Source organism: Dendropsophus ebraccatus, chromosome 14, assembly GCF_027789765.1.
Source record: "Dendropsophus ebraccatus isolate aDenEbr1 chromosome 14, aDenEbr1.pat, whole genome shotgun sequence".
In the NCBI taxonomy this organism is placed as follows: domain Eukaryota; kingdom Metazoa; phylum Chordata; class Amphibia; order Anura; family Hylidae; genus Dendropsophus; species Dendropsophus ebraccatus.
In genome coordinates, this window is record NC_091467.1 from 74,550,934 (window position 1) to 74,616,100 (window position 65,167).

The 65,167-nt window shown below is 47.3% G+C and overlaps 1 protein-coding gene across 1 annotated transcript; it reads right to left on the reverse strand.

Annotated features, from left to right (window-relative positions):
- Positions 1-22,423: 22,423 nt before the first annotated feature.
- DHX35 (DEAH-box helicase 35) lies at positions 22,424-53,422 on the reverse strand. Its single transcript, XM_069952024.1, has 22 exons — positions 53,332-53,422; positions 51,245-51,372; positions 51,072-51,164; positions 49,653-49,730; positions 48,720-48,824; positions 47,398-47,459; positions 46,755-46,824; positions 46,295-46,354; positions 46,078-46,190; positions 45,869-45,965; positions 43,503-43,661; positions 43,204-43,414; positions 35,591-35,715; positions 34,245-34,299; positions 33,783-33,878; positions 33,584-33,678; positions 31,886-31,963; positions 31,021-31,150; positions 26,990-27,071; positions 26,092-26,163; positions 24,768-24,879; positions 22,424-23,043 (listed from the first exon to the last, which is right to left on the reverse strand). The coding sequence occupies exons 1-22, from the start codon at positions 53,369-53,371 to the stop codon at positions 22,999-23,001; spliced, it is 2,106 nt and encodes a 701-aa protein (XP_069808125.1). The 5' UTR covers positions 53,372-53,422; the 3' UTR covers positions 22,424-22,998.
- Positions 53,423-65,167: the final 11,745 nt, after the last annotated feature.

The window sequence follows — 65,167 nt, forward strand, 5'->3', positions numbered from 1 at the left end:
TTAATAAATCCGACTGTTCTGGATTCCGCTCCTTATTACTTTAGAATAGGAAGCAGAATCGGCAAGTGCAGGAGCCCATCCACTCACCATCCAGTGTTGTGTCAGTCACCGGCTGTAATGGTGACACTGGCCAATACAGGATCACCGGCCGCTCGGGAACAAGTCATGTACGTCAAAGCCAGAAGAAGAAAAAAAAAATTTGCTCTTCTTCTAGAAACAGACTTGGCCATTGTCCACCATTGGCATTGCAGCTCTGCCCTAATTCTTTATCCATAACATAGGGGATAACAAGCTGATCTCTGGGGGTCTTACCACCCGGATCCCCACTGATCCCGAGAACAGGGACAGCAACACAATCCTCCAGCAGTCGGGTCACTGCGGTCAGGATTTGTTCTCTATGAGGCAGCTGAGCACTTCTGAACGATTGCCTCCACGTTCTGAGGATCGGTGGGGTCTGGGCAGTAGGACCCCTAGCGATTAGCTTGTTATTCCTTCTTCTATGGATAGGGCACACCAAGCACAGATAAGAAGACCCCTGTAAGTGGGGATAAGCTTCAAGGCTATGGACAGGAGTGCATGTGTTACCAGAAACAAATAGCAGACCCCATTTACTAATCTTAGAGAAAATATTTCAAGCCAAAGACATTGACAACCATTACATGTAATCCTGACTACTCAAAGGGGCAAAATTTAAATAAAATAGAATAAAAAAAACACTGGGCAGCAGTGCAAACAAAGCAAACAAATGGCGCTCACCCCTCCCAGTCCTGCATCGCCCACTCAGCCAATCAGTGGCTGCAGCAGTGCCCCGCCTCTGTCACTGATTGGCTGAGCAGGCAGTTCCTGTGAGGCTGTGACATCACAGGAATCGGGAGATAGAGGAGACCAGCAAGAGACGGGGAGCGGAGGGGGAAGAATGGGATGGGGGAGGGACATTTGTTATGTTTGTCTCCTGCTGCTCAGCATAGAAATTCTACGTTTTTACCGTTTATTCTGCCAAAATATTCGGAGTTGAGCTTGTGAAGGAAAGCCTTATTTAAGAAGAATAAAAACAACTTTTTTCCCGCACAGGACAGAACATTACCCACCTACTAGGAAGGAAGGAATTTTATGTTGCACATATGTATAATACAGTTTATTTTATATCTGAATTTTTGGATACATTGGGGGCACAATTACCGCTGTCAGGGGCCCGGGCCTTGAAAGAAAGGGGTGGTGGGCACATTACCTGTATAGTGTCTATGTAAAGAACGGGCCCCATATACTGGGATCTATATATTTGCTGGTTATAGATGATATCATCCATCCTGAAGGGGTCCGGACCATTACAGCACACAGGATCTGATGAGTCTGGATACGGCAGGTTGGCTTTCTATGGTTGACACATTTCTGAATACAATCTATCACATCGCATAAGAAAATTAGATTTATAAAAAAAAAAACCTATGTACAAGTTGATGCAAACATGAAGGAGGGAAGAGGTGGAGTCCGGTGACTGACAGGCAGATGTGTCATGGATCCCAGACTGGCTTAGTACAGATTGGGGAAGAAGGAGGACATGATCATTGTATAAGAAGGTAAGTGATAAAAGAGAGATTAGTCAGAGAGGATGTCAGCGCGTCACCTGTCACCAGCCGCCCGCCATATGCCGCTGTCATTCACAGCATCAGATCAGCAACCTGGGCATGGATCAGCAAGCAGAGAGAAGCAGCATTGGGTGTCAGTCATACAGTATGTCTGAATAGATAACAGGGAACGGCTCAACATGCAATGAGGGGATTTACTCTCTAGATTGTCACTCCTCACGCCCCCTGCAATCTGTGCTATAGTTACTCTCAATCTATGCTGCACTAGAGCATTAAGGGGGTCATCCAAGGACAACATCTTCAGAAAGAATCCCAAGTGCTACAAAAAAAACCCATAAATTTTGAAATTTAGCAATACTCACCTGTCTTTATCCCCTGCTCATGCTGTTCTGACGGCTCTTAGTCCCTGGTGTTCTCCACTTCTTCCTCCTTCTGATGAGGTACAGACCCAGCAGGACATGCCACCCAGCCAATCACTGGCCAAGGTGGGTCACTACTGCAGGGTCAGTAAGTTATCAGCAACAGAAAGATGAGGACGAGACCAGGGACCGAGAGCTGTCAGAACAGCAGCAGCAAGGGATAGGGGCAGGTGAGTATGCTTTTTAAATTATTTTTACAGCACTTTATTAAAAAAAAACACTTAAAGGTGTTTGTGGATGGTAACGCAACCAGCTTGTATCCAGGCTGAGAAAAGAGATGGAGGTAAGGAAAGGGGGCAGCACATGGTGTCGAGATCTGACTACACAGGGATTGTCTGTAACCATAGGAGACACATGGGCAGCATGGAAGCATAAAAATGGAATATGATATATTATCTCTTCTATAAGAAAAGGTCCGTACTGATGTAGAAACTATACAAAAAGGAATCTACCCCTTTAAGAAAGCTATTTCCATCCCAACTTATACAATATAACAAGTGGTGGGAATCCGATCCTGAGAACGGGGACATAGAATAAATGGAGGTCACCACGCATGCGGACCAATGCTCCATCAACTTCTATGGGGCTCCATAGAGAATGAATAACGATGATGTATGTATTGTGGTTCGGATATCAAAGTCACCCAACAGACTCCTAAGTGGGGCCCAGCAGGTGACACCCGGACTGTCATTGTTTTGACAGGTAAAAACGCTATTTCCATTTCCTCAAATATGAAATCTTGGAGACAGATGTGATCTCCCAGAAATAAACCCTGTCCCGGTGAGGATGATGATGATGATGATGATGATGAACCTTCCCAGCCTTATATTAGCAGGGGAGCCCGGGCTAATGTGGGCTTCATTATCATACAGAGCCGCCCTCTATGGTTGGGAACACAAGCATAGGATTCAATCAACATATATGCATAAGTAATTCAGCGGGCGAGCGCGGCCGCAGCATTAATGGAGTTAATAACAAGCCATTTCTCTTATGACCAATGTAGCGTTTTTAGTAAATAATAAAAAAAAATTAGCGCCTTTTTGAATCTCTTTTTCTCTCTCCCCTCAGAGCACACCATTACCTGACATTATAGAAAAGCACAATGCCCCATTAATTTCCCGGAGTTGTGGTAAATACATTTCATACTGGACGGCGGCTGATTCTGCGGAAGGGAATAGTGTCGCCCCGAGCTACACGAACTTCACAATCTACAATCCACAGTCAAGAAGACCACCAGATTTTTACCCCGTTTGTTTGTTGTTTTTTTTGCTGCTGTCGCAGATCCGGACCGTTCACTAATATAGAGAGATACACCGACCAGCCAAAACATTAAAACCACCTAATATTCTATAGGTCTCCCGCATGGCACTAAATGGGTGGGGGTTTACATAAGACTGGTGTAAGGTGTAAGGACAGTCTTAGCTGATTCCCCCGAAAAATTATTTGTGGGGTGAAATTGTGCGCACTTGTGTGGGACATTCGGTATTTCACCATACAGCACCACTGGCAATGTTACATTCATTCTACAAATCACCAGTAATACACCAAATTTATATACTGTTCATCTTGTTTTAGGACTCTTAAAGTGGTATTCCGTCTCAGCTTGTTATTCCCTATACACGGGATAGCGAACGCTATACTATGTGCGAACATGGACTGCAAAGTCCAGGTCTGTGCATGAATCTGTGTGTTCAGGTACTCAGACCCAGACCCGGATTTCATTGTGGACATCCTTGTTTGGATCCGGTGTTTGGCTACTAAATAAAGCTTGTTGAAAACAAACAAGCTTGAAGGTTTTCGGGAGCGTGGCTGTGATTGGCCCGATGGGACCCGTTACCCTGCTTTATTTTTGGGCCCAAAAAAATTTAGTCCCCATTGACTTCAATGGGGTTCAGGTCAAGTCCATTTACCCAAACCAGACATTTATTTCAAGATTGTCTGAACATCCTCAGGTCCGCTCATCGCTAATAACTGGGGGTCCAAATGCTGGGACCCTCACTGATCCTGAGGATGGACAGAGCACAGCGGTAGAGTTGGCACTGTACTAGCATAGTGGTGGAGCTGTTGTGGTGGTGGAGCACAGCGGTAGAGTTGGCACTGTACTAGCATAGTGGTGGAGCACAGCGGTAGAGTTGGCACTGTACTAGCATAGTGGTGGAGCACAGCGGTAGAGTTGGCACTGTACTAGCATAGTGGTGGAGCACAGCGGTAGAGTTGGCACTGTTGTAGCATAGTGGTGGAGCTGCTGTGGTGGTGGAGCACAGCGGTAGAGTTGGCACTGTACTAGCATAGTGGTGGAGCTGTTGTGGTGGTGGAGCACAGCGGTAGAGTTGGCACTATACTAGCATAGTGGTGGAGCACAGCGGTAGAGTTGGCACTGTACTAGCATAGTGGTGGAGCACAGCGGTAGAGTTGGCACTGTTGTAGCATAGTGGTGGAGCTGTTGTGGTGGTGGAGCACAGCGGTAGAGTTGGCACTGTACTAGCATAGTGGTGAAGCACAGCGGTAGAGTTGGCACTGTACTAGCATAGTGGTGGAGCACAGCGGTAGAGTTGGCACTGTTGTAGCATAGTGGTGGAGCTGTTGTGGTGGTGGAGCACAGCGGTAGAGTTGGCACTGTACTAGCATAGTGGTGGAGCTGTTGTGGTGGTGGAGCACAGCGGTAGAGTTGGCACTATACTAGCATAGTGGTGGAGCACAGCGGTAGGGTTGGCACTCTACTAGCATAGTGGTGGAGCACAGCGGTAGAGTTGGCACTTTTGTAGCATAGTGGTGGAGCTGTTGTGGTGGTGGAGCACAGCGGTAAAGTTGGCACTGTTGTAGCATAGTGGTGGAGCACAGCGGTAGAGTTGGCACTGTTGTAGCATAGTGGTGGAGCTGTTGTGGTGGTGGAGCACAGTGGTAAAGTTGGCACTGTACTAGCATAGTGGTGGCAGAGCTGATCTCCCCCCTGAACAACCAATGATGTTACAATCACTATTGACTGCAGTATCTAGACCATGGCCGAGTCGATGATTGATATTGGCCATTGATGGTGGGTGTAGACTGCATACATATTTAGGCTATGTTCACACTACGTATATTTGAGGCTGTATAGCAACCAAAACAAGGAGTGGATTAAAAACACAGAAAGGCTCTGTTCACATAATGTTGTAATTGAGTGGATGGCCGCCATTTAATGGCAAATATTTGCTGTTATTTTAAAACAACGGCTGTTATATTGAAATAATGGCCGTTATTTACTGTTATATGGCGGCCGTCCACTCAATTACAACATTATGTGAACAGAGCCTTTCTGTGTTTTCAATCCACTCCTGGTTTTGGTTGCTATGAGGACCTGACATGAGGACCAAATACAGCCTCAAATATACATAGTGTGAACCCAGCCATAGGGTGTATATATAGAGTGGAATTAGATCCAGAGCTCGCTTTATGCTTCACAACTGAACTCAAGATGCAGAAGTCCGACACAAGTTGGGAAGTTCCAATACTGCATCTAGACAAGCGACATACACACCCGGCCTTCTTCCATTGCTCTATGGATCAGTTCTGATGCTCAAAACCCCATTGTAGGTGTATTCAGCTATGACTGGACTGTTGCCCCCACTGCCCCATATACCAGAAGCTGTGATACCCCGCGCTGTATCATAACCAGCAAGAAGGTCTCCAGCTATTTACACTACAGCAGCCATGCAGGAGGCATCAATAAGCCTTGGCTACCCATAATGCACTTGCTGGGTCACTGTTCGACCTTCCTTGGAGATATTTTACCAGGCACCACCCAATGCATAGTGGGAACACCCCCCAAGACCACTGGGAGCACCCCACAAGACCACTGGGAGCACCCCACAAGACCACTGGGAGCACCCCACAAGACAACCAGGAACACCTCCAGTCCGTCTCCACGTCCATCTTCTCGGCCATGGTGGTATTTATGGGGCTAATAGTAAGATTCTCTTTGTTGCCCATAGCAACCAATCACAGCTCAGCTTTCACTTTGCTAGAGCAATGTGGGAAATGAAAGCAGAGCTGTGATTGGTTACTATGGGAGCTGTGATTTGTTGCTATGGGCAACAGAGACTCTTCCTATTAGACAGCGCCATTAATCTCCATATATTTTTAGGCCCAGAAGCGTGTGCTGATTAATGTCTTCCTATATCTGTCTACCAGATACGTGACTCCCTGTATATAGGCCAAGATCCCACAAATACCCACAGAACACAAAATGCCAACCAGTGCGGCCTCACAATGTCTCACCTGCTCCATGACATCACCTGACTCCATGACATGGCATCATAGTACTAATGGTGCGTTTACACAGATTTTATAAGCCAAAGCCAGGAACAGACTATAAACAGGGATCAGGTCATCAAAGAAAGACTGAGATTCCTCCTCTGTATGAAGCATAGTCAGACCCCGGCGTCTGGCAGCGTACCTGAGGAACCCGGGCCCATTTCTCCAGGATCTTCCAGGACTTCATCTTCTATATCTAAGCCTTGGTGGAGTTTTGTTTCATCTCTCCACAGAATGGTCCCAAACCCTTCCGTAGTTCATGTATATGACGCTGCCACATACTGACATCCCCCTCTATAACAGGGGAAGATCGAGCCATTCTGACATACTAAACCAATCACTGGCTGTCAGCTGCACATCTCCCTGTGTAATAGAGGATGTGCAGCTGACAGCTGATTGCTAGTAAAAGCTACACAATTTAAAGGGGTACTCTGGCAAAAATGTTTCTCTTTCAAGTCAACTGGTTTCAGAAAGTTATACAGATTTGTAATTTACTTCTATTTAGAAAATCTCCAGTACTTATAAGATGCTGTATGTCCTGCAGGAAGTGGTGTATTCTCTCCAGTCTGACACAATGCTCTCTGCTGCCACCTCTGTCCATGTCAGGAACTGTCCAGAGCAGGAGAGGTTTTCTATGGGGATTTGCTGCTGCTCTGGGCAGTTCCTGACATGGACAGAGGTGGCAGCAGAGAGCACTGTGTCTGACTGGAAAGAAAACACCACTTCCCGCAGGACATACAGCAGCTGATAAGTACTGAAAAATGTTATTTAAAATCTATATAACTTTGTGAAATCAGTTGATTTGAAAGAAAAAAAAAATAGCTGGAGTTCCCCTTTAAAGATGGCGGCCCGGTCTCACATCCCTCTGAAGTTGCATCAATCACCCAAAGGATCCATCTTAAGGGTGCGTTTACACGTACAGGATACGCAGCAGATTTGATGCTGTGTTCAGTTATTTAGATGAAATCTGCTGCGGATCCGGTACGTGTGAACATACCCTTAAAGCCTAATTCAGTAGAATGAAGGGGACAACACAACGGCCGTACCTACTGAGATGACTCAGATGACGATATTCCTGCAGGGAGCCGGGGGCATTCACGAGTCCTGTAATTACAGTCCGTGCATGGACGATGTGCTACAGTACAGAAGCGCCTGGCATCATAATGAACGTTGACGCTGAAGGCTCCGAGTTCCGTTCCGTAGGACCTGTTGTGTTTACGGACCGAGCACGAAACGTGCGGACGCCTCCTTATATATTGAGCAGCTGCTTCCGGCTTGCGACGCAATGGCGGCAGGGACTGTGAAGGTGCACAGCGTAGATGGGAGCGGGCTGCTTCATGCCCCATAACTCCATTTTGTATCTGTCACCGGCTGATCCATCGCCGCACTATAAAAAATCTGTTCTGTTCCTGTTTAACCAGCCGGAAAACCTCTCACAAGTAGCTGTATTCTTCCTAAGTAAAAATCCATTTTTATTCCCCCCGGAGACGATCGCTCGCGTTGCGCTTCCAGCCTTGATCTATTTTCCTTTTTTTACAAACTTCTTGGTGTCACCTGCTCGCCGGTTTACAAGCGACGCTCCGGCGTTGGGCGCCCAGGATCCTTGAGAAGTCGTCGCTGATTGATTTACTCAACAAAAGACGCCACTGGGTCAGATTTCTCTTACCAGCTATAAAACCCGAGAACTTCCTCAAGCGTTCGGGAAGAGCAAAAGATTAGCGGCCGGTGATGAATGGCTGGAACCATCCGGCTGTGAGAGTTACTGGGAGAATGGCGCAAGTGATTCACAGCGATATAAAACTGACATCCAGCTAACAAAGAAAGCGCACGGGTAACCCCTGCCGCGCCGCCGCCTCCGACACTCACCTAGGTCAAGAAAGGGCACAAAGCACCATAAGAAACTAACCGAACATTGTGTGATCAAGGTGCTGGTACCCGACATACTACTACAGAGAGTCCATATAATACCGACCAATACTGCCTACATAATATACTACTACAGAGAGTCCATATAATACCCACCAATACTGCCTACATAATATACTACTACAGAGAGTCCATATAATACCCACCAATACTGCCTACATAATATACTACTACAGAGAGTCCATATAATACCCACCAATACTGCCTAAATAATATACTACTACAGAGAGTCCATATAATACCCACCAATACTGCCTAAATAATATACTACTACAGAGAGTCCATATAATACCCACCAATACTGCCTACATAATATACTACTACAGAGAGTCCATATAATACCCACCAATACTGCCTACATAATATACTACTACAGAGAGTCCATAAAATACCGACCAATACTGCCTACATAATATACTACTACAGAGAGTCCATAAAATACCCACCAATACTGCCTACATAATTTACTACTACAGAGAGTCCATAAAATACCCACCAATACTGCCTACATAATTTACTACTACAGAGAGTCCATAAAATACCCACCAATACTGCCTAAATAATATACTACTACAGAGAGTCCATATAATACTGACCAATACTGCCTAAATAATATACTACTACAGAGAGTCCATATAATACCCACCAATACTGCCTAAATAAATACTACTACAGAGAGTCCATATAATACTGACCAATACTGCCTAAATAATATACTACTACAGAGAGTCCATATAATACCCACCAATACTGCCTAAATAAATACTACTACAGAGAGTCCATATAATACCCACCAATACTGCCTACATAATATACTACTACAGAGAGTCCATATAATACCCACCAATACTGCCTAAATAAATACTACTACAGAGAGTCCATATAATACCCACCAATACTGCCTACATAATATACTACTACAGAGAGTCCATATAATACCCACCAATACTGCCTAAATAAATACTACTACAGAGAGTCCATATAATACCCACCAATACTGCCTACATAATATACTACTACAGAGAGTCCATAAAATACCCACCAATACTGCCTACATAATATACTACTACAGAGAGTCCATATAATACTGACCAATACTGCCTAAATAATATACTACTACAGAGAGTCCATATAATACTGACCAATACTGCCTAAATAATATACTACTACAGAGTCCATATAATACCCACCAATACTGCCTAAATAAATACTACTACAGAGAGTCCATATAATACCCACCAATACTGCCTAAATAATATACTACTACAGAGAGTCCATATAATACTGACCAATACTACAGAGAGTCCATATAATACCCACCAATACTGCCTAAATAATATAACGGGTGCTGCTACCCGACATACTTCTATAGAGAGTCCATATAATACCCACCAATACTGCCTAAATAATATAACAGATGCTGCTACCCAACATACTACTACAGAGAGTCCATATAATACCAACCAATACTGCCTAAATAAAATACTACTACAGAGAGTCCATATAATACCCACCAATACTACAGAGAGTCCATATAATACCCACCAATACTGCCTAAATAATATAACGGGTGCTGCTACCCGACATACTACTATAGAAAATCCATATAATACCCACCAATACTGCCTAAATAATATACTACTACAGAGAGTCCATATAATACTGACCAATACTGCCTAAATAATATACTACTACAGAGAGTCCATATAATACCCACCAATACTGCCTACATAATATACTACTACAGAGAGTCCATATAATACCCACCAATACTGCCTAAATAATATACTACTACAGAGAGTCCATATAATACCCACCAATACTGCCTAAATAATATAACGGGTGCTGCTACGTGGCATACTAAGAAGCACATCCTTTATGCACCAGGCATGATGGGAGTTGTAGTCTGACACCACTGGGACCTGTAATCTTGGGATGACCCCTTTGCGGTGAGTTTGCGGTGGGCTGTATTTCAGGGGTTATTTCCCTGGATCTGAGGAGTGATTGGAGTCTAAGGGAATCAGCCCTAAGAATGAGATGACGCCCTGCGGCACATATACTGTATACTCAGCAGTCACCGAGCAGCGTGTATACAGAGAGAAGAGCCCAGGCACAATGTCAGACAACCAGTCACCTCATAACCCGAACAAGATAAGAATGATATTAAAAAAGTTATTCCCATATTCCAAGGATTGGTGGTGTATGCCTGATGGGGGTGGGAAGCTGCATGGACTGCACAATATGACAGATAGAACACCAGATGTGATGGTGCGCGTCCTCCATCACTGCGAGGGATTCATTAAAGGGGATCTGTCAGCTGTAATTCAGGTTCCAATCTGCCGACACTGTCAGATGCTGTGAGGTCAAGGAGACACCTGGTACCTATCACATATCTGTCTGCGCTTCCAGAATGTGCATATTTCCTGGTGCAATGTGTCAAAGAAGTATTTCCAAGCTCCTTAAAGGGGTACTCCCCTCAATCATAACGTTTGATATGTTGCTGCCCAAGGTAAGACTAACAATTCATTCCATAATTGTTATTATCTATTCAGTCTCCTTCCCCCAGTTCTCAGCTGCTGCTTTCTGCTGAAGGCACAAAAATCTGTGAGGGAGCTTTTCTCTCTGTCTTCCCCTCCTGCCCCCTCCCTTCTGAGACAGCTGATGTAAACAAGTCCCTGGCAGGCTGTATCTGTGACATTGTAGCTTCTCAGTAATGCTGGGAGGGTTTTTCTGAGGTCAAGTTGCTGATGAAATCACTGTGATTAATCCTCCCAGCATTACAAAGAAGCTACAATGTTGCAGATACAGCCAGCCAGGAACTTGATTACATCAGATGTCTCAGAAGGGAGGAGGTGGAGACAGACAGAAAAGCTCACACACAGATTTTTGTGTCTTCATTTCGCTCCTACCTGCACCATATTTTACATACAGCTGACTGGGAACAACCATTATCTGTTGGCACTCTTCATGTTGGATTTCCTTACTGTTATTGACAGTCCACTGTCAGCCGTCTCTTCCGTCCACCCAGTATACAATCGCCACTTCCAAAGTTCAAGTGTTCTCTATCGTTTGGGGGGGGGCGGGGGGTAAGCTACAGATAGTTGGCCATACATAGCACACACCATGTACACATATATAGGACGGATAATCCTGAACCATCAGCTACGCTTCAAAAATAGGGAAAAAAAGACATGATGGCAACTGGAGCAGCTGGAGTCCCATCATTCAGCAATTGATTACCGGTGACTGAAGAAGTTGGATGCCGCCCTAGGGAGTCCTGGAAAACATGTATACAGCTATAGGCCGATGGCTGTATCCACCAGGATAAGGCAGAATCCAACTTCTTCAGCCACCAGTAATCAATTGCCAAATGATGGGACTTGAGCCTGAATTACACTCGTCTCTTGATAAGAACAATCCAACATGTCTGGTTTAGCTGGTTGAGTAAGAGTCTACTAATCAGCATCTATATTCTTTACTGTAAGAGCAGTGACACTATGGAACCCTCTATATTCTATACTGTAAGAGCAGTGACACTATGGAACCCTCTATATTCTATACTGTAAGAGCAGTGACACTATGGACCTTCTATATTCTTTACTGTAAGAGCAGTGACACTATGGAACCCTCTATATTCTTTACTGTAAGAGCAGTGACACTATGGACCTTCTATATTCTTTACTGTAAGAGCAGTGACACTATGGAACCCTCTATATTCTATACTGTAAGAGCAGTGACACTATGGAACCCTCTATATTCTATACTGTAAGAGCAGTGACACTATGGAACCCTCTATATTCTTTACTGTAAGAGCAGTGACACTATGGAACCCTCTATATTCTATACTGTAAGAGCAGTGACACTATGGAACCCTCTATATTCTTTACTGTAAGAGCAGTGACACTATGGAACCCTCTATATTCTATACTGTAAGAGCAGTGACAGTATGGAACCCTCTATATTCTTTACTGTAAGAGCAGTGACACTATGGAACCCTCTATATTCTATACTGTAAGAGCAGTGACACTATGGAACCCTCTATATTCTTTACTGTAAGAGCAGTGACACTATGGAACCCTCTATATTCTTTACTGTAAGAGCAGTGACAGTATGGAACCCTCTATATTCTATACTGTAAGAGCAGTGACACTATGGAACCCTCTATATTCTTTACTGTAAGAGCAGTGACACTATGGAACCCTCTATATTCTATACTGTAAGAGCAGTGACACTATGGAACCCTCTATATTCTATACTGTAAGAGCAGTGACAGTATGGAACCCTCTATATTCTATACTGTAAGAGCAGTGACAGTATGGAACCCTCTATATTCTTTACTGTAAGAGCAGTGACACTATGGAACCCTCTATATTCTATACTGTAAGAGCAGTGACACTATGGAACCCTCTATATTCTTTACTGTAAGAGCAGTGACACTATGGAACCCTCTATATTCTTTACTGTAAGAGCAGTGACACTATGGAACCCTCTATATTCTTTACTGTAAGAGCAGTGACAGTATGGAACCCTCTATATTCTATACTGTAAGAGCAGTGACAGTATGGAACCCTCTATATTCTTTACTGTAAGAGCAGTGACACTATGGAACCCTCTATATTCTATACTGTAAGAGCAGTGACACTATGGAACCCTCTATATTCTTTACTGTAAGAGCAGTGACACTATGCTATGGAACCCTCTATATTCTTTACTATAAGAGCAGTGACACTATGGAACCTCTATATTCTTTACTGTAAGAGCAGTGACACTATGGAACCCTCTATATTCTTTACTGTAAGAGCAGTGACACTATGCTATGGAACCCTCTATATTCTTTACTGTAAGAGCAGTGACACTATGGAACCTCTATATTCTGTACTGGGAGAGACTATGGAACCCTCTGCCACATGATGTTGGATTGACACTTGCCCGGACCGGTCTTGTATAATATGTTCTAATAGTCCCTATCTATTCCTAGCTACCTGGACCTGCGCCCGGCCTCCTGTTGTTGGAGTGGAGGAGTTTGTCTATGATGTTATCCTGGCTGATTCAGTAAATAAGTACAAGGGAGGCCCGGATGCTTCTGCTTTTCTTGAAAAAGTTATGGGCATATGGGCGGCAGGACGCTGATCCCCCGATTATTCTCATCACTATTGGACTCGGGAAGGAGTTTTCTCCCTGTGATGCGGCAATTGGCATCTGCCTCATAGGGGTTTTCCCTTCCTCTGGATCAACACAGTAGGGTTATGGGGTGAACTTGCTGGCCTCTTGTCTTCTTTTACCCCTATATGATGCCATCCCCCCCCCCCCCCTGTGCAGCGGCCGCTGGCATCATTCCGCTCGCTCCCATCTCTGCATCCTCGGCAGGATAATCCCGCATCCCTGTATAACACTCCATCCACCGCCATCCTGTGCTGAGATTACTGTACACCGTATATAATCAGCATCTATCACCGCAGGAAATTACTAATGCACAGAAAAAAAGTTACCCAGAAAAGAATGAAATTCCGCCAACACCTCCCCCCCCCCCCCCCCCCCCCCCCCCCAGCACGCTCGGGTTAACTGGAGTGATAACTCAGCCCTCGGCCCCTCTTCCTCTCTCTTTATAAGTCGTTTTGGCCTTGAAGAGCTGTGTGTAAGATCGATACAGCGCCGGGGTCCCCTATATCTTTGGCTTTAAGTGCCTCTCTCTTCTCCCTGATGAACGGCCACACGGAGGGGCGTTTATCTCCTCTTCCACAACAGTCTTTTAACCGCTACTTATTGTCCCCTGATAATCCCGTATTTTATGGGGAACTGTGGCGGTAAATCTCCCCATCTGTAGGGAAGGAATTAAAGCCGGATACGATGGGAAGATGGGAATTACCGGAACATCATTAAATATCAGCTGTAATTTAGTGGAGGAAAAAAAGATCCAAAATTATATTGTCCTGAAGTTCATCGGTAACGGGAGAAGAAGGGGAACAGGAGAGAGCGGCGGCAGCATAACGGGAGAAGAAGGGGAGCAGGAGAGAGCGGCGGCAGCGTAACGGGAGAAGAAGAGGAACAGGAGAGAGCGGCGGCAGCGTAACGGGAGAAGCAGGGGAACAAGAGAGAGCGGCGGCAGCGTAACGGGAAAAGCAGGGGAACAGGAGAGAGCGGCGGCAGCGTGACGGGAGAAGAAGGGGAACAGGAGAGAGCGGCGGCAGCGTAACGGGAGAAGCAGGGGAACAGGAGAGAGCGGCGGCAGCATAACGAGAGAAGAAGGGGAACAGGAGAGAGCGGCGGCAGCGTAACGGGAGAAGAAGGGGAACAGGAGAGAGCGGCGGCAGCGTAACGGGAGAAGAAGGGGAACAGGAGAGAGCGGCGGCAGCGTAACGGGAGAAGAAGGGGAACAGGAGAGAGCGGCGGCAGCGTAACGGGAGAAGAAGGGGAACAGGAGAGAGCGGCGGCAGTGTAACGGGAGAAGGGGAAAAGGAGAGAGCGGCGGCAGCGTAACGGGAGAAGAAGGGGAATAGGAGAGAGCGGCGGCAGCGTAACGGGAGAAGAAGGGGAACAGGAGAGAGCGGCGGCAGCGTAACGGGAGAAGAAGGGGAACAGGAGAGAGCGGCGGCAGCGTAATGGGAGAAGGGGAACAGGACAGAGCGGCGGCAGCGTAACGGGAGAAGAAGGGGAACAGGAGAGAGAGGCGGCAGCGTAACGGGAGAAGGGGAACAGGACAGAGCGGCGGCAGCGTAACGGGAGAAGAAGGGGAACAGGAGAGAGAGGCGGCAGCGTAACGGGAGAAGGAGGGAAACAGGAGAGAGCGGCGGCAGCGTAACGGGAGAAGATGGGGAACAGGAGAGAGCGGCAGCAGCGTAACAGGAAAGAACGGGAAACAGGAGAGAGCGGCGACAGCGTAACGGGAGAAGGAGGGGAACAGGAGAGAGCGGCGGCAGCGTAACGGGAGAAGAAGGGAAACAGGAGAGAGCAGCGGCAGGGTAACGGGAGAAGAAGGGGAATAGGAGAGAGCGGCGGCAGCATAACAGGACGGAACGGGAAACAGGAGAGAGCGGCGGCAGCGTAACGGGAGAAGAAGGGGAATAGGAGACAGCGGCGGCAGCGTAACGGGAGAGAAGGGAAACAGGAGAGAGCGGCGACAGCATAACGGGAGAGAACGGGACAGAGCGGCGGCGTAACAGGAGAGAACGGGACAGAGCAGCGGCGGTGTAACAGGAGAGAACGGGAAACAGGAGAGAGTGGCGACAGCGTAACGGGAGAAGAAGGGAAACAGGAGAGAGCAGCGGCAGGGTAACGGGAGAAGAAGGGGAATAGGAGAGAGCGGCGGCAGCATAACAGGACGGAACGGGAAACAGGAGAGAGCGGCGGCAGCAGCGTAACGGGAGAAGAAGGGGAATAGGAGACAGCGGCGGCAGCGTAACGGGAGAGAAGGGAGACAGGAGAGAGCGGCGACAGCGTAACGGGAGAGAACGGGACAGAGCGGCGGCGGCGTAACAGGAGAGAACGGGACAGAGTGGCGGCGGCGTAATTGGAGAAAACGGGACAGAGCGACGCCAGCATAACAGGAGAAGAAGGGGAACGGGACAGGGCGGTGGCGGCGTAATGGTAGAGAATGGGACAGAGTGGCGGCAGCATAACGGGAGAAGGAGAACAGGACAGAGCGGCGGCAGCATAACGGGAGAAGGAGAACAGGACAGAGCGGCGGCGGCGTAACGGGAGTGTACCGGACAGAGCAGCAGCGGCAGCATAACAGGAGAGAACGGGACAGAGTGGCGGCAGCATAACAGGAGAAGGAGAACAGGACAGAGCAGCAGCCAGTGCGCAAAACTACATGGTGTAGGGATCGGCAAATGCTGGCTTACATGACCAATATGCAAAGGAGCCCTGACCCCCAATCACCACACACAAACACAGCTGAGGGGAGGGACCAAGGCATCCATTTTTTTTAAAGTTTTTTAAAAGGGTTGTTCACCTCAAAGTTTTTGCTTTCAAATCTGCTGGTGCCAGGAAGTGCCAGAGATTTGTAATTTACTTCTATTAAAAAATCTCCAGTCTTCCAGTACTAATCAGCTGCTGTATGTCCTGCAGAAAGTGGTGTATTCTCTCCAGTCTGACACAGTGCTCTCTGCTGCCACCTCTGTCCATGTCAGGAACTGTCCAGAGCAGCAGCAAATCCCCATAGAAAACCTCTCCTGCTCTGGACAGTTCCTGACTTGGACAGAGGTGGCAGCAGAGAGCACTGTGTCAGACTGGAGAGAATACACCACTTCCTGCAGGACATACAGCAGCTGATAAGTAATGGAAGACTGGAGATTTTTCTAATAGAAGTCAATTACAAATTTCTGGCACTTTCTGGCACCAGTTGATTTGAAAGAAATAACCTCTTTAAGGCACAAGGACTAACATTAAGCAGAGTTGCCAAATTGCTCTGGTTCTGCAACGTTCTCTGAACTCGAGTGTTCGGCATTCTGAATCAGTGTTTTCCTGGCAGCCCTAGGGCTGCATCCATGTTCCCCAGATGCTGGGAGTCAAATGCTGACCCAGAACAGACTGGCCTCTCTGCTCAGAATTAACAAGGACCTATACATCTGATGCAGTGCAGTACAGCCCTGTTCACACACTGCTGGTATAAATACTGATAGGACCGGAGCGCCGATCTGCTGTGATCCTGGGGGGGTCAGACCCAGAATGATAACCTATCACAGACCTTCTCTATATGTTATATCCTTGATCTTAGTGAATGAATATAACATACCATAAGGCTTGATACATGGCTATGTGGTAACTCAGGGGCTGCAGATGGTGTAATGCAGGAGCTAAGGGGGTTGTGGTACTGCTGCTTCACTTGTCACAGGGAGTGGTAGCTAGCCTAGGTCCCGACACACGAGAAGCGTTCCTATTACTCCCGTCTATGGAGTGCAGGGCACAAACACAGAGGTCAGGAGGTACTGCAGAACGTAACGTTACTGGCAAAGTTCTTGGAAGTTGCAGTAGGTTCCCTTCTGCTTTAGAAGCTAGGCTGAGACTTTCGGTGAGCATTGACCTTGATCTCTTAGAAGAAAGCTGAGTGAGTGGCGACAGGGCGCACAACCTAGAGGGGCACTGTCCAAAGTCTATGGTAGTCTGCTGGAGAGGGTCCTGACAACTTTGGCTGGCTTGCTCTGACTTTAAAGCGCAGCTGTCATTTCAGGGTCATTTTTCTGAAAACAATAAATATCTATAGTACAAGCGATTATAATAAACTTTGTAATAGGTTTTATTTAGCAAAAGAGTTTCCTTCTGTACTCAAAAAGCTACCTCCCCCCTGACTTCAGAAGAAGCAGGATATCTGTGTCTATTATGCTCTATGGAGAGGGGAGGGGCTGATAGGAGTGAGTGAGCAAGGAGGAGTCCTGCACAGCACAACACCCTGCAATCTTCTCTCAGCAAGATTCCAGATAACCACTGACCTTTCTGACCCCTGAATCCAGCATTTTATGTGCCCAGACAGTCTCCAGCTGACCTTCATATCTCTTTTTTTTCTGCTCACTCATCTCCCTCGACCCCTTCCCCCTCCATAGGATATAATGGGCACAGCAGAACCCGTCTTCACTGGCTTCTCTGTGATGAAGACGGATTTGCCTGATAATGCAGATAGGAAGTGAGGGGGGGGGCTGGGAAATTGCTTTGTGAGTACGCTTTTTTGCCTAATAAAACCTTTTATAGATTTTCTTAAAATCGCTTATACTGCAATACAAATGACAATTACACTTTGAGACAGAGTAAAACCAGTATCACGTTCAAGCATCTGTCTTGTGAGGAGTACACAGAGCGACACATCCAGGAGTACGTGGCACCAGAAGGAAGAGTGGTAGAAACCAAACTTTGTGTTAGCCACCAGGACTTCATGCAGAGGGGCACTTCGGCAAGATGCAATTTCACCAACCTCTGACTTGACTAGGAACACTGAGGGTTTGACTGAAAAAACAATGCCACCCCTGCCCTCAGGTTGCGTGCGATGTTACAATTCGACTCCCCCCACACCCAACCTGAGCATGGGGGAGGCGCTGTTTCTGGAAGAAAATGGACATGTTTTTCTAACATACTTATACTTCTCTTTACAATGGGTGATTAAATGTCTGATGGGTGGGGTGCCATAGGGCTGGAATCCCACTGATCAGCTGTTTACCTGAGACGCAGTTCTGGTATATACACAGTGAATGGATCCAGAAGCAGATGTGCCGGGTTACTGCTGCATACAGAAGCTGCGATACCCCAGCACATATACTACACAGAGAAGGGAGCCGTCTACCTCCATGGCTGCTGCTCTGTATATGAGAGGCTTAAATCAACTCATTCCCTAAAGGGGCACTCCGGTGAAAATCTTTTCTTTCAAATCGACTGGCGACAGAAAGTTATATAGATTAGTAATTTACTTCTATTTAAAACTCTAATGTTTTTCCAGGATCAAAAAAGGAATCAAAACACGTCCTTTTCCTTAGCGTACATAATGCATCAGGGTTTTTTTCATCCGCTTATTTGCAAAAAAACAGGACAACACTCCAGCAGAGACTGCCCCATGTCATGTCTCAGATACCGGGGGTCTGGAGCGGTGGGATGTGGGAAGCAGCACAGGAGATAAGTGAATGGGGTCCCGGACAGAGTACCCTATTAACTTCAATGTATCTGGGCTGCAGAACTACATCCAACCTGAGGACAGGAGAGGTGAAGACTCTGGAAGAAAGTATCCAGAAGATAACCCCTGGATAATGTCTTGCAGCATTTGCTTAAGTCATATCAAAAGGTTTTCATCAGTCAGGGTCCGAGCGTTCAGACCCAGATCGATCAGGTCACATGACCTGGATAGACTCCCAATGCAAGTCTATGGGGCCATCCCGGTCTAATAGACACAGAGTTGTCAGAGGACGCATCTCTCCCTGCGGCTTCTGTTAGACAGATTCTAACTGAAAAACTTTTCCAGTCCTATAGAAAAACAAATAATGCAAAACACATTGTGCTGTGACAAACTCAAATCTGCTGCATCTATACAGTATAACAAATATGCCTAAAAGAGTACGGCTGGATGTTGCTCTCCTCTTGCAGCATTAAAAAAAAAAAAAAAAAAGACTAAAATTAATTATTTCAAATGATTTTTTTTCTCACTGCACGAAAAAAGATTTGACCTAGTAAGGATGAGGAAGATGTGGTGTTACTGCGCCCTCTAGTGGTGGAAAGGTGTCATGACGCTGCCTGCTTTCTGCTGGATTTAGATAACAAATCAATTCAACCATTTTGATTAAAGGAAAATCGTGAGATTCCAGTGTCTATATAGAGGTGCGTAGGCGGCACAGAGAGCGTTACAATGAGGGAGCGCGGCCGTGCTTTACAGTTATCACATGACACTGTGAGGTACCTTCTGGTTTATTGTGATGATGTACAGATATTTACAGGCACAAGGCTGTGGCGGATCAGGGACACGGACAGAGGCTCCTACTGCCTGGTATTCTATATGTCAGACATTCCATGTGACCTGCGGAGCACATTTACGTCTCATATGATTAACCCCTCAATGACCGGCAGCCGCTAGATAGTTTCCTTACATGTTGTACATCCCCTGCGACAAAGACCCAGAGCTGCGGAAACAGAAGCCACCATTCCTCTGTTACCCCTCCTGGAAATCTGAGTACACTGACAGCTGGGCTTTACTATTCTCCATCATCCGGATACGTCCCTGCACATTGTCATACGGCCCAGTCACTGGTACAGGAAGTGGACGGACGTTATTTTGAGCCCAAATAACAACCATTATTTCAAAACAACGGCCGCAATTGCACAAATAACGCCTGTTAAGAAAAGCCAGTGTGTGAACCTAGTCTAAGGCTATAAAATTATGGTCCTGAATCTTGAAAAGAATCAGCCAAGTGTGTCCATACCCTGAAGAGGGTCTGTCTGTCTAGGATTAGGAAATACACAGCTACTTTCTACAAACAGCACCACCCCTGTCCTCAGGTTGTGTAGGGGTATTACAGTTCTGCTCTATTCACTTCGATAGAAGAGCTACAAAATCCCCACACCCAACCTGAAGACAGAAGGGGCACTGTATCTGGACAGACAGAGAGGACTGGCACTCCACTAGGCTGGTTCTTGCCTTAGCAGCAGCTCCCCCTCAGCTTTCCTTATGGTGTTCCTCTGCATTTCATACACGCCACTTCACTGGGGTCACAATTGTCCCTGGTGCCCGTCCATAATATGTGATACATAGATACAAACCTTAAAGTGTCACTGTCGTTCAAATTTTTTTGCAGAAATGAAAAGTACAGGCGATTTTAAGAAACTTTGTAATTGGGTTTATTAGCCGGAAAATGTATTTTTATAATGAAAAAGCAGTTTGAAGCTCTCCCCTCCGTCTTCATGGTTTTCTATGGAGAGGGGAGGGGTGAAGGGAGATAAGGCACCAAAACAGGACAACAAAGAGTTAATTTACAGCTACATCACCGGGCTATGTCCTCTGACAGTCAGCACTGACCTCTCTGGCCTCTAAATACCAGCTTTCACACAGGTCCTGCTGTGTAATCATTTGTTCTCTGCTGGCGACTAATCTCCCTCCTCCCCCCTCCACTCTCCATAGGCTCGACTGATGTAAAAGATAATGAGCAGTGGATGAGAGAGAGAGGGGGGGGACCTAGGGAAAGTCTTTTTGAATGCAGATAATGGCAGATTTGCTTTGCCTAATAAACCCAATTACAAAGTTTCTTAAAATCACCTGGACTATTGATTTCTGCGGAAAAAAAAAAAATAAACAAATGAAACGAGTGACACTAGTGAATGTCCCACAACAATCAGTAAGTAGATATTTCTATATGTCCTGATGGGTGCCGCTATGCAGATTCTAATGGTGCCATCTATTTTTCAGTCTCCAGGGGTGAAGCTATCGGTGCAGTGGGGGCGCTGGGTGCCAGGCGACCTCTTTTACATACAGAGAAAACTACACAGATCAGCTAAACCGAGCAGCAGTTTGATTGGACAGCGCCTACAGAAGGTATAAAAATATCTCTCAAAGCAGAAAGAGAAGCTCAGGCACTCACCAAGTATCGCTATTATTATTATTTCCAATACAGGCAGCTCATGTGGAGTGGACAACTGTACCGCACATCGCTGTGTGCCCCGTTATCACGTCAATATACACACACACCTTATCATAATACAAATTTACATATGTAATTAGATACTTAAACAGGTGGACACAAAAACATCACAGCACAATGTAACAACAATAGAAATGAGATACAAAGAGAATCACCAGCAAGTAAAGCAACAAGAGCAATTATTACTAAAAGAAACTGAACTGATGAATGATCGGTCCGGAATAGCTGGTTCTTGCTGGCCGTTCTATTTGTATCTCATTTCTATTGTTGTTACATTGTGCTGTGATGTTTTTGTGTCCACCTGTTTAAGTATCTGATTTTCATATGTAAATTTGTATTAGGATGAAGTATATATAAGAGGGGGGACATGATGATGTGGGTGCCGTGACGGAGCGCTCAGTGATGGGCGAAACTGCTGTCGCCTGCTGGTTTGTCCGCTCCACACGACTTTCCTGGACTAGAAATAAAGGAGCTGTTTTTGCTTTAATGGGTGAGTGCCTGAACTACTTTTCTGCTTTGGAAGTTTGTGCTGGAATAACTATTTGTTTAGCAAGAGCACCACAGAAAGCTTATGTCCACAGGAGGCTATTCAGTTTGGGAACAGTCAGGGAGCGGGAGTGCAGGATATAAACATATCTATTTACTGATTCAAGGGTCCATTCACTTTAACATGTAACTGGTCTTTCTGATTCACTCTGAACCCTGATGGTGTCCCGGCTGCTATCAGACTCACATGACCAGTTGGTGATCCTGTGCCTGTCAGCGACAGCCAAGTATATGACATACGGATCTTTGTTTTATTCTAAGGGTCAGCACGACAGTGGTGTTATACGGTCAGAACAAAGTAAAGGGGCAGTTCACAAAGAAAAAAAAAATTGTCATTTATTTCTATTAAAAAATCACCAGTCTTCCAGTACTTATCAGCTGCTGTAGTTCCTGCAGGAACTGACACAGTGCTCTCTGCTGCCACCTCTGTCCATGTCAGGAACTGTCCAGAGCAGCAGCAAATCCCCATAGAAAACCTCTCCTGCTCTGGACAGTTCCTGACATGGACAGAGGTGGCAGCAGAGAGCACTGTGTCAGACTGGAGAGAATACACCACTTCCTGCAGGACATACAGCAGCTGATAAGTACCGGAAGACTGGATATTTTTTAATAGAAGTTAAAAATCTCTGGCACCAAAATTTTTGTTGTGAACTACCCCTGGAATTTACATGAGAGGTCACATCAGGAGCTTCATGTACCCTATGATCGGTGGATGTGCTAAAGCCTATGTAATAATGATGATGGCAACTGCAAAACTGTCCCCAGTGCTGCTCTCACCCCGCCAGCTTCCATCATCGCCATCTCATCTCCTTTCCGTCATTTAGAACTTAAAAAAATAAAACAGCTTTCTGTTATACATACATATATATATACCTAAAAATATATCGTATATGCCTAAAGGAAGAGGTGGTGTGGAATGGCACAGCCAGACACAATCTTGGGCTCAGCATAGGTGGAGATGAATATGCTGGGTGCGGAGAAGCCATCCGGCTGATGGGTGAGAGGTTCTCCATCCTCAGAAGGCAGGCAGGCCGGATCTCCATGGGAGTTGAGGTCAGACATAGATATGTTGGCGAGAGCAGAGTTGATTTTTCTCTCTTGTGGTTGAACAGAAATGCGGCGGGCTCACAAATTGTCCAGCTTGGCCCTTTTATTGGTTCGAGATAGATGCTGTGTGGATGAAAGAAGCAGAATGAACACTAGAACTGCAGACTGTCCCTTTAAAGGGAATCTGTCACTAGGTTTATGAGGCCTTAAATAAGGGCAACTAGTGATATAAATGCTGAACAGATCGGTGTCTTACTTACATCATTCTGTTCAGCCGTTCTCCTAATATGCAGGAGAATGGGATTCTTGCCACACCACTCCCCCGCCCCCCAGCTGCTGACTGACCGGCGACTGCCAATACACAGCATAAATAGATAACCACCAATCAGCAGCTGGTGGGCGGAGTTTTCTGCTGTTCATGAATATCCAGGACTACTGAGCACATGCACATAATGTAGGGGACTACTTACTGTCCGCGTTTTTCAGGAGGATACCTCTGGATCAGCTGCACAGAACAATGTAAGTGATACATCATTCTGCTCAGCTTCTCTGTCACTAGTTAATGCCATCCTGAGATAGGACGCTATTAACTTACTAACAGAGAGAGAGAGAGATATGAGAGAGAGAGAGAGAGAGAGAGAGAGAGAGATATAGAGAGAGATATAGATAGATAGATATGCAAAAAAGGGGTCCGTGGAGCCTCAGTTACGAGTCTCAAAACCGGGAATAGCCATATATCCCTCTCTCCAGAGAAGGAAGCCCATTGCCAAGGGGCGCCTCCTAGTGGGGAGAGCACCAAACCACCCTGATACTAGTCCCTCAGGTCCTCACTCTGTTGCATCTGAGTGAGGACCTGAGGGACTACGTATCAGGGTGGTTTGGTGCTCTCCCCACTAGGAGGCACCCCTTGGCAATGGGCTTCCTTCTCTGGAGAGAGGGATATATGGCTATCCCATGTTTTGAGACTCGTAACTGAGGCTCCACGGACTCCTTTTTTGCATATTCAAATTTTGTAGGGGACAATCAATGGAGACTCGTAAATGAGTACTCCATTGGAATTTTTCACTGTTCTCCCTGAGTTCAGTGATTGTTGTGTTTAGATAGATAGATAGATAGATAGATAGATAGATAGATAGATAGATATATATATATATATATATATATATATATAGAGATATATATATAAGAAAATTACTGCGGCACTCCAAAGATAATAAAAAAATAAAGCGGTGATTTATTCAATCCATGTACAGGTAGCACTACCTGTACATGGATTGAATAAATCACTGCTTTATTTTTTCACTATCTTTGGAGTGCCGCAGTAATTTTCTTTTTGGATAACTATATACCAAGTGACTCCCAGTTCTACAGCTGGCACCCGCTGCAACACAGAGTGCTGCATCCTTTTTTGCATTACTACCCCTAACTTCTCCTTTAAAGGGGTATTCTCATCACCTAAAATTGTATTAGCTGATAGATAATGCTTTGCATTAGCAAAATTGCTTAGTTTAGCCTTTTGGTCCCTTTCTCTCTCCTTATAGTGGACAGCTCCTTGCCTAGGTTCCCGATAACCCTTCGTAAGTGACGTCACTCGGGTGGTCGGGACCTCTGGCGCAGTAAGCATGCATTTCTCCCCTGAGATCACACACGTCTCGATGGCTTGTGGATTGTCCTTGGAGCCATGTGTAATCCCAGTGCTGACAGGTGGATCCTCCTACTCAGAACATTGCCAGCAGAGAGAATGGTATCAGCGATGGCCATGCTCTGCACATGCTCAGTACTCTGACCAGCACAGGGTTCCCCTTGCTGTATACATAGAACAATGTAATGTAACCAATGTGCCATACCGTTCCCTGTTGATAGAAGTGTGGGGCCAGCTCCAGCAGCCACGCCGACTCCACCGCAGTCACATCCCGCATGTAGTACTTAGTCGTCTGGATCACCTCACTGAACAGCACCCTGCAGGGGAAAAACATGACATGAAACCTCTCATATGCTAATGTGCGGCTTATAAATGAATCATTACATCCTACGTGCAAAGAGGTAAAACTCTATATTTCTTAGCGGTGGTAAAGAGCGCTACTAATAGTACAACTATGCACAGGTGGTGGCTGCAACATCAGCGCCAGCATTGTGGTCCCTTTAAATAGCTAGTGGGCCGGGGTGCCGTGGTCAGACCTCTGCTGACCTGACATTGATTGATTGCACATGTTGGCCAGTAAGAGGTGTATTCCATGGGGCGATATCTGCAGTAAGCAAGTGCCGATTGGCTATATACGGCTCGATGTCCGTGCAGCCATTGCTGCGTATATAGAAAATAATAAAGTTATATACTTACCTCTCCCCGCTGCGCAGGGTCCTCCAGCCTTCCAGCTCCCCCCAGCCGCTGAAGGTTCCACACCCATCTGTGCAGTGACAGGCCGCTCAGCCAATCACTGGCCAAGGAGGGACAGCACTACGGCCAGTGATAGGCTGAGCAGCCTGTCACTTCAGAGACGGCTTCAACGGTGGCTGCGGGGAGCGGGAAACAGGCAGAAGGACACCAGGGAGCAGTAATAACTTTTGTTATTTTCTATATACTTTCATCAGTCACAGCCATGCAGGTCCTATTACACGTAGCAATGTGCGGTCAGAGGACGATTATTTTTAAACCAGCTGAAAGACAATGATCGGCAGATGACTGACTCCTCGCCTGATCGTTGTCTTTATTACACAGGGGCGATATCTGCCCTACTGTGCCTGACAGGGCGTATAATCATCCCGTGTAACATGGCTCAAAGGGTCCTATAAGACGAAAGCAATTTTAAACGATGAACAGCAAACGATTGCAAACGAGATGGTTTATCGTTAACCTGATATCGTTCATCATATTAAATAGAACGATAGTCGTTACAACGATCGGTTACTATATCTGATCCCAGCAAACGAAGGAATAATGTGGAATTACACTAAACGATTAGTAATCGAATGTGGAATTACAGCGAACGGTTAATGATGATTTTGGTGTGAGAACCAAACGAACGATGAACGATTTATTGTTGCTCGTTTAATCGTTGCTGCATTTACATAAAATAATAATTGTTTAAATACAAATGATATAACGATAATTTGCACGATAATCGTCCCATGTAATAGGGCCCTTATGGCGTGCTGCATACTGTACAGACTCACCAGCTCGGAGGCTTCTCTGCGTATAGAACCGATGTCGGGTGTATGTGTAACTCATGACCGTCTCTTACTGTCCTTAGGAGAACGAAACAAAACAAGAATAAATTGTCGGAAGGAACAGATAATTTACTGGATCACTGTATCATAATACCGGACTCTATGGAGACAAAAGTCAATATGGCTGCCATCAGCTCTACAATGTGACCGCTCAGTCAGCTATTTTAATGTTGCAATCACTATTGGTTAAAGTGTAGCTGTCATGGCGCCCGGATCAGCTGCGAGTTCCTCTGTTCATATTGAAGTTGGGATCTCCTTGGATTTGGACACACAAAGGGACTGTGATGTGCATGATTGGATCCAATGGGGGACGCGCACATTATGGTCTTATTGCATAGTGGTATCCATAAAGATCCAAACTTCCAGGTGAACAGAAGAACTCGCCGCTCATCCGCCAGCAGGTGCCATGACAGCTACACTTTTAATGACTGACATCAGCGTTAATAGAAGATAGATGGCAATACTCACAAGTTATGATGCAGCCCATACCACCCCACCAATTGGGCACCATACATTTACAGTGCAGAACGTTTAGGGGTCAAGAGACATCAGAAAAGAAATACAAATGTACTGGTACCCATGGGTTTAGGTCATATATGGCTGACATGGTAGGGCTTCATCTCTGATCTGGCAGACCACATCTCTTCCCATTAACCAATAACTCCTGAGAGAAGCTTTGACTCACTGGAAGTTCCTAACCCATGTCAATAAGGTGCCGTACCCTATCAATATGCCCAACATGTAAACATCTATTCAACCATATAGGACTCCCAAAATGGGTTAAAGCAAGTTGAGGGGGTCTTTGTTGTGTTGCACTGAAGCCCCTCTATCCTGGTCAAGTTACCTGTAGACACCTGTAGAATGAAGCTTGGCAGCGTTGGCAAAGAACCCGGCCACTATACAGCGTAATATAGGATCCGGATCTCCTAGAGGAGACAGAAAATAATTAAAACATTATAACATTAACCCCTTAAGGTCAAAGCTTTATGTTTAAAAGTCCATAGCGCTTGCATTTTTTCACCTAGAGACGTATATGAGCGCTTATTTTTTGCGAAACCAATTGTACTTTGTAATGACAGGCATTATTTTTCCATAACATATGCTGCGAAACCGGAAAAAAATCAATCATTTGCGCTGTCAAATTGAAAAAAAAAAAAGGAATTTGTTTTGATTTCGGGGAGTTTTGCATTTACGCCGTTCGCCCTATGGTAAAACTGACTGGTTATGCATGTTCCTCAAGTCGTTACGATTACAACGATATATAACATGTATAACTTTTCTTGTATCTGATGGCCTGTAAAAATTTTAAACCATTGTTAACAAATATATGTTCCTTAAAATCGCTCCATTCCCCGGCTTATAGCGCTTTTATCCTCTGGTCTATGGGGCCGTGTGAGATGTCATTTTTTGCGCCATGATGTGTTCTTTCTATCGGTACCTTTTTTTTTTTTTTACTGTAGGTTCCTTTAATACAACTATAGGAGTGAATATTCATGAGCGATTGGTATCTGCATGCTAGTTCACCTTGTCGTGGTAATCTTTTTTTTTTTAATTTTTATTTTTACCAATAAATACGTAGATTGCACAAATATAAACAATGAGTAATAAATATTACTACATTATGATTATTCTTAAGACCCTCCCCTTCCCAAACCCACACTTACCCCCACCCTCCCAACTCCCCCCACCCAACCACCCTGGCTCGTGAGAGAGAAAAAGAAGGAAAAAAAAAAAAAAAAACACCTACCATTTCTGCCAGACCCGTAAGTAAGTCCTTTCTCCCTTTATTCCTTTTCTAGTATACCAGACCTGCTCATATTTCTTTATTTTCGAGACTACATTTACCCATTCTTTCGCTGACGGCGAGTCAACATTCACCCAATTTCTCAAAATCGTTAGTCTGGCATAAAATAGAGTTCTTAAAACTAATATAGCATCATCTCGCTCAGATAGTATAGGAGTTGCACCCAAAATGGCTATATAAGGAGTTAAAGGTAAATTATAACCCAGCTTTGTATCTAAACTCCTTGCTACCTCATTCCAAAATCTTTGAATTACTGGACAATCCCAAAACATATGGGCTATATCTGCCTCAGAATTAGTACAACGCTGACAACATGAAGTCTCCCTAAGCTGCATTTTATACATCTGAGCAGGGGAGTAATAGCTCCTGTGTAGGATCCTAAACTGGGTTAGTTTATGCTCCTCGCATAATGAAACCTTACCAATATTCTGAACAATATTATCCCAGCTCTCATCCGAAATCACCCCCCAGTTCTCTTGCCACTTAGAGCGACAACTAAAGTCTGCCTTTATTTTAATATCCAATATCATACGTTTATAGATAAGCGATACACCCCTTCTCATATCCCCCATTCCCATTAAGGTGTGCATAACCGTATTCTGAGATAAACTAAACAAACTTTTGTTTACAGACTGGCTCGCTGCGTGAACCAGCTGTAAATAATAAAAAACATGCTTGTGCTCAAGCCGGAATTCTACGGCCACCTCACTAAAACTACGAACTTTCCCCTGGTGAAATAACTGTGCTACCCCTATAAGACCTTTATCTACCCAAAATTGTTTATTTTGAATTTTCTCAAATTCCGGAAAATTACTATTATCCCAAATTGGGGTACATAACAGATGCCCACCTATGTTGCATAAACCTTTCAATGACTTCCACACCAACACCATTAAGTGCTCTATTGTGCAGTCAGGAGGATGATTTGAGTTCAGCCTCCCAGATTCTAATAATTCAAATATACTGTGTGCCTTGTATTTTAATCTCAAATAACAACTAAGTGGATTACTCTGATTTTTAACCAAAACTGCCAGCTGTGAAGACAAAAAATAAACTCTAAGATTTGGCATAGAGTACCCTCCCCTCTGACTGTGAAGACTAAATTTCTCATATTTAATACGTACCCGCTTTCTTCCCCAGATCAAACTACCTAATAATACTTCTATTTTTTTTATCCATTTATCGCTTACCCATACCGGGGCTGCACCAAACAAAAACAGCAACTGGGGAAGAACCACCATTTTTATAATGGCCAAACGGTCGGCCATCGAAAGAGGTAACTTCTTCCAAATCCCTACCCGCTTCTCCAAATTCTGTAGAAAGGGCGTGAGATTTGCTGGAATAAAATCTTCCCCCTTTGCCGTTATTTTTATTCCCAAATACTCCAAGGCCTCATTTTTCTTGGCTATCCTCACTTCACCAATTGGACTATTAATTTCCTCATCCAATGGGAGAAGCCAGGACTTCCCCCAGTTTATTTCCAACCCTGAAAGAGCACCAAACTGCTCCAGGTTGTTAATTATGCTTGGAACAGACTTATCTGGTTCTAAGACAAATAACAGAATATCGTCTGCGTATAGTAATATCTTGCTATCTTCCCCCTCCAACCCCTCTCTGAACCCCCCAAGCGGCACCATGACGTATCAGAGACGTCATGGGTCGCTAAGGGGTTAAAGGGGTATTCCACCGAAGAGCTAAAAAATGAAATGCTCACAATCCTGGCTGGTTTTGCTCACCAAGGTCCCCTGAGTATTTTGTACTCTCTCATGTCTTTCTAGCTCCACCCAAATGACTATCCAGGATTAGAAAAATGTGGCTAATTTTTTCCAGAAACCTTCCCTTTCCTGTCCTCAGGTTGGGAGTGGGGGTTTGGCAGCTCAGTTCTGTTGAAGTGAATGAAGCTGAACTGTTATACCACACACAGCCCGAGGACAGGGGTGGCAGATCTAAAACACTGCATACAGCAGATGACACGTCCCTGCTATTGTACAGTGAAAGCATTTAGGGAGTATTCCACTAACCTTTGATATGTTGCTGCCCATGGTGAGACTAACAATTCCTTCCATACTTGTTATTATCTATTCAGTCTCCTTCCCCCAGTTCTCAGCTGCTGCTTTCTGCTGAAGACACAAAAATCTGTGTGTGAGCTTTTCTCTCTGTCTCCCCCTCCTTCCCCCTCCCTTCAGAGACAGCTCATGTAAACAAGTCCTTGGCAGGCTTTATCTGCAACATTGTAGCTTCTTGGTAATACTGGGAGGATTATTCTGAAATCAAGCTGCTAATGGACTCACTGTGATTAATCCTCTCAGCATTACAAAGAAGCTACAATGTTGCAGATAAAGCCTGCCAGGGACTTGTTTACATCGGCTGTCTCAGAAGGAAGGAGGGGGAGACAGAGAGAAAAGCTCACACACAGAAAACAGCAGCTCAGAACTAGGGGAAGGAGACTGAATAGATAATACAAATAACAAGATAATAACACATTGTTAGTCTCACCATGGGCAGCAACATATAAAAAGTTATGTTTGAGTGGAATACCCCTTTAACCCCTTAAGAACCACACCCATTTTTTAGTTCGCGTTTTTGTTTTTCCTCCTCGCCTTCTAAGAGCTATAACTCTTTCATTTTTCCAGCTACAGGGCCGTATGAGGTCTTATTTTCAGGAACAGGTTTACTTTGTAATGGTATCCTTCAATCTACCATAAAATTAATGAGGGAACCCCGAAAATATCATTTATGGGATGAAATTGGGATAACAAATGAAATTCTGCAAATTTTGGGGGGTTTCGTGTTTACGTAATGTACTTTACAGTAAAACTGCCCGCCATTGAGGGTGAGGGCCTAGCTGCTGATAGCAGCCGGTCCTCACCTGCTATGAAGAGAGCTCAGCTCCTGAGCCTGGTTCATAGCCCGGTACCGTGGAGGGGCGTACAGTTACGCCCTCTTGCACCAAGGCCCAGGCTGCGGGGGTGTAAATGTACGGCACTGGTCGTTAAGGGGTTATTAATGGTCCTGTGATCTCTCCCAATGATAACCGAGACCCACAATGCCGTTCACTGTCACCTGCTCACCTTCACTAGAGATCTTGGGCACCTTGAACTTGCTGAGAAGCTTCTTGAGCTGTTCCCGCACGGTGACGGCTCTCATCAGCCCCTTGTAGTTGAGGAATCGCTGCTGACACCACTGGGAGCTCTTGTTAAACTGCAAGAAACAGAAGGTATACTAACAAAAGTGTCAAACTAACGGCTCTTTAACTGCTGCAAAACTACTACTCCCATCATGCCTGCACAGCCAAAGCTTCTCCGCACTCCCGTCAGCGGCTTTTCTTTTCAAATACAGATCAGGCAGTTGAAGTCCGCCATGCCTGATCCTTCTCTCCCTCGACTCTATCAGCTGCGAGAGAGAGGCTTTAGCTTTGGCTCTCCAGGCATGATGGGAATTATGCAACAAACTAGGCTACATACACTGACGGTGCACCCCAATATATCGGCAGAAGGGGGGGAGGGGCAAAGATTTTCTGCTCTGTAAAGGCCCTATTCCACGGAACGATTATCGTCCGTATTCGGCCGATATCGGCCGCTACGGACGATAATCGTCCCGTAGAATAGAGTGCATCGATCAGCCGTCAGCGATCTGCTGCCGTCGCTCCGTTGAATAGGAGCGTCGGCAGCAGACGCTGCTATATCCTATGGGCTGCCCGGACGATCAGCGATCCCCCGGGCAGCCCCCCCGCAGCTCCCCGCCGCCCCCTCCCGCACTCACCCGCTTGCTGCAGCCGCGTTGAATAGCGGCGGCAGCGAGCGGGGAATGAGGCGCAAACGAGCGCTGAGAGCGCTCGTTTGCTCCTCTGTCGACCCGTGTAATAGGCCCTTAAGACAATGCAGACATGTGATGAGCTCCTTCTAGCTGCTCCCAAGGACGGACTCCATCTCTTACCTTAATAAAAGCCTCAAACACATTTAACATGGTGAGGTGATCGCCCTCCTCCACCGCAAACTTCCGGTGTTCTCTTGTCTGTGAACAGAAGTTGTGAAGAAGTTCAGTGGTAAACAAATAGGAAGAAAGCACAAGACTTGTGCTCTATTTTTTTTCTTTCAAATCAACTGGTTCCAGCAAGTGCCAGAGATTTGTAATTTACTTCCATTTAAAAATCTCCAGTCGTCCAGTACTTATCAGCTGCTGTATGCCACCTCTGTCCATGTCCGGAACTGTCCAGAGCAGCAGGAAATACCCATAGGAAACCTCTCCTGCTCTCCAGACTGGAAAGAATACACCACTTCCTGCAGGACACACAGCAGCTGATAAGTACAGGAAGACTGAAGATTTTTTAATAGAAGTAAATTGCAATTTTCTGGCACCAGCTGATATAAAAAAAAGTTCTTTTTGGTGAACAACGCCTTTAACAGCCGCCGAAGATGAATAAACCATTACAGGCACCTGGTGGGCACCCCCACTAGAGGCTAGAGAGGTATCCCCCTATGTAGGTATATAGTCAGATCCATCACCCATAGGGTGCCTTAATAAGCTGAAAAATCTAGAACATGTTGTATACTATTTCAACTAGTTATTATGGTAGTCTATTATGCTATTCCATACTTTATTTAGTATACCAACATACCAAAAAATACAAGGATTGTTAGGCTAATGATACTCTATGAATGCACCAAGTGTGTAGGTTGTGAGGTTTATCCAACGTATCTATACATAGGCCTTGCTGTATGAATGTATATAACTAGCAATGTCCGTGCAGGCCTTCCTGTATGTATGTATGTATGTATGTATGTATGTATGTATGTATGTATGTATATATATATATATATATATATATATATATATATATATATATATATATATATATATATATAGTTAGCAATGTCCGTGCAGGCCTTGCTGTATGTATGTGTATATAAAATAGTTAGAGATGTCCATGCAGACCTTGCTTCGGTGTAAAATAATAAAACTATTACTTACCTGTCCAGGCTCCCCCAGTGTCCTCAGGTCATGTCTGAGGGATTCCCCGGTCTTCACGGCTGCAGCTCTGCCTTCTGGTCCCAACTGTGAGGTGACAGGCCACTCACCCAATCATTAACCGCGGTGCTGTTCTGTCTTGGCCAGTGGTTGGCTGAGCAGCCTGTCACCTCACAGACGGGACCAGAAGTAAGAGCTGCAGATGCAGAGACTGGGGAAAACCACAGACCAGATCTGAGGACTCTGGGGGAACCTGGACAGGTAAGTAACAGAGTCAATATTTTATACTATCAGACGATGATTTTCAAACTTGCCAATAGGCAATAATCAGCTGCCTGATTGTCTCTTCGGCTGATTGTTCTCTTTGTTACATAGAGTGATATCGACCTGTGTGTCATAGGGCCCTCAGTGTAGGTCTGTAGGGCCCTCAGTGTAGGTCTGTAGGGCCCTCAGTGTAGGTCTGTAGGGCCCTCAGTGTAGGTCTGTAGGGCCCTCAGTGTAGGTCTGTAGGGCCCTCAGTGTAGGTCTGTAGGGCCCTCAGTGTAGGTCTGTAGGGCCCTCAGTGTAGGTCTGTAGGGCCCTCAGTGTAGGTCTGTAGGGCCCTCAGTGTAGGTCTGTAGGGCCACCGTCACTTTCTGTGTCATCTTCACCATTCTGGGCACTTACCGCTTGTGCTTTCTGGTTTGGAGGAACGACAAACACGTTCTGAATCTGCATCATTGCCGCGATGCTTAGAATTTCAGCAGAACATCCAAAGTTACCTGTAAGATGAGACAACAGTCCAGGTTTACGGGGAACTATAGCGCTCCGCATGCAGAGGTCACGTACAGTAACACATGGACACGTACACAATACTCCGACTTACCAGACTCCAGCAGCATCTTGGCAAACATGGGGTTCAGAGGGAACTCCGCCATTCTAACACCAAGAGGTTCAGTGAGGCGACAGTGCTTATCCAAGCCTGGAAGAGGGGAGAAGTCTGGTCTCATAATGGGAATAATACTGTTTTAGTAGATGATGAGAGTAGTAGTCAAAACCACTTGAAGGGGGTAGAACACTGGCCGCAGACACAGAGAATTATAGAGAGATAGAACTCCCGCAGACTAGTGTAGGAATCTCACAATCAGCAAACAGTGATCTATACATATATTCATATATCTATCTATCCATCTATACATATATCCCGACGTGATATGAGACATGTGACCTCCGGCTCATTGCAGCAAAGGGCCGTGTGAATAATCGTGCTATAGCCTCCCCCCCCCCCCAACTCCTGCTATGTAAATGGGCGCAGGGACCCCTAGAATCCTGCATTACAAACCCTTACCTCCCAGCGCATAGAGCAGCTCCAAAGCCTGAACCATAGACTGTGCTGGGGGCGGCTGCCAATAGAAGGAGAAGGTTATAAGCAGATGATTTACTACATTACAAGCAAATGTTAGATACAAGGCAGAGAACATGGAGTTAAAGGGATGACATGGCAGCTGTTCAGAGGAACGACCGATCACCCGGACGGCCATCAGTGACAGGCGATGCTTTCACAGTCTTGCCATTTTGGCTCATAGAAGCCGGTCCTGAGGAGGGGGATGTACACACAGGACAAGCACTTTAAAGGGTTTCACAGCACAATGGGGGACACTTAGGTGCCTATTCCATGGAGCTCCGTGGAGTAGTTACAACGATCAGCCGATGACAACGATCTCCGGCTGATCGCTGATAAAGGTTTAAACCTATAATTGTCGGGCACCGACCGCGCATCTCTACGTGTAATAGCGGTGCGTAGCCAGCGACTGACAATTTACATTACCTATCCAGGCTGCAGGGCTCCTCTTGCGGTCTTCTTCTCCCCGGGTCCCGCGTGCTGCAGCTTCAGAGCGGAGCCAGTCACTGTCCGGGACAGCTGCAGCCAGTAATTGGCTGAGCGGCCTGTCAGCTGAGGCAAGCCACTCAGAAGCTGAAGCGCGCAGGACCGGGAGAAGAAGACTGCAAGAGGAGCCCTGCAGCCTGGATAGGTAATCGGCGCTCGTTTGCAGTTATTATCGGGCCCTGCTCAGCCCGTGTAATAACACCCTTAGCATACTCATATGCCAGTCTTAAAGGGGTAGTTTGCCAAAAAGAAAAAATTTGGGCAGACAATGGAATCTGGCACTTCATAGAAGCTTATGGTAGAATCGGAAATGCGAGCGGCTGACAGTGTCCGTTAGCAGGTGCAAGCTGCGGAATCCGTGGTGCGTGTTCCGTCTGGATTCCGTAGTGTGCACATACCCTTACACAGTGCTCTCTGCTGCCACAGCTGTCCAAGTCAGGAATTGTCCAGAGAAGCAGTAAATCCCCACAGAAAGCCTCTCCTGCTCTCCAGACTGGAAAGAACACCACTTCCTGTGAAACATACAGCAGCTGATAAGTACTGGAAGACTGGCAGGTTCTGGCACCAGTTAATTTGAAAGAAAAAATTTAGGCATGAACAACCCCTTTAAATTAAGCCCTGTCCCAATTTCCTGGCCGGATTTTCTAAGAGGCGCACCTGTCCCCCTCGCCTACCCATCAGGCGAGTGGGGGTTACGGCTGACGCACGCCACTGAAAAGGTAAGAATCTGCCCCTCTCCTGTGGTGTACGCCAGAGACGCAACAGTGATAAATGTCTCCAATAAGTTAACTTGTCGCTTCACTCACCGATAAGAAGTGGAAGCGCAGGACGTTGTCGATGCCCAGAGCCTTCAGCTGCAGGATGACCGGGGACAGGTTACTCCTCTGCATCTCTGGCACTGTGGACGGTGGAAGCTTCTGGAAATCCTCCTCTAGAAATAACAGAGAGACATATAAGGAGAATATATGGCTGGAAGGTGTCACCAGCTCCTGATCCCCTGATACGTCATGACTGGAGAACATGGTGATGTCACTTCCTGCATAACATGGTGATGTCACTTCCTGGATAACATGGTGATGTCACTTCCTGCATAACATGGTGATGTCACTTCCTGCATAACATGGTGATGTCACTTCCTGCATAACATGGTGATGTCACTTCCTGCATAACATGGTGATGTCACTTCCTGCATAACATGGTGATGTCACTTCCTGCATAACATGGTGATGTCACTTCCTGCATAACATAGTGATGTTAGGACCCGACTCCCAGAGCTGTACTGGCTGTGGCTGCTGGAGAGGATGATGGCAGGGGGGACAATGAGGGACACAGGGCACTGGAGGGACACTGAGCATCCCTCTGCCATCATCCTCTCCAGCAGCCACAGCCTGCACAGCTCTGGGAGTCAGGTTGTGACATCACCATGTTATCCAGGAAGTGACATCACCATGTTATCCAGGGAGTTAAGCTTTGATGCAGTAGTAAGTGCAGGGAAAAAAGCACTTTATAAGCATTTCCCATAATAAGTGTATATTTGGGATTTGTATAACTTTTAGGGAGCAATACAATACTTTAATAAAAATTTTAGCCGGACTTGTCCTTTAAGGAGAGACAACAACGTGCAATTCGGCCTCTGACGCAGCTCTGGGGGTCTTGGTTCTCACTGAGGAGATCCCCTGAAATCCACCAATGGGTGTCTGGCTTGATTCTGAGCCTCTTTAATAGGTCAGACGATGACCTACAAGGTTGTCACCTATAGGAGACACTACACAGTTGTCTTCTGTCTGGAGGAGAATTGATAAGTGCTGGAAGACTGAAGATTTTTTTAACAGAAGTAAATGACAAATCTCTGGCACTTTCTGGCACCAGCTGATTTGAAAGAAAAAAAATTGGGTGAACAACCCCTTTAACACAATCACTTGCCCACTTGCACAACATAGAAGCCGTGGAGAGTGTGACTGCTGTGTTATATCTGCTCCTCTATTTTCACACTATTCATTGACCTACATTATAATAACCTCCTGAATGTAACAATAGCACAAGGCTGAGTCACAATGATCGCACCTGTGAATCCACTACTATAGTACTGTAATAGGATATGAGAGCGGCACCATCATCAGGGTCAGCATGGATGGAGTAGTAGTTACTAGACTAGGAGAGTCACGCTGCTAGATCTCACATGGATCTGCAATTGTCAGTGATCTGGAGATGGTGCTGGATTACTTGTGTGTTGGCTGCAACGGGTGCCATATGCCTGTATATCTGTACTGATGAAAATACATACAATGTATGCAAAACTACTGAACAGAAAGTAGGCGGTCTTGAAGGGGCACTCAAGCAAAAAAAAAAAAAAAAAAACATTTCTTTTAAATCAACTGGTAACAGAAAGTTATATTGATTTGTAAATTACTTCAACTTAAAAATCTCCAGTCTTCCAGTGCTTATCAGCTGCTGTATGTCCTGCAGGAAGTGGTGTATTCTCTCCAGTGTGACACAGTGCTCTCTGCTGCCACCTCTGTCCATGTCAGGAACTGTCCAGAGCAGGAGAGGTTTTCTACGGGGATTTGCTGCTGCTCTGGACAGTTCCTGACATGGACAGAGGGGGCAGCAGAGAGCACTGTGTCAGACTGGAGAGAATACACCACTTCCTGCAGGACATACAGCAGCTGATAAGTACAGGTAGCTGTACTGGAAGACTGGAGATTTTTAAATAGAAGTAAATTACAAATCTGTGGCACCAGTTATTTTAAAAAAAGATTATATATATATATATATATATATATATATATATATATATATATATATATATATATAAAATATATATTTTTTTTTTTGGGTGAACTACTCCTTTAAAGTTGTGTCCTGCTAGAACGCCCACCCCCCACCCACTCCTATGCTATACACAGTATATTATGTGTGAGCACCAGACACGCTTAGCTCCTTTAGGGCATGTTCACACATGATAGATAGGCTGCAGATTTTGACTTCCCTACTAAATTAATTGGGAAAACACCAGGCCTAACATACAGGTATAGGTGCAGGGATGAGAGCAGAGCTGTGTGCTGGACAGGACAGCGGCTCTCTATAACAATGGCTCCAGCCTCCCAGCAGAACAGGCAGCGCGCCGAACGCTGAGACTTCCATACATCAGTCATTCGGTTATAATGGCGGGAGAGACGGTTGATTATATTAACATATGAAGAGTCTCCCAATTACACACCTATGGGGGACGTGACCCGGCATGTGTAACATATACGTGTAATGCTATTCCATTGTATTCTGGGGCCCGAGGCGCTATGGGAGGGGTGAGGGAAGAGAAGCCATGGTGGGATGTGGCCAGATTGTGTGTAAGCAGAGGAGGCGGCATTGCAGATGTCTCTAGGAGTTTGTGTTTCTTATGTGCTGTATAATTATTATTACTGCCATAGACAGCAATGGAGACAGGAGCAGTATACACATTCCAACTGCAGAGCTTGCCGTCTGGCACGCAGCACTTTGGCAGGAAGCTGCTTCTCCCGTGATGTCCGTGTATTAACTACCATGTGGTTTGTGACTATAAAGAGGTTCTGCAGCAGCTGCATCGTGCATTATACAGCCCTGCTGCAGAACATGATGCTACAGGCTCTTTATGAAAAGAACAAGTACATTTCATATGAATGGTCTGCAGAGGTTCTGCAGCAGCTGAAGTGATGTAAGGAATAATGCACTCCATATAACCGTGTTTCTCAAACTTTTTCTATTGGAGCCTCACCCAACAGACCAAGAGGATGCCTGGGCCTCACCAGACTGACCAAGAGGGTGCCTGGGCCTCACCAGACTGACCAAGAGGGTGCCTGGGCCTCACCAGACTGACCAAGAGGGTGCCTGGGCCTCACCAGACTGACCCAGAGGGTGCCTGGGCCTCACCAGACTGACCAAGAGGGTGCCTGGGCCTCACCAGACTGACCAAGAGGGTGCCTGGGCCTCACCAGACTGACCAAGAGGGTGCCTGGGCCTCACCAGACTGACCAAGAGGATGCCTGGGCCTCACCAGACTGACCAAGAGGATGCCTGGGCCTCACCAGACTGACCAAGAGGATGCCTGGGCCTCACCAGACTGACCAAGAGGATGCCTGGGCCTCACCAGACTGACCAAGAGGATGCCTGGGCCTCACCAGACTGACCAAGAGGGTGCCTGGGCCTCACCAGACTGACCAAGAGGGTGCCTGGGCCTCACCAGACTGAGCAAGAGGGTGCCTGGGCCTCACCAGACTGACCAAGAGGGTGCCTGGGCCTCACCAGACTGACCAAGAGGGTGCCTGGGCCTCACCAGACTGACCAAGAGGGTGCCTGGGCCTCACCAGACTGACCAAGAGGATGCCTGGGCCTCACCAGACTGACCAAGAGGGTGCCTGGGCCTCACCAGACTGACCAAGAGGGTGCCTGGGCCTCACCAGACTGACCAAGAGGATGCCTGGGCCTCACCAGACTGACCAAGAGGGGGCCTGGGCCTCACCAGACTGACCAAGAGGGGGCCTGGGCCTCACCAGACTGACCAAGAGGGGGCCTGGGCCTCACCAGACTGACCAAGAGGGGGCCTGGGCCTCACCAGACTGACCAAGAGGGGGCCTGGGCCTCACCAGACTGACCAAGAGGGGGCCTGGGCCTCACCAGACTGACCAAGAGGGGGCCTGGGCCTCACCAGACTGACCAAGAGGGGGCCTGGGCCTCACCAGACTGACCAAGAGGGCGCCTGGGCCTCACCAGACTGACCAAGAGGGGGCCTGGGCCTCACCAGACTGACCAAGAGGATGCCTGGGCCTCACCAGACTGACCAAGAGGATGCCTGGGCCTCACCAGACTGACCAAGAGCGGGCCTGGGCCTCACCAGACTGACCAAGAGGATGCCTGGGCCTCACCAGACTGACCAAGAGGGGGCCTGGGCCTCATCTGTGGTGAAAGTCCATTTAAAAGCTGAAAATACTGCTAGGGCCGCCTTTCACCCGTCTCCCAAGCTCTATATATATAGCAATAAAGCAAGTATGAAATAAATTAATAATGTTGTTAAAATGGAGAACTTTGCAAAGAGCAAAAGGACTACTAAGGCTACGTTCACATCAGCGTTTGACCATCCGGCACCATTCCGTCTACCTTTTCCGTTTTGGAGTAAGCAAAACGGAAACTGTCGGATCTGTTAAAATCCCCGTAGATTCCCATGATATATTAGTGTGCTCCGTTTGCCCTAATTGTGCTTCGTTTGCATGCAATCCCTTCAAGATCCGTTTTTTTGAATGGAGGAAAACATTGTGTTTGCAGTATTTTTCTTTCCGTTTCAAAAAAACGGGTCACAAACGGAGCACTTCGGGGTTTTTTTTACATTGTAGTCAATGAGGACAGATGTAAAACGGAAGGTATTTCCGTTCACATCCGTTTGTTTTCATCCGTTTATGCACTGAGCATGCGCAGAAGCAGCAAGAAACCAAAATAAACGGATAGAAAAACGGATGCTGACTGATGTACAAAAGTCAGCTTTGTTTAAGCCAAAATACAAACGGACCATTAAATAAAGATGAACATTTTGCAATCAGTTTGCATCAGTCTGCTCATCAGTTTATGCTCATCCGTTTTATTGATATAGACAGATCCGTTAGAAAAAAAGAAAAATGCTGATGTGAACGTAGCCAAAGCAAATCATAGTTACTTTTGTGAAAACTGGGCCTCACCAACAACTAGGGGGCGCCTCACAGTTTGAGAAGCACTGCCATATAATATCCTTATCACTCACTGTAAGGTATAAGATCAGGCTCCCAGGCTGCTGCACAACTACAAGTCCCATGACTGTGTTATAATACTCTATATACTACCCCCCACTTATATACTGTCACTGTATAATACTCTATATACTACCCCCCCACTTATATACTGTCACTGTATAATACTCTATATACTACCCCCCCCCCACTTATATAATGTCACTGTATAATACTCTATATACTACCCCCCACTTATATATAATGTCACTGTATTATTCTATATACTACCCCCTCACTTATATACTGTCACTGTATAATACTCTATATACTACCCCCCCACTTATATACTGTCACTGTATAATACTCTATATACTACCCCCCCCCACTTATATACTGTCACTGTATAATACTCTATATACTACCCCCCCACTTATATACTGTCACTGTATAATACTCTATATACTACCCCCCCCCACTTATATAATGTCACTGTATAATACTCTATATACTACCCCCCCACTTATATAATGTCACTGTATTATTCTATATACTACCCCCTCACTTATATACTGTCACTGTATAATACTCTATATACTACCCCCCACTTATATACTGTCACTGTATAATACTCTATATACTACCCCCCCACTTATATACTGTCACTGTATGATACTCTATATACTACCCCCCACTTATATATAATGTCACTGTATTATTCTATATACTACCCCCCACTTATATAATGTCACTGTATAATACTCTATATACTACCCCCCCCCCACTTATATACTGTCACTGTATAATACTCTATATACTACCCCCCCACTTATATACTGTCACTGTATGATACTCTATATACTACCCCCCACTTATATATAATGTCACTGTATTATTCTATATACTACCCCCCACTTATATAATGTCACTGTATAATACTCTATATACTACCCCCCCCCACTTATATACTGTCACTGTATAATACTCTATATACTACCCCCCCCCCACTTATATAATGTCACTGTATAATACTCTATATACTACCCCCCCACTTATATAATGTCACTGTATTATTCTATATACTACCCCCTCACTTATATACTGTCACTGTATAATACTCTATATACTACCCCCCCACCTTATATACTGTCACTGTATGATACTCTATATACTACCCCCCACTTATATAATGTCACTGTATAATACTCTATATACTACCCCCCCACCTTATATACTGTCACTGTATGATACTCTATATACTACCCCCCACTTATATAATGTCACTGTATAATACTCTATATACTACCCCCCACTTATATAATGTCACTGTATAATACTCTATATACTACCCCCCCCCCACTTATATACTGTCACTGTATAATACTCTATATACTACCCCCCCACTTATATAATGTTACTGTATAATACTCTATATACTACCCCCCCACTTATATAATGTCACTTTATTACTCTATATACTACCCCCTCACTTATATACTGTCACTGTATGATACTCTATATACTACCCCCCCCACTTATATACTGTCACCGTATTATAATACTCTATATACTACCCCCTCACTTATATACTGTCACTGTATGATAATACTCTATATACTACCCCCCCCACTTATATACTGTCACTGTATGATAATACTCTATATACTACCCCCCCCCCCACTTATATAATGTCACCGTATTATAATACTCTATATACTACCCCCTCACTTATATACGGTCACTGTATGATACTCTATATACTACCCCCTCACTTATATACTGTCACTGTATTACTCTATATACTACCCCCTCACTTATATACTGTCACTGTATTACTCTATATACTACCCCCTCACTTATATACTGTCACTGTATTACTCTATATACTACCCCCTCACTTATATACGGTGACTGTATTACTCTATATACTACCCCCCCACTTATATAATGTCACTGTATTATAATACTCTATATACTACCCCCTCACTTATATACTGTCACTGTATGATAATACTCTATATACTACCCCCCCCCCACTTATATAATGTCACTGTATTATAATACTCTATATACTACCCCCCCCCACTTATATAATGTCACTGTATTACTCTATATACTACCCCCTCACTTATATACTGTCACTGTATGATACTCTATATACTACCCCCCACTTATATAATGTCACTGTATTATAATACTCTATATACTACCCCCTCACTTATATACTGTCACTGTATGATAATACTCTACATACTAACCCCCTATATAATGTCACTGTGTATATACTACCCCCAAACACACACGCACTTATATAATATCACTGTATTATATTATTCTATATACTACCCCCACTTATATAATGTCACTGTATGATACTCTATATACTACCCCCCACTTATATACTGTGACTGTATGATAACACTCTATATACTACCCCCCACTTATATAATGTCACCGTACTATAATATTCTATATACTACCCCCCACTTACATAATCTTACTGTATGATAACACTCTATATACTACCCCCCCACACACACACACATAATAATACTCTATATATTCTGTATATAACCTGGGGACAGGGGCAGTGCAGTTTTTGCTAGAAAGTATCCGTGTTTTTCCTGATCCCTTTAAGAAGCATGTACAGGCGCCAGTGATCTGTTCTATAGATAGATATGACATATTACCGGTATATAACCTATAGCACTGTCCAGATCGGTTCCTCCCACTGCGTCCTGCTCGTTGATTGGCCGATGCTTGTGAAACGGGAACTAACACCAGTGATTCCACGGCACGCTTGGGGTCATACGCCCGCAGCTTAACGAAACCGCAGTCTATAACAAAGGAGATCCCATTTATAGTGATGGACGTCTCTGCAATGTTTGTGGCAACAACTACCTAAGGGGAAGAAAAGATCAGATGTGAGATGAAGAAAGTGCGGACTGTCTTACACAAAGCTGCCCGGGCCGATCGGCATCAGCCGTACCTTTCTGACATTGTGGGGGGTTCTCTCAAACACCTTCATCTGATCCGAAGCAGGGAGACCGGCGTACATGGGGAGGACACGCAGATGCTTCTTCATGCCTGAGCGGGCCAAGACACGGGCCTGCTCCACCAACATGGACACCACACTCTCTACCTCCTCCTGGTAATGAGACATGAGGAAAGCCTTAGAAGGAGGACTGCTATGCCTGCTGGGGGAGGGACTGACATCACATACTATCGGTATTAGTACTACACAACTACCCTGCCTCCACGAAAATAAGACCTAGCAGAGGTTTTGCTGAATTACTAAATATAAGGCTGCCCCTGGAAGTAAGGCCTAGTAAAGTCTTTGTTTGGAAGCATGGCTGCCGAACAGAAAGCCAGGGCATACAGCTGGGATTCTTTTTATCCCACCGCTGCTGTCTCCTACCTTCACGGTCTGTTGCAGAGCAGCTGCATGCAGGACATGAAGACCGTGACCTGCCGCCAACCCCCAGGTTCCCTTCCGTCACTTGTAAATGATCGGGCAAGGCAACAAGAGGCTGGCTGCCTGCCACCATCCCTGTTGTCCCCTACCACCAGATGCAGAGCTGCACACAGTCTGCTGTTATCCCGTCGCCTGCTGCCATATCACACACTGTCCCTGCTGTGCTGTACAACTGTGCTGTGATGAGCTCCCCCTGGCGGCTGGAAGCCACCATACCGTACAATGTCCCTGCTGTGCTGTACAAGTGCGCGGTGTTGAGCTCTTCCTGGTGTCCGGAAGCCGCCATACCGTACACTGTCCTTACTGTGCTGTGCGAGTGTGCTGTGGTGAGCTCCCCTGGTGGCCGCAAGCTGCCATATCATACATTCTGTCCCTGCTGTGCATGTGACATGTGAATTCTTCTTCATGGAAACATAAGACATATACAACGAATATAAGACACTGTCCTATTTTCGGGGAAACTCTGCAAATCTGGCAGGCTTGCCCACCAAATCCAAAGCCAGAAAGCACAACCCAAGGGTACGTTCACAAGCACAGGATCCATCGCAGTTATTTAGCTGCATTAATTTCTGCCCCGGATCCTGTACGTGTGAAGCTACCCTAAAAGACATGTACTAGAGGTGACTGCAAGAGAACAGAATCTCAAGTCCCCATGTAGACTTTAGCAAATAGCCCAGTCTGTAAGTTGTATTATTCTGCAGGCCTCCTCTCCCCTCCCTCCCTGTACAGGGTCTTCAAACACTGGGTCGTGCACATCAATCAGTCAAGGCAGGAAGTGTGGGGGAGGGAGGAGGCATGCATGTTGCAGCTGAGCCTGGCTTCTTTGACACTTTGCACATGATCCAAAAATGAAAGATTGCCTTTAAGGCTAAGGCACCCAACCACTATATCTGTGCAATTTGTCTGCAACTTCCTTTTGCACAACTTCATTACATCATCATCAGAGCCCAACGGCTCTACTACTACATAATCATCCTCAGCGCTACCGTGACCAATTAGGGAGAAGCACTGCATGATGGAAAATGTAGTTCCTGGCCAGCGCCATCTTGGATTTAGACTGGATATTGCAAAAAATTTTAACTCAGGAAGAGCTCATACTGGTTATTATCTATTCAGTCTCCTTCCCCCCAATTATTGGCTGCTACGTTCTACTGAAGACACAAAAATCTGTGTGTGAGCCTCTCTGTCTCCTCCTCCTCCCCCCTCCCTTCTGATACAGCTAATGTACACAAGTCCCTGGCAGGCTTTATCTGCAACTTTGTAATGCCGGGAGGGTTAATCACAGTGAGTTCATAAGCAACTTGATCTCAAAATAACCCTCCCAGCATTACAAAGAAGCTACAATGTTGCAGATACAGCCTGTCAGGGACTTATATACATCACTGGTCTCAGAAGGGAGGGGGAGGAGGGGGGAGACAGAGAGAGAGAGGCTCACACACAGATATTTGTGTCTTCAGCAGAAAGCAACAGCTGAGAACTGGGGGAAGAAGAGTAGATAATTACAAGTATGGAAGGAATTGTTAGTCTCACCAAAGGTAGCAACATATCAAAGGTTATGTTAGAGTGGAATACCCCTTTAATGGGAGTAAAGCTTGTTATGTTTCTGTAACTCCAAATCCCATCTAAGGGAGGTAAGGAAACAGGTCAGAAGAGGCCGCTCTTCTGTTTTCATAATCCCAGCCACATCTGGCTTCTACAGCAAGGTCAGATAGAGTTGGGAGGGCCCATTGTAGAAATAGATGCAGCTACCAAAAGTGGAACTCACATCCATTAGGCCTTTATAGGGGTTTTAGGGTTTATACACCTTTAGTAATGTAACAATGTTAATATATATATAATTTTTTTTTTTTTTTTTTTAAAGGTTGCACATTTCTTAGTACCTGGCCTGTAAGGAAAGCGAGAATGTCCCCCTCCATGTCACTCTGGTGGATCTTCATTGCTGTCTGTACAGTGGACTTCAAGTAATCTGGAACGGGGCTGGAAGAGGAAAGTATACCCCAAACACATAGCAGATCCCACAAGCAACACAGGAAATGGTTAAAGACAGGACACACAATCTCCATCAGTAATCACAGATATTGATTCTCACCTCTGCGTATAGAAGACATCGACTGGGAATGTCCTCCCCTCCACTGTCAGGATAGCGCAGGTGTCTCTGCTGGGGTCATTGCTGTCATTCTGGTTGAAGAACGCCTTGAATTTCTGCACGAATGATGTCAGAGGTTTTACAAAGGGATAAAAAAATATGTCAAAAGTTTTTAAAAATGATAGTTACACTTTAAAGTCCGGTGGGGACTAACACTTACCTCGGCGTCCAGCGTGGCTGAGGCTACGATCAGTCTCAGGTCTCCTCTTTTCTTCTGAATCTGCAAAGACAGAAATGAACGGTAAAATATAAAATTAAAGGGGTATGTGTCCATAGCCATATGTGCTGCTGTAAACCTTCCCCTACAGCTAAAAGTGAAAAAGTGAGCAGTGCATGCCGAAAGACACGATCAACCAATGAGCGGCTCCTCCATTGTCCGTTGTCTTTATTACAGGGAGCGAATCAGCAGATGATCACTCCATGTAATCGGAGTAATAGTAATTGTTTCTTTTCAGGGCTCCAGCTATATCTGCCTGCTGACGGCTTATCTAATGCTCCAGTAGGAACTCGCTGTAATAACCACAGAGCTAAAAAAACATTAACATTTACCACGTCTTATAGTGGATTACTAATAGATGAACACAGATACAACATGAGGAGGGGGAAAGCATATAACGTACCTTTTTAAGAAGGCCGATAGCGATGTCAGTGTACAGTGTCCGTTCATGAGCCTCATCCAACATCAGTACACTGCAAGAGAAGACAGGGTTATGCTGCTCCTGCTGAGACAAGAAAGCCTCAAGTATAACTGGGAGGAACAGAGTCAGACACGTCGCATCTTCAACTTAACACTTGTCAGAGATAACCTAGGTTTTAAAGGGGTACTCCAGGAAAAAAAACTATTTCAATAAAAAAAAATCTCTAGCCTTCCAAGTACTTATCAGCTGCTGTATGTTCTCTTTCCAGTCTGACACAGTGCTCTCTGCTGCCACCTCTGTCCATGTCAGGAACTCTCCAGAGCAGCAGCAAATCCCCAAAGAAAACCTCTCCTGCTCTGGACAGTTCCTGACATGGACAGAGGTGGCAGCAGAGAGCACTGTGTCAGACTGGAGAGAATACACCACTTCCTGTAGGACATACAGCAGCTGGTAAGTACTGGAGATTTTTAAATAAAAGTAAATTACAAATCTGTATCTGACAAAAGTTGATTTGAATTTATTTTTTTTTTACTGGAGTGCCCCTTTAAGTGCATCTGAGACATAGTCAGGTACATGTAATGTGATATTATAGAGTAGATGTCTTTACATGATGAGCAGAACCTACCTGTATCTAGTGAGTAAGGGATCGGACATCATCTCCCGGACAAGCATGCCGTCAGTCAGAAACTATTGGGGAAACCAGAAAGCAATCACAGCTACACAAAAGGCTGATGGAGTAACATACAGGTGGTGGTGAGAATCGTTAAACAAGGGCTGCATGCACATTGTTACTGATGTCCTTGCCGTCCATGACTAAACTATATACATTACCTATCCATGGTCCAGGGCTCCTCTTGCGCTCTGCTTCTCCCCGGGTCCGGCGCGCTCCAGCTTCAGAGCGGCCCGTCTCAGCTGACAGGCTGCTCAGCCAATTACTGGCCGCAGCGGTCAGTGATTGGCTGAGCGGCCTGTCACTTAAGACAGGCCACTCTGAAGCTGCAGCGAGTGGGACCCGGGGAGAAGCAGAGCGCAAGAGGAGCCCTGCAGCCTGGATAGGTAATGTATGCACTTTGCAAATCATCAGTTGCCGGCCGCACACCGCTAATACACGTAGCAATGCGCGGTCGGTGCCCGACAATTATAGGTCCAAACCTATAAGAACGATGAGCCGATGATCGTTGTCATCGGCTGATAGTTGTGTTTATTACACAAAACGATAATCGCCCGGATAGGGCCGATTATCGATTCATGTAATAATACCTTAAAAAGTGCTGTGGAGGCATGGGAAGAGGTAAGTACAGCTTGTTTATTATGTTCCCCCCTGCCTGCTGGAAAATTGTCACCTTCTCCTTTAACAGTGAGGAACTTATCATCTGACACGACAGTGACCATTTAAAGGATATCCATTATGAAAAGGGGGAGGGGGGCATTAGCACCTGGAACTTTTTTTCATCAAAACATCTGATGTACCACAACAAGCCAAAAGTCTTTAAAATGACAGATACCTTTTAAGGCTATGGTCACACAACATACATTTTATGAAAAGAACGGACGTTCTCTTCATAGTGAAACAGCTTGCTGTGAAATCAATGCAAAACACCGGCCGTTATTCACACGGTGTATTCAACAGTGGCTGTAGAAATAGTTGATTTCAGTGCAACAACAGCCGATGTTTGACACTGACTACAACGGCCGTTGTCTGTACCTTGTGTGAATTAAAGGGGTTGTCCACTGAGCAGAATCCAATAAAGCCGTATGGATTTCTACCCCTTTAGCAGACAGTGTCATGAGTCTTGGTCTGGAGGTCAGGACGAGGTGCAGTGTGACTCCTTGTAACTTTACCAGCAGTGGACCCAGAGATCCAGAGATAGATTCAGGGAGTCCCATCCCCGGCTATAATCACTGCTTGGAATAGGGGGTCCTCTGTGACAGCAATTCGGATCTTACCTTGATACGTGTGGCCTGGGGGTCAGTACAATCATCAAATCTTATACAGTATCCGACTTCATGGCCCAGTAAGGCCCCGCGCTCTTCTGCCACCCTTCCTGCCACCTAGACAGAAATCACAAGTGCATATCACTTAAAATTTGTGTAAAGACTTCTTAATCCTATTCTATCCTAGCACAACGCAACCAGTGCCAGGAGATATAGAAACTGCAGAGCTGGTATCCCTGGGAGCTCCAGACAGAAACGGGGCCAAGAAACACTGTCAGCAACTCTATATACTAAGTATCTTCTTCAGATTTCTTGTGTCTTTTATATTGTGGACAGAGGAGGCAGCAGAGAGCACTGTGTTACACAATACACCACTTCCTGCAGGACATACAGCAGCTGATAAGTACTGGAAGACTGGAGAGAATACACCACTTCCTGCAGAATGTGAATAAACCACTGCACTTTTAACCTAATAACTGGTGGTGCCCTCCTTGGCAGTAAGAACTGTAATGAAACTCATGATGACTTTGGTGTGTGCCGTGAAGGAAGGTCTGTGATGGCTTCTGCAGGGAGAGATGGCGATGCTGTCAGCGCTGTGCTGTACAGATTGTAGAGACACCTCGCTCCTGTAGCATTACTATCCCCACAATAAAAGGATTATAGATTTAATTGCAACAGGAATTCTGTATGTGAACAATGCCAACAAATAAAAGGAAAACCTCACAGAAGAATGGATTATTAGTCACCAGATGTCCCCTGTACTCATAGAGGAGTCATGGCTGCCACATTCTCAGTGCCAGCCTGGATGAGGAAGCTGCTACCCTGGATATCACTCCGGTCAGGTGTCGCCCTTTATGACTGTCTCCTTCCATATCCTGGATGACACTGCTGTGTATTCACCTGAGTGACTGTCTCCTGCACTATGTACAGTGTCCTGGAACTTACCGAAACTGCTGCAACCCTGCGAGGTTGCGTCACGCCAACTACTCTCCCCTCTGCCGTCCATCCCGCTTCTGTTAGGTACTGTGTACAATCCAGGAGAAGAAGAAGAGCATTCACTTATTTTAGACATATTAGTGCACATTTATATTTGCAAACACATCAGAATTGGGCTAAACTTAAAGGGGTACACCACTCAGACATAACATTTGATATGTTGCTGCCCATAGTGAGATTAACAATTCCTTGCATACTTATTATCTATTCAGTCTTCTTCCCCCAGTTCTCAGGTACTGCTTTCTGCTAAAGACACAAAAATCTGTGTGTGAGCTTTTCTCTCTGTCTCCCCCTCACTTCTGAGACGGCTGATGCAGATACAGCCTTCCAGTGGTATTCTGGAATTTAACTTTTTTTTTTAAATAGCCACAATGAGAACTGCACGGTAAGGGAGCAAGGGAAAGGTGAGTATGCTTTTTCATCCCCCCTTCTTTACAGCAGCCCCAGAATTATATTACCCTTCACACTGGATAATATAGGACAGTAACATTCATTATAAAGAAGATGTGTCATCTAACAGACTAAAATAATATTTGTCAATGAATCCCCCTTAGCATGCAGTAAAGGACCTTTTTATTTCCTGACTTTACGTGACTACGAGCAGGTTTCTGCTGTCCTATCTCAGGGTGACGGAGAAGCTGAGCAGAATGATGGATCACTTACATTGTTCTGTGCAGCTGATCCAGAGATCTCCTCCTGAATAACATGAACAATAAGTAGTCCTCTCCATTATGTGCATGAGCTCAGTAGTCCCGGATATTCATGAGCAGAAAACTCCGCCCACCAGCTGCTGATTGGCAGTTATCTATCTATGCTGTGTATAGGCAGCAACTGTCAATCAGCAGCTGGAGGGCGGGGGGAGGGGGCGTGGCAAGAATCCTATTCTCCTGTATATTAGGAGAACGGCTCAACAGAATGTGAGTAATACACCGATCTGTTCAGCATTTCTGTGAATAGCTTACGCTGCCCTTGTTTAAGGCGGAATAAACCTAGTGACAGATTCCCTTTAAATGGTTGCTGTTATTGCAACAAACTATACATGTGAATGGTAGAAACCTTATAAGATACATTATTGCAGAAATAAAAGCTCTTTCTCCATTTATCAGGCACATTTCCTCTTCCCTCGCTCGTAAACTTATCAATCGCTCTGAAAAGCTGCCTACAGAAACGATTGGGGTGATTTAAAAGGGTTATCCAAGATGAGAAAAGGCATAGCTACTTTCTTGCAAAAACAGTGCCACTCCTGCCCTCAGGTTATAAGTAGTATTACAATTAGCTCCAAACTGAGGTCAGGAGAAGTGCGCGCTGATTCTAGCATTTTTCTATTTTTTTTCTAAACCCTTTAATGATCCCATAAGGAGTCATTACCTGCGGTATCTGTGTGCTTTTCCCACATCCGGTTTCTCCGATAATCACTACGGTTTGGTAATTTTCCACCAGGTAGAGGATGTGATTTCTGAGCTGTGGATGTGCAGACAATCAGATGTGTATAAGACGTTATAGATCTACAAGATGACAAACGTCCCATGACCCCGATTTACCTTAAATACTGGCAGCTTCTGCCTCTGCTGCTCTATGGAGAGAGAGGCGTGTGGGTTATAGATGACAGATGGCACGTCGGCGTTGCTCTGTCTCTCCTCTGCCAGGCTGGCTCCAGGGCCTTCAGTTCCTGCAACACAGAAGGCGCCAATGAGTACAGGCATCCAGTATAAGACACGGCTTAAAGGGGAACTTTAAAGGGGGTTCTCCAGTATTAGAAAAAGCCCAGCTACACTCAGCACCACCCCTGTCCTCAGGTTGTGTGTAGTATTACAACTCAGCTTCATTCACTTCAATTAGCTGCAATACCGTACCCAACCTGAGAACAGGAGAGGCGCTGTTTATGGAGGAAAGCAGCCATGTTTTTCTAAATCTGGACAACTCCTTTAACATTCACTGCGCTCCTCAGGTGTGTAAAAGCTTTAAAGTGGGTGAAGGGACCCAAATTGCTTACATGGCTTCTTAGCTATGAGACTTTCCATACCTTTATTCTAGTTTTCCGAAGCTGCAATCACACTAAAGGGGAACTCAGGGCGGAAGCCTTTTTTGCTATATTCCCAGGGATGGTTTGCTTAAAAAAAAAAAATCACACTTACCGGTGGTTTTGTGGGAGCCAGTGTGGTATCTCACCTGCTCCGATTCCAGGACCCGGTGTTGTGACGTTACACACTGTCCTGCCTCTATTGCGGACTGGCTGGACAGGCTGGAAGCAGCCGAGTACCCCTTTAAAATTAACTACTGCTCTCAAGTGTCATAGAGTTGTCACCTTCACCTTCTTTTTGCATTCTGACATCTCTACACCTGTGTAAAGGGTAAATTTTGCGTTTTTCATACCTTATTTCATATCATACGTCATGGTGCTTGTTCAAGTAAAAAGTAATCTTTTATCAACTGCAGATTGTGTTAAGTTGGCGGGGCCCTCGTGGCATTAGCGCCACTTAGCCCCGCCCACAATGCAATAGTTGGCCCCTCCCCTTCGCCGGCCATTGGAACAGGCTGGCCGAAAGGGCTAAGTGGCGCTAATGCCGCGAGGCCACACCCACTTAATACAATCTGCAGTTGTTAAAGATGACTTTTTACTTGAACAAGCACCATGACGTATGATATAAAATAAGGTATAAAAAACGCTAAATTTACCCTTTACACAGGTGTAGAGATCAGAATGCACAAAGGGGGGTGACAGTGTCACCTTAAAGTGACTGTACCACCAGGCCCAGGCTGAAGCACTGGAGGCAGCCGACCCACCCTTAGTCCGAAGAAACCCCCCGCCCCTCTATGATAGGGTTCCATTGATTCTAATGGAGTCACGTCATGGAGGGGCTGGGGTTTCTTCCCACTGAGGGTGGGTCGGCCGCCTCCAGTGCTTCAGCCTGGGCCTGGTGGTACAGTACCTTTAAAGGGGTAGTTCACCGAAAAATGTTTTCTTTCAAATCAACTGATCCCAGAAAGTGCCTGAGATTTAAAAATTACTTCTGTATAAAAATATCCAATCTTCCAGTACTTATCAGCTGCTGTATGTCCTGCAGGAGCCACGTCTCTATGACACCTCAGTCCCCTGGCCACGCCTCTATGACACCTCAGTCCCCTGGCCACGCCTCTATGACACTTCAGAGCAGCAATAAAAGGCATAGCTTCGCTTTAAAACATCTAGTGGTGCTATAAATACAAGGAGCAGCATAGGACAATTATCAATACAACAATGTAATACCTGCAAGCAAGGGGTGGGGAACCTCGGCCCTCCAGCTGTGGCAGAACTACAATACCCATCATGCCTGGAGAGCTGGAGGGCCCGTGGTTCCCCATCCCTGCTGTAAATGAGCTTTGAAAGGTTACTATAGGTAGCAGCTATATAAGGCCCCAGTAACAGATGGTTTAGTAAAGTGTGCACTGATTGGCTGCTGACTGGTTGCTATAGGTAACGGCTCCTCTGCACTGCCGCTATATAGGGCCCTGTGTAACAGATGTTGTATTCAGCCCCTGTGCCGTGCTGAGCCTGCCGAGCCACCGTCTCCCTCTCCGTTATCTATAACACTATGGCGGGCACCGGAATCCTGCCCTGTACGCCCCGTTACACCACCACTCCTCTTACCCGGCTTCCAGAAGCGCACCGGTCCCACGGGCGCCGCCATTTTTGTTTTGGGATCGCCTAGAGCACGTCTCAGACTGTGAGCATGCGCAGAGGAGCCGGACAGGCTTGATTGATGGTCGCCATGGTTTCCTTCCGGCTTTTTGGTCATATCGCAAATGCAGTAACCTAGTAACAAGCCGGAGAGTGTGCGAGACATGGGGACCCCCGGGTGTGTGTGGGGGAGCCGGCCGGGGAGGAGGGAAGTACGGCAGTGACCGGGAGAATGACAGGGAGCGACGGAGGAGGAGGGGGAGCCCAGGCTGATGGGAGGGGCCGGGCCCCTGGGCGGGGGGGCGAGGAATCCCCTCCATACCCCGAGAGTGAGGAGAGGGGCATCCCCCTAATGTGCCCCCAGTATAAGAGAGCAGCCCCCTAATGTGCCCCCAGTATAAGAGAGCAGCCCCCTAATGTGCCCCCAGTATAAGAGAGCATCCCCCTAATGTGCCCCCAGTATAAGAGAGCAGCCCCCTAATGTGCCCCCAGTATAAGAGGGGAATCCCCCTAATGTGCCCCCAGTATAAGAGGGAAATCCCCCTAATGTGCCCCCAGTATAAGAGAGCAGCCCCCTAATGTGCCCCCAGTATAAGAGGGAAATCCCCCTAATGTGCCCCCAGTATAAGAGAGCAACCCCCTAATGTGCCCCCAGTATAAGAGGGACATCCACCTAATGTGCCCCCAGTATAATAGAGTAACCCCCTAATGTGCCCCCAGTATAAGAGAGCAGCCCCCTAATGTGCCCCCAGTATAAGAGAGCAGCCCCCTAATGTGCCCCCAGTATAAGAGAGCATCCCCCTAATGTGCCCCCAGTATAAGAGGGGAATCCCCCTAATGTGCCCCCAGTATAAGAGGGAAATCCCCCTAATGTGCCCCCAGTATAAGAGAGCAGCCCCCTAATGTGCCCCCAGTATAAGAGGGAAATCCCCCTAATGTGCCCCCAGTATAAGAGAGCAACCCCCTAATGTGCCCCCAGTATAAGAGGGACATCCCCCTAATGTGCCCCCAGTATAATAGAGTAACCCCCTAATGTGCCCCCAGTATAAGAGGGACATCCCCCTAATGTGCCCCCAGTATAAGAGGGAAATCCCACTAATGTGCCCCCAGTATAAGAGAGCAGCCCCCTAATGTGCCCCCAGTATAAGAGAGCAGCCCCCTAATGTGCCCCCAATATAAGAGGGAAATCCCCCTAATATGCCCCCAGTATAAGAGGGAAATCCCACTAATGTGCCCCCAGTATAAGAGAGCAGCCCCCTAATGTGCCCCCAGTATAAGAGGGACATCCCCCTAATGTGCCCCCAGTATAAGAGAGCAGCCCCCTAATGTGCCCCCAGTATAAGAGGGACATCCCCCTAATGTGCCCCCAGTATAAGAGGGACATCCCCCTAATGTGCCCCCAGTATAAGAGGGACATCCCCCTAATGTGTCCCCAGTATAAGAGGGAAATCCCACTAATATGCCCCCAGTATAAGAGGGAAATCCCCCTAATGTGCCCCCAGTATAAGAGGAGCAGCCCCCTAATGTGCCCCAGTATAAGAGAGCAGCCCCCTAATGTGCCCCCAGTATAAGAGGAGCAGCCCCCTAATGTGCCCCCAGTATAAGAGGGAAATCCCCTAATGTGCCCCCAGTATAAGAGGGAAATCCCACTAATGTGCCCCCATTATAAGAGAGCAGCCCCCTAATGTGCCCCCAGTATAAGAGGGGCAGCCCCCTAATGTGCCCCCAGTATAAGAGAGCAGCCCCCTAATGTGCCCACAGTATAAGAGGGAAATCCCACTAATGTGCCCCCAGTATAAGAGGGAAATCCCACTAATGTGCCCCCCGTATAAGAGGAGCAGCCCCCTAATGTGCCCCCAGTATAAGAGAGTAACCCCCTAATGTGCCCCCAGTATAAGAGAGCAGCCCCCTAATGTGCCCCCAGTATAAGAGAGTAACCCCCTAATGTGCCCCCAGTATAAGAGAGAAATCCCCCTAATGTGCCCCCAGTATAAGAGAGAAATCCCCCTAATGTGCCCCCAGTATAAGAGAGCAGCCCCCTAATGTGCCCCCAGTATAAGAGAGTAACCCCCTAATGTGCCCCCAGTATAAGAGAGCAGCCCCCTAATGTGCCCCCCAGTATAAGAGAGTAACCCCCTAATGTGCCCCCAGTATAAGAGAGCAGCCCCCTAATGTGCCCCCAGTATAAGAGAGTAACCCCCTAATGTGCCCCCAGTATAAGAGAGAAATCCCCCTAATGTGCCCCCAGTATAAGAGAGCAGCCCCCTAATGTGCCCCCAGTATAAGAGAGCAGCCCCCTAATGTGCCCCCAGTATAAGAGAGCAGCCCCCTAATGTGCCCCCAGTATAAGGGAAATCCCACTAATGTGCCCCCAGTATAAGAGGGACAGCTCCCTAATTTACCCCCAGTATAAGAGGGTAATCCCACTAATGTGCCCCCAGTATAAGGGAAATCCCACTAATGTGCCCCCAGTATAAGAGAGAAGCCCCCTAATGTGCCCCCAGTATAAGAGAGCATCCCCCTAATGTGCCCCCAGTATAAGAGGGAAATCCCCCTAATGTGCCCCCAGTATAAGGGGCATCCCCCAATGTGCCCACAGTATAAGAGGAGCATCCCCCTAATGTGCCCCCAGTATAAGAGGAGCAGCCCCCTAATGTGCCCCCAGTATAAGAGAGCAGCCCCCTGATGTGCCCCCAGTATAAGAGGGAAATCCCCCTAATGTGCCCCCAGTATAAGAGGCAGCCCCCTAATGTGCCCCCAGTATAAGAGGGGCAGCCCCCTAATGTGCCCCCAGTATAAGAGGGGCAGCCCCCTAATGTGCCCCCAGTATAAGAGGGGCAGACCCCTAATGTGCCCCCAGTATAAGAGGGGCAGCCCCCTAATGTGCTTCCAGTATAAGGGGCATCCCCCTAATGTGCCCACAGTATAAGAGGGGCATCCCCCTAATGTGCCCCCAGTATAAGAGGGGAATCCCCATAATGTGCCCACAGTATAAGAGGGGCATCCCCTAATGTGCCCCCAGTATAAGAGAGCAGCCGCCTAATGTGCCCCCAGTATAAGAGGGACATCCCCCTTATGTTCTCCCAGTATAAGAGGGACAGCCCCCTAGTGTGCCCCCAGTATAAGAGGGACATCCCCCTAATGTGCCCACAGTATAAGAGAGCAGCCCCCTAATGTGCCCCCAGTATAAGAGGGGCATCCCCCTAATGTGCCCACAGTATAAGAGAGCAGCCCCCTAATGTGCCCCCAGTATAAGAGGGGCAGCCCCCTAATGTGCCCACAGTATAAGAGGGACATCCCACTAATGTGCCCACAGTATAAGAGGGGCAGCCCCCTAATGTGCCCACAGTATAAGAGGGACATCCCCCTAATGTGCCCCCAGTATAAGAGGGGCATCCCCCTAATGTGCCCCCAGTATAAGAGAGCATCCCCCTAATGTGCCCCCAGTATAAGAGGGACATCCCCCTAATGTGCCCACAGTATAACAGGGGCAGCCCCCTAATGTGCCCCCAGTATAAGAGGGACATCCCCCTAATGTGCCCCCAGTATAAGAGAGCAGCCCCCTAATGTGCCCGAGTATAAGAGGGAAATCCCCCTAATGTGCCCCCAGTATAAGAGGAGCAGCCCCCTAATGTGCCCCCAGTATAAGAGAGCAGCCCCCTAATGTACCCCCAGTATAAGAGGGACATCCACCTAATGTGCCCCCAGTATATGAGGGAAATCCCCCTAATGTGCCCCCAGTATAAGAGGGAAATCCCCCTAATGTGCCCCCAGTATAAGAGGGACATCCCCCTAATGTGCCCCCAGTATAAGAGGGAAATCCCCCTAATGTGCCCCCAGTATAAGAGAGCAGCCCCCCAATGTGCCCACAGTATAAGAGGAGCATCCCCCTAATGTGCCCCCAGTATAAGAGAGCAGCCCCCTAATGTGCCCCCAGTATAAGAGAGTAACCCCCTAATGTGCCCCCAGTATAAGAGAGAAATCCCCCTAATGTGCCCCCAGTATAAGAGAGAAATCCCCCTAATGTGCCCCCAGTATAAGAGAGCATCCCCCTAATGTGCCCCCAGTATAAGAGAGTAACCCCCTAATGTGCCCCCAGTATAAGAGAGCAGCCCCCTAATGTGCCCCCAGTATAAGAGAGTAACCCCCTAATGTGCCCCCAGTATAAGAGAGAAATCCCCCTAATGTGCCCCCAGTATAAGAGGGAAATCCCCCTAATGTGCCCCCAGTATAAGAGAGCAGCCCCCTAATGTGCCCCCAGTATAAGAGAGCAGCCCCCTAATGTGCCCCCAGTATAAGAGAGCAGCCCCCTAATGTGCCCCCAGTATAAGGGAAATCCCACTAATGTGCCCCCAGTATAAGAGGGACAGCTCCCTAATTTACCCCCAGTATAAGAGGGAAATCCCACTAATGTGCCCCCAGTATAAGAGAGCAGCCCCCTAATGTGCCCCCAGTATAAGAGAGCATCCCCCTAATGTGCCCCCAGTATAAGAGGGAAATCCCCTAATGTGCCCCCAGTATAAGAGGAGCAGCCCCCTAATGTGCCCCCAGTATAAGAGGAGCAGCCCCCTAATGTGCCCCCAGTATAAGAGAGCAGCCCCCTGATGTGCCCCCAGTATAAGAGGGAAATCCCCCTAATGTGCCCCCAGTATAAGAGGGGAATCCCACTAATGTGCCCCCAGTATAAGAGGAGCAGCCCCCTAATGTGCCCCCAGTATAAGAGAGCAGCCCCCTAATGTGCCCCCAGTATAAGAGGCAGCCCCCTAATGTGCCCCCAGTATAAGAGGGGCAGCCCCCTAATGTGCCCCCAGTATAAGAGGGGCAGCCCCCTAATGTGCCCCCAGTATAAGAGGGGCAGACCCCTAATGTGCCCCCAGTATAAGAGGGGCAGCCCCCTAATGTGCTTCCAGTATAAGGGGCATCCCCCTAATGTGCCCACAGTATAAGAGGGGCATCCCCCTAATGTGCCCCCAGTATAAGAGGGGAATCCCCATAATGTGCCCACAGTATAAGAGGGAAATCCCCCTAATGTGCCCCCAGTATAAGAGAGCAGCCGCCTAATGTGCCCCCAGTATAAGAGGGACATCCCCCTTATGTTCTCCCAGTATAAGAGGAACAGCCCCCTAGTGTGCCCCCAGTATAAGAGGGACAGCCCCCTAATGTGCCCCCAGTATAAGAGGGGCATCCCCCTAATGTGCCCCCAGTATAAGAGAGCAGCCCCCTAATGTGCCCCCAGTATAAGAGGAGCAGCCCCCTAATGTGCCCACAGTATAAGAGGGACATCCCACTAATGTGCCCACAGTATAAGAGGGGCAGCCCCCTAATGTGCCCACAGTGTAAGAGGGGCATCCCCCTAATGTGCCCCCAGTATAAGAGGGGCATCCCCCTAATGTGCCCCCAGTATAAGAGAGCATCCCCCTAATGTGCCCCCAGTATAAGAGGGACATCCCCCTAATGTGCCCTCAGTATAAGAGGGACATCCCCCTAATGTGCCCCCAGTATAAGAGAGCAGCCCCCTAATGTGCCCCATTATAAGAGAGCAGCCCCCTAATGTGCCCCCAGTATAAGAGAGCAGCCCCCTAATGTGCCCCCAGTATAAGAGGGACATCCACCTAATGTGCCCCCAGTATATGAGGGAAATCCCCCTAATGTGCCCCCAGTATAAGAGGGAAATCCCCCTAATGTGCCCCCAGTATAAGAGGGACATTCCCCTAATGTGCCCCCAGTATAAGAGGGAAATCCCCCTAATGTGCCCCCAGTATAAGGGGCATCCCCCAATGTGCCCACAGTATAAGAGGAGCATCCCCCTAATGTGCCCCCAGTATAAGAGAGAAATCCCCCTAATGTGCCCCCAGTATAAGAGAGCATCCCCCTAATGTGCCCCCAGTATAAGAGAGCATCCCCCTAATGTGCCCCCAGTATAAGAGGGACATCCCCCTAATGTGCCCCCAGTATAAGAGAGCAGCCCCCTAATGTGCCCCCAGTATAAGAGAGTAACCCCCTAATGTGCCCCCAGTATAAGAGAGAAATCCCCCTAATGTGCCCCCAGTATAAGAGAGAAATCCCCCTAATGTGCCCCCAGTATAAGAGAGCAGCCCCCTAATGTGCCCCCAGTATAAGAGAGTAACCCCCTAATGTGCCCCCAGTATAAGAGAGCAGCCCCCTAATGTGCCCCCAGTATAATAGAGTAACCCCCTAATGTGCCCCCAGTATAAGAGAGAAATCCCCCTAATGTGCCCCCCAGTATAAGAGAGAAATCCCCCTAATGTGCCCCCAGTATAAGAGAGCAGCCCCCTAATGTGCCCCCCAGTATAAGAGAGCAGCCCCCTAATGTGCCCCCAGTATAAGAGAGCAGCCCCCTAATGTGCCCCCAGTATAAGGGAAATCCCACTAATGTGCCCCCAGTATAAGAGGGACAGCCCCCTAATGTGCCCCCAGTATAAGAGGGAAATCCCACTAATGTGCCCCCAGTATAAGAGAGCAGCCCCCTAATGTGCCCCCAGTATAAGAGAGCATCCCCCTAATGTGCCCCCAGTATAAGAGGGAAATCCCCCTAATGTGCCCCCAGTATAAGAGAGCAGCCCCCTAATGTGCCCCCAGTATAAGAGGAGCAGCCCCCTAATGTGCCCCCAGTATAAGAGAGCAGCCCCCTGATGTGCCCCCAGTATAAGAGGGAAATCCCCCTAATGTGCCCCCAGTATAAGAGGAGCAGCCCCCTAATGTGCCCCCAGTATAAGAGAGCAGCCCCCTAATGTGCCCCCAGTATAAGAGGCAGCCCCCTAATGTGCCCCCAGTATAAGAGGGGCAGCCCCCTAATGTGCCCCCAGTATAAGAGGGGCAGCCCCCTAATGTGCCCCCAGTATAAGAGGGGCAGCCCCCTAATGTGCCCCCAGTATAAGAGGGGCAGCCCCCTAATGTGCTTCCAGTATAAGGGGCATCCCCCTAATGTGCCCACAGTATAAGAGGGGCATCCCCCTAATGTGCCCCCAGTATAAGAGGGGAATCCCCATAATGTGCCCACAGTATAAGAGGGGCATCCCCTAATGTGCCCCTAGTATAAGAGAGCAGCCGCCTAATGTGCCCCCAGTATAAGAGGGACATCCCCCTTATGTTCTCCCAGTATAAGAGGGACAGCCCCCTAGTGTGCCCCCAGTATAAGAGGGGCATCCCCCTAATGTGCCCACAGTATAAGAGAGCAGCCCCCTAATGTGTCCCCAGTATAAGAGGGGCAGCCCCCTAATGTGCCCACAGTATAAGAGGGACATCCCACTAATGTGCCCACAGTATAAGAGGGGCAGCCCCCTAATGTGCCCACAGTGTAAGAGGGGCATCCCCCTAATGTGCCCCCAGTATAAGAGGGGCATCCCCCTAATGTGCCCCCAGTATAAGAGAGCATCCCCCTAATGTGCCCCCAGTATAAGAGGGACATCCCCCTAATGTGCCCACAGTATAACAGGGGCAGCCCCCTAATGTGCCCCCAGTATAAGAGGGACATCCCCCTAATGTGCCCCCAGTATAAGAGGGAAATCCCCCTAATGTGCCCCCAGTATAAGAGAGCAGCCCCCTAATGTGCCCCCAGTATAAGAGGGACATCCCCCTAATGTGCCCCCAGTATAAGAGGGAAATCCCCCTAATGTGCCCCCAGTATAAGAGGAGCATCCCCCTAATGTGCCCCCAGTATAAGAGGGGCAGCCCCCTAATGTGCCCGAGTATAAGAGGGAAATCCCACTAATGTGCCCCCAGTATAAAAGGAGCAGCCCCCTAATGTGCCCCATTATAAGAGAGCAGCCCCCTAATGTGCCCCCAGTATAAGAGAGCAGCCCCCTAATGTGCCCCCAGTATAAGAGGGACATCCACCTAATGTGCCCCCAGTATATGAGGGAAATCCCCCTAATGTGCCCCCAGTATAAGAGGGAAATCCCCCTAATGTGCCCCCAGTATAAGAGGGACATCCCCCTAATGTGCCCCCAGTATAAGAGGGAAATCCCCCTAATGTGCCCCCAGTATAAGGGGCATCCCCCAATGTGCCCACAGTATAAGAGGAGCAGCCCCCTAATGTGCCCCCAGTATAAGAGAGCAGCCCCCTAATGTGCCCCCAGTATAAGAGGGAAATCCCCCTAATGTGCCCCCAGTATAAGAGGCAGCCCCCTAATGTGCCCCCAGTATAAGAGGGGCAGCCCCCTAATGTGCCCCCAGTATAAGAGGGGCAGCCCCCTAATGTGCCCCCAGTATAAGAGGGGCAGACCCCTAATGTGCCCCCAGTATAAGAGGGGCATCCCCCTAATGTGCCCACAGTATAAGAGGGGAATCCCCATAATGTGCCCACAGTATAAGAGGGGCATCCCCTAATGTGCCCCCAGTATAAGAGAGCAGCCGCCTAATGTGCCCCCAGTATAAGAGGGACATCCCCCTTATGTTCTCCCAGTATAAGAGGGACATCCCCCTAATGTGCCCCCAGTATAAGAGGGACAGCCCCCTAATGTGCCCCCAGTATAAGAGGGACAGCCCCCTAATGTGCCCACAGAGCAGCCCCCTAATGTGCCCACAGTATAAGAGAGCAGCCCCCTAATGTGCCCCCAGTATAAGAGGGGCAGCCCCCTAATGTGCCCACAGTATAAGAGGGACATCCCCCTAATGTGCCCACAGTATAAGAGAGCAGCCCCCTAATGTGCCCCCAGTATAAGAGGGGCATCCCCCTAATGTGCCCCCAGTATAAGAGAGCATCCCCCTAATGTGCCCCCAGTATAAGAGAGCATCCCCCTAATGTGCCCCCAGTATAAGAGGGACATCCCCCTAATGTGCCCACAGTATAAGAGGGGAATCCCACTAATGTGCCCACAGTATAAGAGGGGCATCCCCATAATGTGCCCACAGTATAAGAGGGGCATCTCCTAATGTGCCCCCAGTATAAGAGAGCAGCCGCCTAATGTGCCCCCAGTATAAGAGGGACATCCCCCTTATGTTCTCCCAGTATAAGAGGGGCATCCCCCTAATGTGCCCACAGTATAAGAGGGACATCCCCCTAATGTGCCCCCAGTATAAGAGGGGCAGCCCCCTAATGTGCCCACAGTATAAGAGGAGCAGCCCCCTAATGTGCCCCCAGTATAAGAGAGCAGCCCCCTGATGTGCCCCCAGTATAAGAGGGAAATCCCCCTAATGTGCCCCCAGTATAAGAGGAGCAGCCCCCTAATGTGCCCCCAGTATAAGAGAGCAGCCCCTAATGTGCCCCCAGTATAAGAGGCAGCCCCCTAATGTGCCCCCAGTATAAGAGGGGCAGCCCCCTAATGTGCCCCCAGTATAAGAGGGGCAGCCCCCTAATGTGCCCCCAGTATAAGAGGGGCAGCCCCCTAATGTGCCCCCAGTATAAGAGGGGCAGCCCCCTAATGTGCTTCCAGTATAAGGGGCATCCCCCTAATGTGCCCACAGTATAAGAGGGGCATCCCCCTAATGTGCCCCCAGTATAAGAGGGGAATCCCCATAATGTGCCCACAGTATAAGAGGGGCATCCCCTAATGTGCCCCTAGTATAAGAGAGCAGCCGCCTAATGTGCCCCCAGTATAAGAGGGACATCCCCCTTATGTTCTCCCAGTATAAGAGGGACAGCCCCCTAGTGTGCCCCCAGTATAAGAGGGGCATCCCCCTAATGTGCCCACAGTATAAGAGAGCAGCCCCTAATGTGTCCCCAGTATAAGAGGGGCAGCCCCCTAATGTGCCCACAGTATAAGAGGGACATCCCACTAATGTGCCCACAGTATAAGAGGGGCAGCCCCCTAATGTGCCCACAGTGTAAGAGGGGCATCCCCCTAATGTGCCCCCAGTATAAGAGGGGCATCCCCCTAATGTGCCCCCAGTATAAGAGAGCATCCCCCTAATGTGCCCCCAGTATAAGAGGGACATCCCCCTAATGTGCCCACAGTATAACAGGGGCAGCCCCCTAATGTGCCCCCAGTATAAGAGGGACATCCCCCTAATGTGCCCCCAGTATAAGAGGGAAATCCCCCTAATGTGCCCCCAGTATAAGAGAGCAGCCCCCTAATGTGCCCCCAGTATAAGAGGGACATCCCCCTAATGTGCCCCCAGTATAAGAGGGAAATCCCCCTAATGTGCCCCCAGTATAAGAGGAGCATCCCCCTAATGTGCCCCCAGTATAAGAGGGGCAGCCCCCTAATGTGCCCGAGTATAAGAGGGAAATCCCACTAATGTGCCCCCAGTATAAAAGGAGCAGCCCCCTAATGTGCCCCATTATAAGAGAGCAGCCCCCTAATGTGCCCCCAGTATAAGAGAGCAGCCCCCTAATGTGCCCCCAGTATAAGAGGGACATCCACCTAATGTGCCCCCAGTATATGAGGGAAATCCCCCTAATGTGCCCCCAGTATAAGAGGGAAATCCCCCTAATGTGCCCCCAGTATAAGAGGGACATCCCCCTAATGTGCCCCCAGTATAAGAGGGAAATCCCCCTAATGTGCCCCCAGTATAAGGGGCATCCCCCAATGTGCCCACAGTATAAGAGGAGCAGCCCCCTAATGTGCCCCCAGTATAAGAGAGCAGCCCCCTAATGTGCCCCCAGTATAAGAGGGAAATCCCCCTAATGTGCCCCCAGTATAAGAGGCAGCCCCCTAATGTGCCCCCAGTATAAGAGGGGCAGCCCCCTAATGTGCCCCCAGTATAAGAGGGGCAGCCCCCTAATGTGCCCCCAGTATAAGAGGGGCAGACCCCTAATGTGCCCCCAGTATAAGAGGGGCATCCCCCTAATGTGCCCACAGTATAAGAGGGGAATCCCCATAATGTGCCCACAGTATAAGAGGGGCATCCCCTAATGTGCCCCCAGTATAAGAGAGCAGCCGCCTAATGTGCCCCCAGTATAAGAGGGACATCCCCCTTATGTTCTCCCAGTATAAGAGGGACATCCCCCTAATGTGCCCCCAGTATAAGAGGGACAGCCCCCTAATGTGCCCCCAGTATAAGAGGGACAGCCCCCTAATGTGCCCACAGAGCAGCCCCCTAATGTGCCCACAGTATAAGAGAGCAGCCCCCTAATGTGCCCCCAGTATAAGAGGGGCAGCCCCCTAATGTGCCCACAGTATAAGAGGGACATCCCCCTAATGTGCCCACAGTATAAGAGAGCAGCCCCCTAATGTGCCCCCAGTATAAGAGGGGCATCCCCCTAATGTGCCCCCAGTATAAGAGAGCATCCCCCTAATGTGCCCCCAGTATAAGAGAGCATCCCCCTAATGTGCCCCCAGTATAAGAGGGACATCCCCCTAATGTGCCCACAGTATAAGAGGGGAATCCCACTAATGTGCCCACAGTATAAGAGGGGCATCCCCATAATGTGCCCACAGTATAAGAGGGGCATCTCCTAATGTGCCCCCAGTATAAGAGAGCAGCCGCCTAATGTGCCCCCAGTATAAGAGGGACATCCCCCTTATGTTCTCCCAGTATAAGAGGGGCATCCCCCTAATGTGCCCACAGTATAAGAGGGACATCCCCCTAATGTGCCCCCAGTATAAGAGGGGCAGCCCCCTAATGTGCCCACAGTATAAGAGGAGCAGCCCCTTAATGTGCCCCCAGTATAAGAGGGGCAGCCCCCTAATGTTCCCACAGTATAAGAGGGGCATCCCCCTAATGTGCCCCCAGTATAAGAGGGGCATCCCCCTAATGTGCCCCCAGTATAAGAGAGCAGCCCCCTAATGTGCCCACAGTATAAGAGGGGCATCCCCCTAATGTGCCCCCAGTATAAGAGGGACATCCCCCTAATGTGCCCACAGTATAAGAGGGGCAGCCCCCTAATGTGCCCCCAGTATAA

What these genes read in the sequence shown, in the direction of transcription:
- DHX35 (XM_069952024.1), bottom strand. Translation starts at nt 53,371, where the DNA reads ATGGCGGCGCCCGTGGGACCGGTGCGCTTCTGGAAGCCGG. An exon ending in GGTGCGCTTCTGGAAGCCGG is followed by an intron (nt 51,373 to 53,331) that starts GTAAGAGGAGTG and finishes TCTGTGTTGCAG; the next exon opens with GAACTGAAGGCCCTGGAGCC. An exon ending in GCCCAAGATCTCTAGTGAAG is followed by an intron (nt 27,072 to 31,020) that starts GTGAGCAGGTGA and finishes TGTCTCCTCTAG; the next exon opens with GAGATCCGGATCCTATATTA.